Source organism: Cornus florida, unplaced genomic scaffold, assembly GCF_030987335.1.
Source record: "Cornus florida cultivar Cherokee Brave unplaced genomic scaffold, ASM3098733v1 CherokeeBrave_3.0.0_Hap2_Chr04, whole genome shotgun sequence".
Lineage (NCBI taxonomy): Eukaryota > Viridiplantae > Streptophyta > Magnoliopsida > Cornales > Cornaceae > Cornus > Cornus florida.
This window is the reverse complement of record NW_026775574.1, coordinates 56,143,213-56,215,301: the sequence shown is the minus strand read 5'-3', so window position 1 is coordinate 56,215,301 and position 72,089 is coordinate 56,143,213. Positions and strand designations below refer to the sequence as shown.

At 36.1% G+C, this 72,089-nt stretch overlaps 3 protein-coding genes across 4 annotated transcripts; 2 read left to right on the top strand and 1 right to left on the bottom strand.

Annotated features, from left to right (window-relative positions):
- Nucleotides 1-32,854: 32,854 nt before the first annotated feature.
- LOC132304992 (uncharacterized) lies at nt 32,855-33,358 on the bottom strand. Its single transcript, XM_059802683.1, has one exon. The coding sequence runs from the start codon at nt 33,356-33,358 to the stop codon at nt 32,855-32,857; it is 504 nt and encodes a 167-aa protein (XP_059658666.1).
- Nucleotides 33,359-36,301: 2,943 nt separating this feature from the next.
- On the top strand, nt 36,302-54,142 carry LOC132303283 (large ribosomal subunit protein eL42-like). Of its 2 annotated transcripts, XR_009481165.1 has the most exons (5): nt 36,302-36,708; nt 40,214-40,393; nt 40,579-40,653; nt 40,752-40,871; nt 54,082-54,142. XR_009481165.1 is itself a non-coding variant. In XM_059800494.1 (4 exons), the coding sequence occupies exons 1-4, from the start codon at nt 36,706-36,708 to the stop codon at nt 40,809-40,811; spliced, it is 318 nt and encodes a 105-aa protein (XP_059656477.1). In that variant the 5' UTR covers nt 36,302-36,705; the 3' UTR covers nt 40,812-41,028. The 2 variants fall into 2 exon arrangements, 1 of the variants encoding a protein (XP_059656477.1); XM_059800494.1 differs by lacking the exon at nt 54,082-54,142 and having other exon boundaries at nt 40,752-41,028.
- Nucleotides 52,251-70,984, top strand: LOC132304991 (large ribosomal subunit protein eL42-like). The gene is made up of 5 exons (XM_059802682.1): nt 52,251-52,310; nt 54,082-54,261; nt 67,655-67,834; nt 68,000-68,074; nt 68,173-70,984. The coding sequence occupies exons 1-5, from the start codon at nt 52,251-52,253 to the stop codon at nt 68,230-68,232; spliced, it is 555 nt and encodes a 184-aa protein (XP_059658665.1). The 3' UTR covers nt 68,233-70,984.
- The last annotated feature ends 1,105 nt before the right edge of the window (nt 70,985-72,089 follow it).

Here is a 72,089-nt window from a genome sequence, read left to right as displayed (position 1 = left end):
AGCGGGTTTGGAGAACTTTTTACTTAAATGGGGTGGGGATGGGGGTTAAAAAAAAAATAGGCCGGTTGCGGGGCGGGGGCGGGGAACTAAGATCCCCGCCCCATAACCGCCCCGTTTAATATGTTAAATTACTAATTTATCCTGCCATATTAATATATTTACTAAATTAACCCTCACTATATATATATATATATATATATATATTAGAAACCCTACCCTTCACTTTCATACATCATTCAATAGTAGCAGCCGTGATTACAGCCGTGTCTCTGAGCTCTCCCTCTTTGTGTGCAAATCGCTCTCCTTCAAATTCCAAAAACACACAAATCAAATCCACAACGATCACAACAATATATATACATAATACATACGTGTATCTATACATCAATCTTGATTCTTGATATATATAATTATAGGTATATAATTAGGTGTATATATGGTTGAATTGTACGGTTTTTGAGCGGCAGGGTTTGCGGCAAGAGGTGCAGATGAGATTGAGGACGACTTCGGTGGATTCAGAAAAGTTAGAGTGAGCGGTGAGCTCGGCGTGTTCTTGAGCTTCTTCTACCGATTTCAGGAGGGTCCCACATTCGCTGCACTTTAGAGAGACGCAGCAGACGCCCGCCATTGTTTTTGTTTCTCTCTAGATCCAATCAGAGACGGAGACCCGTGTTGGATCGATGAATGCTTTCTTCTTCTGGGGTTTTTTAATTGATATGCCGATATGGGTTTTAAACTTTTGATTCTTGTAGATAGATAAATAAAATGAAATATATGGGTTTTCACCTTCTGATTCTTGTAGATTTTGTAGTTTATGGGTTTTGACCTTCTGATTCTTGTAGATTTTGTAGTTTGCAATTGCAGAGAAAGAGAGAGAGAGAGAGGCAAGTTCAGAGTTGAGAACGAGAATAGAGATGGAGGCGACTGGGGAGGCTAACATGAGTTGCCCTAAAAATATAATCGGTTATGGGGCGGGGGATAGGGCGGGGGTGGTTATAGGGATTAGAGGAAAAAAATTTACCCGCTATGGGGCGGTTTTGGGGGAACCAAAATTAAACGGGGGCGGGGATGGGGAATGGGAAACCCGCCCCAAACTGCCCCATTGCCATCCCTACTCCTTCATTGCATGTACATGATCTTTCAAATGAGAAAGTGCTGAAAAGTGATTTCAAAAGTGATTTGAAAAAGGAAAATTTGAAAAATGATTTGCAAAATTCTTGTGTTGAGGAAACTTCGAAGAAAAATTCTGAAAAGATTTTTTGAACCAAAAGCTCTATTTCTGAATGCCTTAAAAGGATTCATTTCCATTGACAAGCAAAAGACCAAAGTGAATATGATTATTGAAGTGTTTAGGCAAGTGAAGATCAATCTTCCGCTTTTGGATGCAATTAAGCAAATTTTGGCTTATGCCAAGTTCTTAAAGGATCTTTACACCTAAAAAAGGAAGAACAAAAGCCAAGCACCTAGAAAAGTGGTCTTGACCGAGCAAGTGAGCTCAATTTTGTGACATAACACTCTTCCGAAGTTTAAAGACCCCATTTCACCTACTACTTCTTGCATTATTGGTGACCATATCATAAATTGGGCTCTCCTTGATTTAAGAGCAACTGTTAACCTTCTTCCATACTTAGTATATGTTAAATTGGGCTTAAGAGATTTGAAACCGACGTCGGTAGTTTTGCAACTTGCCAACTGGTGTGGGAGTGTCGTCGTCCTACCATAAGCTTAAAAAGTATGCATTAAGGCGAGGGCCAAGAGTTTTACATTTATAGAAGCCACTACTACCTTTGCTAAAAATATAGCTAGGGCGAGTAGGGATCGTCCCAAGGGATTATGAGGATCGAGCAATGTCGTGGAATCGTTATTAGGGCTAGTAGGTCGAGTGATCAAACAATTGGTAGGTTGGTCGATTAAAGAGCAACTAAATTAAACTAATTGATAGCAAAAGAATGAAATTAAGAGTAAGTAAGAGAGAGAGAGATCTTGGGGATTAGAGATCACCACCAAGCAATGCATTTCTATATCATTGACCAGTGATTAATGAGGGTAAATGGTGTGTTGCAATATTGGTGTATGTGCGTTTGGTTGATTCAACAAGCAAGGATGACTAGTTAAGCATGTATTGTCTAAACATCATGTGAAAGGCACAACATATCTAAGCAATAAAGCATATATTGTCTAAACAACATGTGAAAGGCACAATAAATCAAAACAAGTTATTAATCCTTTCATTAAGCTCACAATCGAAATACAACACAAGGATAGAGACATATGCTAATTGCATTCAAAAGCTTGGATCATCAAACAACAAGCATAGATTGTCCTCCCATTTAACACTACACTCCAACTACACTACATCTGTACTATTAGCATGAAAATAAACTAGGGGAGAGGCACAATCCATCAAGAGATAAGTATGAACCATCAAGAGAATCACAAAAGCATTCCTTTAAGCACTATGTTTTGACAATCTCCAAATCTATAGCATCAATACACATAAACATGCATCAATAACACAAAATCTAGAGACAAGCACATGAACATCTATTCTAGCATACATAGACATATGAATATAATGAAATGATCAATTGGAAGCATTAAACCACATAAATCATTGAATAAACAAGATCTATATATATCAAAGTGTCAAAACATCAATTACAACACTAATCCCTCAATAATATACAAGATTAAGATATAGAAAGCATGCTTGTGGCTAATTCTAACCCCAAGAGGATGTCTAGCCACTCATGGTGATGTTGCTCCAGCCCTCAAAGGCTAATTCCATGGTTAAAATCTGCTCCTTGTTGATGAAGAAGTCCAATGGTGTCTCTAGCCTCCTCATCCTCTAAACTTACTCTCCAAGAGATGATATGAAAACAATGTTGGCTCCCCCTTGTAAAAAGCAATCCTTATCCTTATATAGGTAGGTCAAAATGACACCCAAAATGAGCTGGGGTCGTGTACATAATATTCCCTAATGATTGGATAAAGGACAACTTTCAATGAGATGGAAATTTAACTTTTTCGCACTGGAGGAAGTTCAATCGATCGAACCTTAGACTTGGATTGATCGAACTGGCTAAGATCTATCGAACTTAGGCTGGACCGATCCAATTGGCTGAGCTTTTTGGAAAAAGACAAATCCGAGATATTTTGGAGAGATATTTATAGGAAAGGACAAAAGTGGTTAGTGGGTGGTACAGCTGTGGATATGATTAATCATTTGAATAAAGACAAAAGTGTTCGATCGATCGAAGGATGGTATTGGATCGATCGAACTTTAGGACTTTATGCTTTTGGGTCAAGGCTTGGATCTATCTTGAAGTGCTGAGATCGATCATTGTTCGATCGATCGAACCTTGAACTTGGATCGATTGAACTTTGCTGCTTCCCACCTTTGGCTTCATTTGCTTCCTTCTTTCTCCACTTTGCTCTTTTCTTTGTTTAATCCCAGAATTGCTTCAATTAAGCTCTTATTTGGCTGAGTTAGCTTATTTTCGGGATAAGTGCCTGAAAATATAAATAATACGAAATCAATCTAAAACGGTAAAGTAAGATAGATAAAGGTACTAGAATGCCTAAGCTTAAGGGATTTAAATACGCACTTTTCAGTGCTCATTACACCTCCAACTTAAATATTGCTAGTCCCTAGCAATGAACTAGAAAGTAAAGGAATGAAATGAACAACTATACAACTATGAATTTAGAAAATAATAAATGGATAACGCCACTTTCGTAAGGAACACGATTGCACTTAGCATATGCAACAAGCCTTTTAAACCCCTACGTTACCCATAGTGGACGAGTGAAGTCTCGTGAGGGTTTCTAGAAATGGTACCCACAAACATTAAGCTCATTCTTTCAAAAGAGACACCAATATTGCAAACAAGTATTGGGAGAAAACTACCTCAAGTATGCAATTTTTCAACCATTTCCAAGCAATCTCCCAAAATCTCAACATCAAGCAAACAAATATGGTCCTCCACACATCAAGAAAATGATCATGCAAATCAAAACAACTCTAAAATCCTTTTGAGTGGACCGGCATCAAATGTGTTACTATCTTAGCTAACTAAAGAATTAAGCACATCCTTACCCTCAAACTAGCACACAAATCTAGTACCGATCATCAAGACAAAAAGTAGACCTTTTATTAAAACTTTATTGTTCTAGGTGCGCTTATTCTTTTCACTCGATTTTTTTTTATTTTTTATTGAGGATCAAAGATGGAAGCATAGTGCAATGTGTTGATCTCTTAAGCTTTCTAGCGATTCATGAAGTCGAGCGTTAGGTTAATGACTCCCAAACCAGACGGCTTTAAGGCATTAGGCATTCAAATACCCCTACGGACTTACAAGCTCAAATCAACTAGGTTACAAATCAAGATAACAACCATCTAATCATTTCCCACTTCTCACCTTTTGGGAGAAGTCCTTATTTTTTTTTATTATTGCTTTTATAACATTTTTTTTTTTTTTAAACTCAATTATTAACCTAAAGTTTGGGCCCTCTACCTTTCGGCGCGAGAAGTTCAGTGCTTGATGAGGCTAGAATCCTGGCTACTTAGTGAAAAGGGGTTGTTATCCACCTTTATCAAGAATGAAAGCTTTCAATGCACTACTAGCTCAATTGGGATATAACCAATTCAATAATCAACAAAGCATATACCCTACAAATGAATGCTAGTGTGCGCCTGTGCTAGTGTAGAAGACTAGAGTGAATCTCAAAACAATCACAAAATCAAGATGATGTGGACCACAAGTGCAAGCATGATATCAATTTTTAGAAAAATTTACTCCTAAATGGCATTTATAAGGCATACAAGGAGTATTGGACTCTCAAGTCAAGCAATTTTTAAATTTTAAGCAATATAGTCCTCAAAAGATCAAAATCATAGCTAGATATGGACCAATCATAGAAATATCCCTCAAATACACAAGTCATGCTCAAATTTTGAATTTAAAACTAACACTGTAAAGCACCAGTCCCCCCAAACTTAAATGGCACAATGTCCTCAATGTGCAAAGAGAACAAAGAAAAGAGTATACCGGTGCAACTAAGCAAGAATGATCGGGACTGAAGTATCTGAAGTGGGTGGCATGGCCCCCCCAAACTTGGGATGAATTGTGGTCCTGAAAATTGGCACTTGGATAAACTTATCAGATAACAAAATGGGATAATCAGTGCACAGTGGACATGCAAGTGTAAATGGGATAAACAGATAAAGAAATGAGAGAGGTATAAGGGTGGTCCAGGAAATTGGGTAGCACTCTCTCACTGAAGTCACTGTGATGCACCTGATGGAGTCAAACGTATAGATATGATAATACAATCATATGACATCCATAGCAAAAATAGTTATATATAAAACATGTAAAGCGCAGGTACAACAAAAATATCAAAGCCGACAGACCGGCTGTAAAAATAATAATGTACAGTGACAATAGTAAAGTATCAAAAGAAGAGAGATATGATAAGATAGAAAAGACTGGGAGCTCAGGAAGATGAGGTAGGACGGGCAGGTTTGGCTCCGCGAATGTCTCTGGATAAATTTCTGAACATGGTCGCAACATCCGTGCGGAAGGAAGCAAAATCAGCTCTATGGGCTGTGAGGTCAGCTCGGATGGCAATAACAGCATCCTCAAGCATCTGCAGACATACTCCAAAGCCGGGGGTCATATCTGGAGTCTCAGGCATAGATGAATTAAAAGAAAGCTCCTGAGTCTGCTCCTGCTCATGAATGGGCGACCTGACAGGAGAGTCCTGCTCTGCATCGTCTGCAGGGCGCTCTAAGTCTATGTCTAAATGCTCGGCAGCTGGATCGACTGGTGCGTCGTCCGCTGCGGGATGTGCTGCTGCTGCCTCTGCAGGTGCCTTTGTGTAATACCCCTAATTATAAAAGGATAGTCCTGGCATTTATTTAATATAGTCCTGGCATTTATTTAATTGTTTAATCTTTTATTTAATTGTTTAATTGCGTGTTATTCTATTAATTGGTTATTTTTAATTGTGTGTTTCTTCCGTGGTTATTTAAATTTGATTTTTGTTTTAATTAATTGATTAAATTATTTTGTTTTCTGTTATTAAATTATTTTAAATTGAATTGTTAATGATATTATGTTTTTGTGCATTCACTGTTTTATTTTATTTTTGTAATGATAGTTTTAGGTTTTTTACTTACGTTTGTTTATAATGCCGACACTCTAGGCGTAGGTTTAGTATATGGGCCGACTAAGGCTTCTATTAGGGCTTTGGCTCTAATTAAACAAGGATTAGGGTTTAGGGTTGTACGTCTATAAATATGGTGATTTCGTTGGTTAAGGGTTTTGGAGAAAAACAAGTCTTGGTTCTATAAAGAGAGAAGTTGAGAGAACAGAGCATCGTAACGGTCTGTCAAGGAGAATAACAGAGAGGATCAAGGGAGGTTCTTGGTGGATTAGACCAGAACCAGAGGAGGCTAGAAGGTAGTCTGTGGTTGCCGGAAGTTAGGACGACGGCGACAAGTTTTGAGTATAAAACTACAAGCAAGTTCTTCTCTTTCTCCTTCTCTTTGGCTCGTGTTCTGTGCACCTAGATAGTCTCTAGGGATTAACTAATTAGTAAATGAAACTTATGTGTTTAATGTATGTTTGTTGATGATTCGTTTGCATTGAATTCAAATCTGTTTACAGTTCGTGTATTGTTGCTCCCAATTCTGTTCATTAAAGCATATTAAAATCTGTTGAGATTTTAGTTACGATTCTTGCTTCTATCTTCTGTAAACAAACCCTGAGGATGTTAATGGGATGATATAAGACTCCTAAGATCAGTTTGTGAAGAGAAACAGAGAGGTTGGAATAGAATTATAGTTTCAGTTTTGTTCCTAACGCGGGTTAGTTCGGTAGCAAATTTAATCTCTGTAATTGATTTTAATTGTTGTTATCAGGCCATTGGGATGCTACTGGGTATTAATATGACACCTAAGTTTGGTTTTAAAAACTAACAGAGTGTTAGGAATAAGCCGGAGAAGGAGCACAAGAGCTGAAACGACGCACCGGGGACGAAGGCTCTCAAAGGAGGTGAGAGCCGGCTCCATAGAAGTGGGAGCCGGCTCCCACAACAAAGTAGAGCGGGCTCTAGGGAGTCCTAGAGCCGGCTCTAGGCTGGAAAAAGAGCCTGCTCCAAATTTTGGAGCAGGCTCCCTTTTTATTTTTGAATTATTTTAAGTTTTTTTTTTTTAATTTTCTACGTATTATGTTCACTGTTGGAGCATGGAGACTATTGGAATGAATTTGGAACTTTACAGAGGGATTAAGGAATGAAGTTTGAGTGTTATTAAGACTCTAAATTAATTAAAGTTTACTTCTAAATTGTCGGGACAAACAGGGTAAAAATTAAGGCACTTCCTATGTTGTTAACAATTGGAAGTTGAATTAATTGTTGAATTAAATTTCAGCAATTTGATGGAATATAATGTGTTTATAAAACTTGTTTTAGAATGCATTCAAGTGCATGATAAGGTCATTTAATTATTAATTTTGATCTATGCATGCTTAGGAGGCTAGTTGCTGAATTATTAAATCGCTTCCTGCAACTATATGGTTAATGCTTGGATTTAAATTACCGAATTATTAAACAATCTTCTGAAATTGTTTTAGCAATTTATTGGATAATAATAGGATTATTTAACCTATTCACATGCATGATGGAGTCCCTGACATATTAAATTTGAACTATGCATGTGTTGGATGTTAATTGTTAGAATAGTTTATTCTTCGATGCAATTACATGGATTACTACTGAATTTCATTTGCTAGATTGTTAAGATTCCTTCTGCAATTATTAGATGGTGGTTTTTGGTCTGTAAATTATTGAACTGTTATATATGTTGTAATTTACATGGATATGGAGGATTGTATGTACCAGTATGGGACGGTGACATACTAAGGACGGTTTAGCTCAAAACGCATAAACCTAACCTAATGGATTAATGGAATGGATTGAAAGATATCGAATCCTAATTGTGACTAAGTCAGACCAGCTGTAACCAAGTTGGATGACTTCCTGGATTAACGGATGGTAGTTAAGTCATATCGACTGAATAAGTTGAGTGACTAACTAGTTGGTTTATTGTATGTCAGTTTAATAAATAGTTGAACTGCATACCCTGGATTTGGACGGACTTTATATATATGTTTATGGTACCACGAGTTGAGCTTGAGTCTCAGACTCGTTGGTTAGGGTGCGTATATACGGTGGATGCGTAGCTGGTTATAATAGGTTGTGGTGTACCCTGTTAGGTCTGGGTACTCATGCCCACCTTTGGGTGCGTATTCGCATGTTGCCTTCTGTTCAGGTTGAGACCCCTATTATAGACTAGTGAATGTCCCTTAGTGTGGATATATTTATACGTATGGACTAGATAGATATTGTGAGGTGTCTACGGTGTATCTACGTATCAGGTCACTGTATGGATGGCAGTTAGATTAGAACTTGCTCGTGGGTCTGACCCACTCCTTTATTATTCTTTTCAGGTACAGGATGGTTCCAGCCCTAGAGCTTGATCGTGCTTGTCGAGAACAGTCTCACTTTCATCGGATTACGTAGGACTTTCCCCGATGTTTCTAGTATTATCTATTTTCAGTTTCAGTCTCAATTGAATTTTTAGTTAGGGGTCCATCTGTGGATTCCCAAGTTATAACTTTGAAGTTTTGGAGGATTGGAGTTTAAATTTTCAGTTACACATGGAGGATTTTATTATTATTATTTCTTTCAGTTTTACTCTATCTTTATTGTTTTTTTTTTGTCATCTGTGTTCGTTTTAAAATACTTAAATTGTTTGATATTCCCTCGAGTTTGGGCCTGGGCCTAATCAACCCGTGTCTCGGATTCGAGGGGTATCACACTTTGCCTCTGCCTGGGCCTAGGCCTGTGCCTGTATCTGGGCCTCCTCTAACTCCAACTCCGCTGCAGCCAGTACCGCGTGGTTCTGCAGCCTGGTAATAATGGAGCGGTAGCTCTTGTTCCAGTCCTTCCTGAGGAAGTGACAGGAACCTCTCTCGGGGTGTTCCCGAGGATGGATGGGGTAGCGTTGATCGATGAGGATCTGGGTGATGAGGTGGCTGAAAGGAAAAGACTTAGCCCATCTGGGAGTCTCCTTGCTGATGTACTCGTCATACAACTTCTTTATCATGCTCCAGATGAGCGCAGGAATGGACACCCAGTGCCCGGTGTAGAAAGAGTAAAAGGCTGTCAGATAATCGCCCCTCCTCTGAATCTTGTGCCCCGCCATGTATATATTCCGATAGAGAACGGAATTAGTAAACCATAGGTCGTTAAGAAGGAATGTCCGGGTGGCGAAGGTCTCGCCACTAGCATGGTGACCTGTGAGAAAATTTGCCATGTCGGCATATGAAGGCCTGAATAGCCTCGGATATGATTCCTGAAGCTCTGGAGGACATCTGTGTGGACAGCGGCAAAAGCGGGCTAAAGTGTCCAAGGTAATGGTGATCGGATGGCCATCGACAGAAGTGACCATCTCGGCTGTGGTACACAGCGATGGTCGGAGGTTCTGGTAGAACAACCGAACCAACCGTGGGTAGACCGGCTCTGTAACGGGGGCAAGAATAGCGGCTAGGCCCCTCTGAATAATATCCTGGTAGGCGGATCGAGTCAGCACCGATCGAGAGAAGAAGGCCATGTCAAACTCTGAATAATATCCTGGTAGGCGGATCAGGTCGCGCATATCGAGGCGTGGGCCTATCACGCCCCAAATGAGCTGGCTGAGCAAGTTGAGCTGGTTGAGGTGGTATATGTGAATGCTCAGCTTCAGGCTGCGGTGGAGATGGTGATGGAGTGAAAGCAGGATGAGCCGTAGAAGTAGATGGTATGTGGTCATCCTCAGGCTCATGAGATGGTGACTGAGGTGGGGTAGCCTGTGCTGGCTCCCACTGTACATAAGAGGGCTCTGCTGGCTCCTCTGTCCGTGGCCTAGTATGTCGGGTAGGCCCGTGTTACCTGTTGGCAATGGTCTTCCTCTTTACCATGGCCTGCAAAAAGAAAAAGAAAAACTTGCAATGGGAGTTAATGCCAGAATAAGAAATTTAAAAGTACAAAATAGAATCATGTATGTCAAGTAAAATAGATAAAACAAATATGACATGAATCTATGCAAGTGGTAGAATATGAAACATGCTAAACAATGTAAGTATGAAATGCATCCAATGTGAAATACCATAGGCATTGGGCATAGATATGATAGCATGAACATAAGATATGATGAATGAAGTGTGTGTGTGTGAGATCTGTGAAGTTCAATCGATCATAAAAAGAAGTGAGATCGATCACAAAAGTTGGATCGATTGAAAGTAAGTGAGATCGATCTCACTACTTCGATCGATCGAAAACATGAGTTCGATCGATCTCTCAAGATCGATCGAAGATACTAGTTCGATCGATTGAACTATGCGACGTTGAAAACTCAAAAGTCACAGATCTGTGACTTTGGAAGCATGGGGCCCACACGAACGTATTCGTGGGCCCAACAACACATCAAATCAACAAGTGTCCATCACAAATCGAGGCCCAAACTCCCAAAGATAGATCAAGAACACATATATATACATAGAAGCATACACATATATATACATATAAAAACTCAGGGCTTCGAAGCTTTAAAAATGGAGATTCAACCATCTAAACAACCTAAATCGAGTATGTAAATCATTGAATCATCAAATCGGGGATCAGATCTCAAAGTGGATCTCAGTTCTTACCTTGAACGAGTGAGAGAAGTGGATGCAAAAAGGGAAAGATGGAATCTGAGATGAGAGAGAGATGTGAAGCTTGGAAACTCGCAGGAAAGCTTCGCTGGAGATGGTGAAGTGATTGGACAGTGACGGCAACGAAGAGGGGTTAGGGCTTGAGAATGAGGGTGAGTTAGATCGATCTTCCTCGGTTCTATTTTAAAAACATTTCCGACAGAGTTCGATCAATCGAACTAAACTGTGATCGATCGAACTTTGATGAACTCTCTTCAAAGTAGTTTTTTGATTTTTGAAATTTTTGAAAATTGCAAAATGAAAATTAAAAATTGGGATTAAAATTAAAAATTGGAAAATAAAATAAAATATTTTTAGGTTTTTTTTTTTTAGGTAAATTAAATAGAATAAACACTAATAATTAAAAATTAATTAAAATAAAATATTTTTGAATTTTTGAAAACTTTTTGAAAAATAAAATAAAATAAAATGAAAATGAAAATGAAATGAATATGCAAATGCAAATATTTTTGGATTTTTGAAAATTTGAAAAGTCAAAACAAAGTCCAAATAATGAAATGAAGACTGGGTTCAATCGAAACAAGAGTTTGATCGATCAAACAGAGAGCAAAAGTATGTAGGTTTTTTGGCTCAGAAAATTGGCTAAGTGTTAAAACATGAGATCGATCGAACTTGGAAGTTGGATCGATCGAAAAACTTCCTGATCGATCTTGGAATGTTTCGATCGATCAGACAGAGCTGAAATATGCAGGTTGATGCAGGCTCAAAATTTTTCTAAGTGTTAAATCATGAGATCGATCGAACTTTGAAGTTGGATCGATCGAAGGTCTTTTGATCGATCTAAGAGTTGGTTTGAACGATGGGACAGAGAGGTGATTTGGATGCAAGTTTCTGTAAGTCGAAAAATTTTCTAAGTGTTGGATGCAGAATGGAGTTCGATCGATCGAACTCAGGTTTGAGATCGATCGAACTATGCAGAATGCTCATTAATGACATGAAAGCTTATGCAATCCTCACCAAAGTTCCTTGAAGTGCATATGAACCGAAAACAAGTATCTAGACTTCGCAAGAAATGAAATGAAAGATAGAAATGAGGGAGAAATAGGGTTTTGACACCCTACGAATGCTTTTGCTAGTCTTTAACGTCTCTAACAAGACATTGGGCTCTTTTAGCCCGGATCAAAGATCTTATAATGCATTCCCTCCTTATTGGGGTGATAGATGCTTTGAACTCCTCCCAACAAATGGTTCTTTGAAGAACTTGTTGGATTAAGCTCAAAAGAAATCTTTGGCCCCTTGTCTTTGCAATCACAACCTTTGGGCTTCCATGCCCTTTCAAAGCAAGAGTTTGAAACAAGACTTTTAAAGTGCAAGGTTGAAGATAATCCTTAGGAAATTTTGGTTTTACACAAAAGCTCATTTCCTTGACATTGAAGATTATGACATTCATCTACAACATTAACTTCTCCTTCATATTTGTCAAATGAATTGGGTGTGGGATTAAAGATATTCAACTTCACCTTCATGTGGCCAAATGAGATCTTCATTATCCCCGTCCTACAATTGATGTTGGCATTAGCAGTTGCCAAGAAAGGACGGCCAAGGATAACGGGAATTTGGCTCTTAGGATTGGGAACCGGTTCCGTGTCTATGACAACGAAATCAACGGGGAAAGAGAATTTATCAATCTTTATCAAAACATCCTCAATTATACCCCTGGGCTCTTAATGGATCGGTCGGCAAGTTGCAAAACTACCGACGTCGATTTCAATTCACCTAGGCCCAATTTGACATAAACCGAGTATGGAAGAAGGTTAACACTTGCTCCAAAGTCAAAAAGCGCCTGATTAATGATATGATCACAAATAATGCATGATGTAGTGGGTGAACTGGGGTCCTTAAACTTTGGAAGAGTGTTATGTTGCAAAATTGAGCTTACTTGCTCGGTCAAAACCACTTTTCTTGGTGCATGGCTCTTGTTGTTTCGTTTTTGGGTGCACAAGTCTTTCAAGAATTTAGCATAAGCCGGAATTTGCTTGATTGCATCCAATAGTGGAAGATTAACTTTCACTTTTCTAAACATTTCCATTATTTAATTGGTTTTTGCCTTTTGCTTGTCTTTTGAAATGGATCATTTTAAGGCATCCGAAAATGGAACCTTTGGTTCAAACACTTTTTCAAAATTTTCTTTTGAACTCTCTTCAACACAAGAAGTTTTCAAATCATTTTTCAACAAAACCTTTTCAACATCATTTTTCAAAATTTCTTTTTCAAACATATCTTTCAAAACTTTCTCATTTACAAGGTCATGTATATGCAATGAAGGAGCAATGGGATGTGAAACGGGAAGGGTGACAACTTGAGGTTGCACTGGTTCACTCTTTTCATTGGATATTCCAACTTAATTGTCCACAATCCTACCACTCCGCAAGGTAGTCACCGCATTAACATGTTTAATGGTGTGGCCTTCCGATGAGGAATGGGTTTCCACAACGTATTGTTGCTTAGGTGAGGCATTTATAGGCATCTTTCCTTTCTCTCTTGCATTGAGAGTGCTTGCTATTTGCCCTACTTGGGTTTCTAGCTTCGCAATAAATTGAGAGTGAGAATGAAGCAATTGAGTGTTAGCCTTTAAAGTGCCCAAAGCATTCAAAAATTTCTCTTCAAATGCGGGACTTCTAGTATTACCTTGGGAATACGATTGGTTGGGAAAATGAGAATTAGCAAATTGATTCCCTTGTGATTGATAGGGTCTATAACCTTGGGATCCTTGGTTTTGAAGTGGAGGTGGAATGTACTTCCCTTGAAAACTGCCTTGGGAAGGATTTGAGCCCTCTCCTTCGTTTTTCCAAGAGAAATTCGGATGATTCCTCCAACTTGGATTATAATGAGTACCATAAGGGTTGTTCCCTTGGTTCACAAAAGCTGCATTGACTTGTTCATTAGGTTCACTTTGCACTTGTCCGTGAGAACAATGAGAAGTAGAATGAAGAACACTAGAACAAGTCATACATATTTCATTTGATGCACGATGAGAATGGTTAGGGAAGGAAGATACTTGGTTCGCTGAGTTTTGGTTAATCAAAAATTGATCAAACCTTTGAGATAAAGACTTCATTTCGGCGGCTATTTCATTTGAATGGTCAACTTGATGTAAGCCAACACTCTTCCTATCTTGTGAATTTCTACCATTCTTAGATGATAGTGTTCTATGCAAAGAATTTTCACTCATGCTCTCATAGAGACGCCATACGTCATCCTTATGCCTATCAATGTATAAGCCACCCATGGAAGCATCAACCATACCCTTATAGTTGTCCGATAAGCTCTCAAAGAAGTATTGAACTAATTGCCATTTGGGCATGTCATGATGTGGACACTTCCTAAGCAATTCATTGGAGCGTTCCCATGTCTCATGAAACATTTCTCCATCCCCATATGAAAATTCTCGAATTGAGGTCCCCATGGCATTGGTCTTAGAAACCGGACAGTACTTCTTCAAGAACTCTTGTTGCATTTCTACCCAAGAAGTGATTGAAAAAGGCCTAAGATTGTTAAACCAATACTTTGCCTTGTCTTTTAAGGTGAATGGAAAAAGTTTGAGTCTTAAAACCTGTTCCGGCATGTCCGTATATTTTACGGTGAAACATACTTCAAGAAACTCATCCAAATGCTTGTAAGGTTCTTCACTTAGAAGTCCATGATAGTTAGGAAGCATTTGAATGGTTTGTGGCTTAATTTCATAATGATGTGCTCTAAATGGAGGCAATTGGATGCATGTAGGTGCATTATACTCATTAGGCACATAATGGTCTCTTAAAGCAAGAGGTGGATTAGCTACTTGAGGTGCAACATGAACACCTTGGTTTTGAATTCCTTGATTGTTGATGGGAGGTTGTGGAGCATACATTGGCCTTGGCATTCCATATGGAACTTGGCCTTGTTGTTGTGGTGGTTGGTGAATGAATGGCCTAGGCATGCCTAATGGTACTTGTATGTTCTCATTGTGCACATTGGGATGAAGGATACCTTGTTGGTCTATGTGACCAAGGTCCTCAAAATGATTATCATTATGGTCATCCATTGAAAGATTGGCTCTATTTGAACTTCTTCTTCTCTATTTGAACTTCCTCTTCCCCTGGGATTTCTAACGATAGATTCAAGATGCAAATCAAGAGGGACAAGAGTTGGTCTCAATGAATGACGTCCATGCATGCACAATGCAAAACACAACAAACACAAAGAATGACAAACACTATGCCTTCACAACAATGCAATTAGACTTCTTCCACAAACACTTAATTCATACTCCCATACTTTAACAACAATTATGCAAGACAATTAAAAATAAGCCTCCACGCGGGCCGACAATTTAACTAAGGGATTGAGTAAAGAAAGTCTCACAAAGGTACTTTAGCACTTCAACTCCAAATTTAAAGCTTAGCTTAGCAAATTTTTGGAAATTTTTTTTTTTTTTTTTTAGCTATTTGCTTTCTTTGCTTGCTTGAATGCTTGATTGCTCCTCTGCTTGCTTCCTCTCCAACAATGCACCTAGTTAAGCAAGAACAACACAATAAGTAAAAAAAAAAAAAAAAATAGAAGTAAAGTAAAGACACGATCAAAAGAGTACTAATCATAATCAATTCCACAAATCCGACATTGCCAAATCTAATCTACAAATCCCTGGCAACCGCGCCAAAAACTTGGTGTGGGAGTGTCGTCGTCCTATCACAAGCTTAAAAGGTATGCATTAAGGCGAGGGCCAAGAGTTTTACATTTATAGAAGCCACTACTACCTTCGCTAAAAATATAGTTAGGGCAAGTAGGGATCGTCCCAAGGGATTATGAGGATCGAGCAATGTCGTGGAATTGTTATTAGGGCTAGTAGGTCGAGTGATTAAACAATTGGTTGGTTGGTTGATTAAAGAGCAACTAAATTAAACTAATTGATATCAAAAGAATGAAATTAAGAGTAAGTAAGAGAGAGAGAGATCTTGGGGTTTAGAGATCACCACCAAGTAATGCATTTCTATATCATTGACAAGTGATTAATGAGGGCAAATTGAGTGTTGCAATATTGTGTGTGTGTGTTTGGTTGATTCAACAAGCAAGGATGACTAGTTAAGTATGTATTGTCTAAACATCATGTGAAAGGCATAACATATCTAAGCAATGAAGCATATATTGTTTAAACAACATGTGAAAGGTCTAATAAATCAAAACAAGTCATTAATCATTTCATTAGGCTCACAATTCAAATACAATACAAGGATAGAGACATATGCTAATTGCATTCAAAAGCTTGGATCATCAAACAACAAGCATAGATTGTCCTCCCATTTAACACTACACTACATCTACACTACTAGCATGAAAATAAACTAGGGAAGAGGTATAATCCATCAAGAGATAAGCATGAACCATCAAGAGAATCACAAAAGCATTCCTTTAAGCACTATGTTTTGACAATCTCCAAATCTATAGCATCAATACACATAGACATGCATCAATAACACAAAATCTAGAGACAAACACATGAACATCTATTCTAGCATACATAGACATATGGATAGAATGAAATGATCAATTGGAAGCATTAAACCACATAAATCATTGAATAAACAAGATCTATATATATCAAAGTGTCAAAACATCAATTACAACACTAATCCCTTAATAATACACAAGATTAAGATATAAAAAGCATGCTTGGGGCTAACTCTAGCCCCAAGAGGATGTCTAGCCACTCATGGCGATGTTGCTTCAACCCTCAAGGGCTAATTCCATGGTTGAAATCTGCTCCTTGTTGATGAAGAAATCCAATGGTGTCTCTAGCCTCCTCCTCCTCTAAACTTACTCTCCAAGAGATGATATGAAAACAATGTTGGCTCCCCCTTGTAAAAAGCAATCCTTATCCTTATATAGGTAGGTTAAAATGACACCCAAAATGATCTGGGGTCGTGCACATAATATTCCCTAATGATTGGATAAAGGACAACTTTCAATGAGATGGAAATTTAACTTTTTCGCACTGGAGGAAGTTCGATCGATCGAACCTTAGACTTGGATCGATCGAACTGGCTGAGATCTATCGAACTTAGGCTGGATCGATTCAACTGGCTGAGCTTTTTGGAAAAAGACAAATCCGAGATATTTTGGAGAGATATTTATGAGAAAGGACAAAAGTGGTTAGTGGGTGGTACAGCTGTGGATAGGATCAATCATTTGAATAAGGACAAAAGTGTTCGATCGATCGAAAGATGGTGTTGGATCGATCAAACTTTGGGACTTTATGCTTTTGGGTCAAGGCTTAGATCTATCTTGAAGTGCTGAGATCGATCATTGTTCGATCAATCGAACCTTGAACTTGGATCGATCGAACTTTACTGCTTCCCACCTTTGGCTTCATTTGCTTCCTTCTTTCTCCACTTTGCTCCTTTCTTTGTTTAATCCCATAATTGCTTCAATTAAGCTCTTATTTGGCTGAGTTAGCTTATTTTCAAGATAAGTGCCTAAAAATAGAAATAATACGAAATCAATCTAAAACGGTAAAGTAAGATAGATAAAGGTACTAAAATGCCTAAGCTTAAGGGGTTTAAATACGCACTTTTCAGCGCTCATCACTGACCGATCCATCAAAAAGCCTAGGGGTATCATTGAGGATGTCTTGATTAAGATTGATAAATTCTTCTTTCCCGTTGATTTCGTTGTCATTGATACAGAACCGGTCCCAAATCCCAAGAGCCAAATTCCCTTTATCCTTGGCCGTCCCTTCTTGGCAACATCAAATGCCAACATTAATTGTAGGACGGGGATAATGAATATCTCATTTGGCCACGTAAAAGTGAAGTTAAATATCTTCAATCCAACCCCAAATTCATTTGACAAGCATGAAGAGGTGAATGTTGTAGAAAAATGTCATGACAATGAACATGAAGGAATAGAGTCTTTGCTTGAGACCAAAACTTTAAAAAGTTCATCTTCGACCTTGAATTCAAAGAATGTAGTTCCAAAATCTTATTTTAAAAGGGCATGGAAGCCCAAAGATTGCTTTGACTGAGGACCAACAATCTCTTTTGATCCAAATCCAACAAATTCTTTAGGGAACCATTTGTTAGGTGAAGTTCAAAGTACTTATCATCCCGTCCAGGAGGGGATGCACTACAAGATGTGTGATTCGGGCTAAAAGAGCCCAACATCTTGCTAGAGACGTTAAAGACTAGTGCATTTCGTAGGGTTTCACAACCCTATTCCTCCCTCATTTCTCTTTTGAATTTCATTTCTTGCGTCGTCTAGATATGTTTTAGGATCCATACACATTAATAGAAACTATAATTGAGAATGCATGCACTTTCATGTTAAAAATAGGTATTTTGTTCATGTTCGATCGATCTCAAAAGAGGTTCGATCGATCGAACATCCATTCCTGCATCCAATCATCTCTCTGTTTCATCGATCGAAAATTTCCTGCATAAATCAGCTTTCTGTGTATCGATCAAAAATTTTCTTGCATCGATCTGAAAGTCCCTAGATCGGTCCAAATTTTTCTTAGATCGATCTTCACTCCACACTTAGAAAATTTTTGAGATCCATGAAAAAGGCCTCTCTGTGCATCGTTCGAATTGTCTGCAGGTTTTTAATCTATTCGATCGATCGAAGTATCTTCCAGATCGATCTTGGATTGATCGATCTGTGCCTCACTGTTGACTTTGACTTTGTTTTGAATTTTAAATTTTAAAATTAATAATAATTATTATAAAAAAAAAAGGGGTTCTACAATTTTTCAAAAATACAAAAATATTTTTATTTCATTTTGTTTTTCAAAAACTCCAAAAATATTTTATTATACTTTTATTTTTATTCTAAAATTTTTCAAAATTTCAAAAATACTTATTTTCTTTTATTTTTATTTTTATTTTTATTTTTATTTTATTTTATTTTATTTTGTTTTTGTTTTTGTTTTTATTTTTATTTTATTTTCTAAAAATCCAAAAATATATATTTTTATAATTTAATTTTAATTTTCAAATATAAATAAATATATATATATACATATAAATATATATAAATAATAATAAATACTTTGCCATTTTGAAGCATAGATCGATATGTGTTCCTTCAAGATCGATTTATGTTCGATCGATCTGAGATTTTTCCAAATCGATCGAACTTGTCGAGACCAGTTTTTAAAATAAAACCTTAGGGTCATTTTGACCGATTTCTATATCGATCTCAGACCCATCTCTCCTCTCGCCGCTGCAACCCATCTTCCCAAACTCCGGCGTGTCTCCGGCAAGCTTCCCGAGCCTCGAATCTCTCTCTCTCGATCTCAGATCTCATCTCTCTCTCGGACCCTTCTCTCGTTCGTTTTAGGTGAGTTTAGGGTTTGATTTTTCATTTTTGAGTTTCAATCCTTATGTACTTGAACTTACCATGTTAGATCTGAGGTTCCATGTTTAAATTCTTTCCATTCTTTAAGCTTTGAGCATGTGCATATATATGTCTATATATGTATATATTTTGTATATATTTCATTTCCAATTTGATTTTGGGGGTCACGGGCCAAGGAAAGTGACCAATCTTATTGTGTTGAGGTGTTGTAGGTCCCACAAACTTGTTTGGGTACCCCCCGTGCCATGTACGTCACAGATCTGTGACTGTTTGCATTATTTACAGAGTTCGATCGATCTTTGTTTTTCTTAGATCGATTTGAGAGAGATCGATCTCACTCAATCCAACTTAATTCTAGATTGATCCAAATAAGATCGATCTTACATTTTTATGATCAATCGAATTTCACAGATTTGCATATACACTTCACACACCATCTTTTGTGATTCCATGCTATCTCACACATACCCAATGCCTGTGTTTTTCACATTGGATGCATTCCATACTTATACTGTCTAAGCATGCTTTACTTAATGTCACTTATTCCTTATGACTTGTATAGATTCATGTCCTTTATTCTGTTTTGTCTCTCTTATTTGACATACATGTTTTTATATACTGTGTTTTATTTCTTTATTTCGGTATTGACTTCCTTTGCAAGTTTTTCCTTTTGTTTTGTAGGCCATGGCTAGGGTAAAGACTGTTACCCGTGGACATTACCATCGTAGAGTCAGGCGGAGATTAGAGGAGCAGGTAGGACCATCTCATGTTCAGGACCCCATTCCAGAGCCAGCTCCAGAGCAGGTTGATGAGGCTGAATAGCCTGAGCAGTTAGAGGCAGATATGGCTCAGTCTCCATCAGCTGACTCTAGACTACAGTCTTTGGCTTTTGCATCATCTTCTTCAACTGAGGCTAAGCATGTACCTTTTCCTTCACCACCACCGGCACAGCCAGGCCAGGTCCCCGATAGACCTAACAGGAGATACTCATGCCTTTAGGTGGCGCATGAGTCAGTGTTTGACATTAAATTCTTCTCCCGGTATCTTCTGACCCAACCAGCTTATGATAATCTTGACTGAAGGGACTTTTCAACTATATTTGCCCCAATCACTTATCCAGTTTACCCGCGGCTTGTTTGGTTGTTCTACCAGAACCTCCGGCTGGCCCCGAGTAACCTGTCAGAGCTGCACACTACTATCGATGGCCACCCCATCCAGATCACAGTTGATACATTGGCCAGATCTTCTCGATGCCCGCATGTCTGCCCTCCAGATGTTTATTATCCTATCTTAGAATGGAGGCCTTCTTACGCAGATATGGCTGAAGCACTGACTGGCCACTATATAGATGGCGAGACTTTCGCCACCCAGACTTATCTGCCCAATGACCTTTGGTTCTACGATTCGGTACTATTCCGAAATGTATTTATAGCGAGCCATAATATCCAGAGGCGTTCAGACTTCTTGGCTGCCTTATATGCATTCTATACAGGCCACTGGGTATCTATGTCAGTACTCTACTGGAGTGTCATGATGAGACTATATTCGACCTACATTAGCAAGGCCAAGCCCAGGCGAGCTACTTTTCTCCCATTCGACCATCTTATCACTCAGATCCTCCGAGATCAGCGCTATCCTATCCATCTGGATGAACATCCAGAGACAGGAGCTTGCCACTATGGCAAGAAGGATTAGAACAAGAGCTACAATGCTCTTATCAAGAGTTTAGTAAAGGACGTTGTTCTAGCAGCTGAGGAGCTTGAGGAGGAAGAGATGACAGCAACAGCAGTAGCAGCCGAGCCAGAGCCAGCAGCGAACGACCCAGTAGTCGATCCGGCTGCAGTATATATAGATATAGATTTATAGCGAGAGCCTCCAACAGAGGAGTTACAGCATCACTATCCAGTTGGGTCATCAGTTCATATCCAGAAGCAGACTTAGGATATACCACAGTTTCATGATCCAGTTATGCCTGAGTCTTCAACACAGACACCTAGCTTTGGAGAGCGTATCCAGGCTTTGGAGGATGTTGTAGTCTCCATCCGAGCAGACACTGTCTCCATCCGAGCTGACATTTCTTCTCTGCGTACAGATGTCATGACTGCGCTGCGAGACATTTCCAAAGACATACGTGGATCGCGCCCTGCCCATCCTACCTCCTCTACCTGATCTTTATATCTCTCCTTCATTATTCCATTATATTTGTGATACATTACTGCTATATTTTGATACTGTTCCATTATTTTTTAGGCCAGTCTGTTGGCCCTATCACTGGATGTATTATATATTGTCTATTCTTTATTTATACATGTTTTACTTTTGGATGTCATATCTATGTATTGATATATCTATCTGTGATTGACTCTATCAGGTGCATCCCAATGACTTCAGTGAGAGAGAATGCTGCCAAATTTTTCAAGACCGCCCTTTTTCCCTCTCTCCTTTATTCATTTATTATCCCATTTACACTTGCATGTCCACTGTGCACTGTCATTATCCCCTTTCTTATCTGATTAACTTTTATCCCAGTGCCATCTTTTCAGAACCACAGTTAATCCTAAGTTTGGGGGGGTTATACCACCCACTTTGGATACTTCTGTCCCGGCTATTCCTTGCCATAGCTGCACTGGTATACTCTTTCCTTTGTTCTCTTTGCACATTGAGGACACTGTGTCATTTAAGTTTAGGGGTAATGGGTGTTGCTTACAGTATTTGCTTTCAATTCAAAATTTTGAGTATGACTTGTGTATTTAAGGGATTTTCTATGATTGGTCCATAACTAGCTATGATTTTAATCTTTTGATGACTATATTGTTTAAAATTTAAATATTGTTTAACTTGAGAGTCCAATACTCCTTGTATGCCTTATGGATGCCATTTAGGAGTAAATTTTTCGAAAGATTGATATCTTGCTTGCACTTGTGGTCCACATCATCCTGATTTTGTGATTGTTTTGAGATTCACTCTAAGATTCTACACTAACACAGCCGTACACTAGCATTCATTAGTGGGGTACATACTTTGTTGATTATTGAATTGGTTATATCCCAATTGGGCTAGTAGTGCATTGAAAACTTTCATCTTGATAAAAGTGGATAACAAACACTTTTCATTAAGTAGCCGGGATTCTAACCTCATCAAGCACTGAATTTCTCGCGCCAAAAGGTGGAGGGTCCAAACTTTAGGTTAATAACTTGACAAAATAAAATAAAATAAAATAAAGTAAAAAATAAAATGAAAAAAAAAAGTTTCAAAAGCAATAAAAACGTGAGGACTTCTCCCAAAAGGTGAGAAGTGGGAAATGATTAGATGGAGGTTGTTTTGATTTGTAATCTAGTTGATTTGAGCCTGTAAGTCCTTAGGGGGTGTTTGAAAACCTAGTGCCCTAAAGCCGTCTGGTTTGGGAGTCATTAACCTAACGCTCGACCTCATGGATCGCTAGAAAGTTTAATAGATCAACACATTGCACTATGCTTCCATCTTTGATCCTTAGGATAAAAAAATAAATAATAATAATAAAAAAATCGAGTGAAAAGAATAAGCGCACCTAGATGAATAAAGCTTTAATAAAAGGTCCCCTCTTTGTCTTGATGATCAGTACTAGATTTGTGTGCTAGTTTGAGGGTAAGGATGTGATCATTTCTTTAGTTGGCTTAGATAACAACATACTTGATACCGGTCCACTCAGAAAGGATTCTAGAGTTGTTTTGATTTGCGTGATCATTTTCTTGATGTGTGGAGGACCATATTTGCTTGCTTAATGTTAAAATTTTTGGAGATTGCTTGGAAAGGGTTGAAAAATTGCATACTTGAGGTAATTTTCTCCCAATGCTTGTTTGTAATATTGGTGCCTCTTTTGTGAGAATGAGCTTAATGTTTGTGGGTATCATTTCTGGAAACCCTCACGAGACATCACTCGTCCACTAGGGGTAACCTAGGGGTTTAAAAGGCTTATTGCATACGCTAAATGCAATCGTATTCCCTACGAAAGTAGCGTTATCCATTTATTACTTTCTAGTTCATAGTTGTTCAGTTATTCATTTCATTCCTTTACTTCGTAGTTCATTGCTAGGGACTAGCAATATTTAATTTTGGGGGGGTGATGAGCGCTGAAAAGTGCGCATTTAAACCCTTTAAGCTTGAGCATTCTAGAACTTTTATCCATCTTATTTTACCGCCTTAGACTAATTTTGTATTATTTCCATTTTCAGGCACTTATCCCCAAAATAAGTTAAATCAGCCAAATAAGAGCATAATTGAAGCAATCTTGAGATGAATCAAAGAAAGGAGCAAAGTGGAAGCAAAATGAAGCAAAGTGTGGAAAATCAACAATTTTGATCGATCTCAAGAATACTTCGATCGATCTGGAGTTCATCGATCTCAACACGTCAAGATGGATCCAAGCTCTGTTGTTCTTATCCAAATATTCCATGAAGTTCGATCGATCCAACTTTTCTTCGATCGATCAAAAGTATTCGATCTTATCCTATCTTATCCACACCTACCACCCACCTACCACTTTTGTCTTCTTCCTAAAAATATCCCAAAATATCTCAGAGATTTGTCTTTATTCAAAAAGGCGCCGCCAAGGATGATAGATCTCAACCAAGTTCTATGAATCTCAGCCAAGTTCAATCGATCTCACCACAGTTCGATCGATCAAACTTCCTCAAGTGCGAATTAAACTGATTTCCAGCTCATTAAAAATTGTCTCATAGTCCAATCATTGGAGGAGCCTTGGTGTACGAGCACAGACCATTGGGTGTGACGTTTGAGCCACCTATATAAGGATTTGAGCTACCTTTTACAAAAGAAGGAGAGATACAATTTTTAGATCTTAGAGATAATGCTTAGAGAGGAAGAAAATAAGAGATAATGCTTAGAGAGGAAGAAAATAAGAGAGAAGGTTAGAGACACATTCTTGGGAGTTTTTCCATTCACATAAAAAAGAATAGCATTTCTACTATGGAGATAACCCTTGAGGGTTGGAGGAGCACATCCATGAGTGACTAGACATCTTCTTAGGGCTAGAGTTAGCCCTAAGCATGCCTTCTACATCTTGATTTATGTATTTTTAAGGGGATTTCTGTTGTAATACATGTTTTGACATCTTTTTATACATGAATCTTGTTTATTCAATGATTTGTGTGGTTTAATTCTTCCAATTGATCATTTCATTCTATCCATATATCTATGTATGTTAGAATAGATGCTCATGTGTTTATCTCTAGCTTTTGTGTTATTGATGCATGTCTATGTGTATTGATACTATAGATCTAGAGATTGTCAAGGCATAGTGCTTAATAGAATGCTCTTGTGGTTTATTTGATGGTTCATGCTCATTTCTTGATGGATTGTGCCTCTCTTAGTTTAATTTCATGCCATTAGTTTAGTTGTAGTGTAGTTGCCTTAGTTGCTAGATGGGAGGACAATCCATGCTTGTTGTTTGATGTTCCATACTTTTGAATGCAAGTAGCATATGTCTCTAACCTTGCGATGTGTTTGGATTGTGAGCTTAAAGGAATGATTAATGACTTAGTTTGATATATTATACTTTTCACTAAGATGACTAGACAATATATGCTTAATTGGTCATCCATGTTTGTTGAAATAACCACACACACTCACCAATATTGTAACACATGTTTTCCCCTCATTAATTGTTCATTAAGTGTGTAGAAAGGTTATGCTTAGTGGTGATCTCTAAATCCCAAGATCTCTCTCTCTTGTTTTCTCTATCCTTTAATTACTTGTTTTATATTGAGCTTGATTAGTTTAACTTTTAGCTTAATCAACCAAACCGACTATGTTTTGATCACTCGACCTACTAACCCTGATTTGGTTTCCACACCTCAATACAACACCAATCCCTTGGGACGATCCCTATTTTCCCTATCTATATTTTTAGTTAGAGTTAGTAGTGGCTTTTATAAATTTAAAACTTCGCCACATTGCACACTCACACTCTCATTGCAAACATCTTTTTCAAGCTTTGGGTGCACTACGACAGAGCACACCAAGTTTTTGGTGCCATATCCAATGATTTTGGTGCCGTATCCAAAGATTGATATCTTTCTTGCACTTGTGGTCCACATCATCCTGATTTTGTGATTGTTTTGAGATTTACTCTAGGATTCTACACTAGCACAGACGCACACTAGCATTCATTTGTGGGGTACATGCTTTGTTAATTATTGAATTGGTTATATCCCAATTAGGTTAGTAGTGCATTGAAAACTTTCATCTTAATAAAAGTGGATAACAAACCATTTTCACTAAGTAGCCGGGATTCTAGCCTCATCAAGCACTGAATTTCTCGTACCGAAAGGTGGAGGGCCCAAACTCTAGGTTAATAACTTGACAAAAAAAAATAAAAATGAAAATAAAAATAAAATAAAATAAAATAAAAAGTTTCAAAAGCAATAAAAACGTGAGGACTTCTCACAAAAAGTGAGAAGTGTGAAATGATTGAATGGAGGTTGTTTTGATTTGTAGCCTAGTTGATTTGAGCTTGTAAGTCATTAGGGATGTTTGAACACCTAGTGCCCTAAAACCTTTTGGTTTAGGAGTCATTGACCTAACGCTCGACCTCATGGATCGCTAGAAAGCTTAATAGATCAACACATTGTACTATGCTTCCATCTTTGATCCTTAGGATTAAAAAAAAAAAAAAAAATTTGAGTGAAAAGAATAAGCGCACCTAGATGAATAAAACTTTAATAAAATGTCCACTCTTTGTCTTGATGATCGGTACTTGATTTGTGTGCTAGTTTGAGGGTAAGGATGTGATCATTTCTTTAGTTGGCTTAGATAGCAACATACTTGATACCGGTCCACTCAAAAAGGATTCTAGAGTTGTTTTGATTTGCATGATCATTTTCTTGATGTGTGGAGGACCATATTTGCTTGCTTGATGTTGAAATTTTGAGAGATTGCTTGGAAAGGGTTGAAAAATTGTATACTTGAGGTAGTTTTCTCCCAATGCTTGTTTGCAATATGTGTGCCTCTTTAGTGAGAAAGAGCTTAATGTTTGTGGGTATCATTTCTGGAAACCCTCACGAGACTTCACTCGTCCACTAGGGGTTTAAAAGGCTTGTTGCATATGCTAAATGCAATCGTGTTCCCTACAAAAGTGGCATTATCCATTTATTGATTTCTAGTTCATAGTTGTATAGTTGTTCATTTCATTCCTTTACTTTCTAGTTCATTGCTAAGGACTAGCAATATTTAAGTTTGGGGGTGTGATGAGCGTCAAAAAAGTGCGCATTTAAATCCCTTAAGCTTGAGCATTCTAAAACCTTTATCTATCTTATTTTACTGCCTTAAACTAAATTTGTATTATTTCCATTTTCAGGCACTTATCCCCAAAATAAGTTAAATCAGCCAAATAAGAGCATAATTGGAGCAATCTTGAGATGAATCAAAGAAAGGAGCAAAGTGGAAGCAAAATGAAGCAAAGTGTGGAAAATCAACAAGTTTGATCGATCTCAAGAATACTTCGATCGATCTGGAGTTCATCGATCTCAACACGTCAAGATGGATCCAAGCTCTGTTGTTCTTATCCAAATATTCCATGAAGTTCGATCGATCCAACCTTTCTTCAATCGATCGAAAGTATTCGACCTTATCATATCTTATCCACACCTACCACCCACCTACCACTTTTGTCTTCTTCCCAAAAATATCTAAAAATATCTTAGAGATTTGTCTTTATTCAAAAAGGCGCCGGCAAAGATGATCGATCTCTGCAGTGTTCATTAGATCTTAGCCAAGTTTGATCGATTTCACCACAATTCAATCGATCGAACCTCCTCAAGTGTGAATTAAAGTGATTTCCAGCTCATCAAAAGTTGTCTCATAGTCCAATCATTGGAGAAGCCTTGGTGTACGAGCCCAAACCATTGGGTGTGACATTTGAGCTACCTGTATAAGGATTTAAGCTACTTTTTGTACATATGCAATTTTTAAATCTTAGAGATTAATTCTTAGAGAGGAAGAAAAGAAAAGAGGAGGCTAGAGACACATTCTTGAGAGTTCTTCCATCCACATCAAGAAGAGGAGCATTTCTACCATGGAGATAGCCCTTGAGGGTTGGAGGAGCACATCCATGAGTGGCTAGACATCCTCTTGGGGCTAGAGTTAGCCCTAAACATGCCTTCTACATCTTAATTTATGTATTTTTGAGGGGATTTGTGTTGTAATACATGTTTTGACATCCTTTTATACATGGATCTTGTTTATTCAATAATTTGTGTGGCTTAATTCTTCCAATTGATCATTTCATTCTATCCATATGTCTATGTATATTAGAATAGATGCTCATGTGTTTATCTCTAGCTTTTATGTTATTGATGCATCTCTATGTGTATTGATACTATAGATCTAGAGATTGTCAAGGCATAGTGCTTAATAGAATGCTCTTGTGGTTTATTTGATGGTTCATACTTATTTCTTGATGGATTGTGCCTCTTCCTTAGTTTAATTAGTTTAATTTCATGCCATTAGCCTAGTTGTAGTGTAGTTGCCCTAGTTGTTAGATGGGAGGACAATCCATGCTTGTTGTTTGATGTTCCATACTTTTGAATGCAAGTAGCACATGTCTCTAACCTTGTGATGTGTTTGGATTGTGAGCTTAAATGAATGATTAATGACTTAGTTTGATATATTGTGTTTTTCACCATGTTGCTTAGACAATATATGCTTAATTGGTCATCCATACTTGTTGAAACAACCATACACACTCACCAATATTGCAACACACGTTTTCCCCTCATTAATTGTTCATTAAGTGTGTAGAAAGGTTATGAATAGTGGTGATCTCTAAATCCCAATATCTCTCTCTCATGTTTTCTCTATCCTTTAATCACTTGTTTTACATTAAGCTTGATTAGTTTAATTTTTAGCTTAATCAACCAAACCAATTACCTTTTGATCATTCGACCTACTCACCCTAATATTGTTTCCACACCTCAATACGACACCAATCCCTTGAGACAATCCTTACTTGCCCTTGCTATATTATTAGTAGTTAAAAGTAGTAGTGGCATTTATAAATGTAAAACTTGGCCACACTCATCTTAGTGCAAAAACATACTCTTCAAGCATTGGTGCAGCGACGACACGCCACCATCCCTCCTCGTAGGAAACATTCTCATCAATGTCCACATCAACCCAACTCAAAATGTGAGATGGATCCGGCTCGTACTTCCGTAGCATCGATACATAAAAGACATTGTGGACTTTGTCCATCTGCGGTGGCAAAGCAAGTCTGTAGGCAACCTCTCCTACCCGGTCCTAGATCTCAAAAGGTCCAATGAATCGTGGTGACAACTTGCCACTCTTTCCGAACCTCATTAACCCTTTCCGTGGAGAAACCCAAAGAAAAACGTGGTCTCCCACCTTAAAGGATAGCAGCCGTCTCCGCCTATCTGCATAACTCTTTTGTCAGCTCTGAGCTGTGAGAGCTTAATCTTCTCAGTAGTCTCGAGTACCATGTTGGGTCCTAAAGCGGCTGTCTCGCCCACCTCAGTCCAACAAACAGTAAACCTACGAGGTCTACCATACAACGCCTAAAATGGAGCCATCTGAATACTCACCTGATAACTGTTGTTGTAAGCAAACTCAATAAGTGGAAGGTGATCCTCCCAACTACCTCCCAAATCAAGTACACATACTCGAAGCATATCCTCCAAGATCTGGATAGTACACTCCGACTAGCCGTCCGTCTGTGGATGGAATGCTGTACTAAGATGCAACGATGAACCAAATGCTGCATGAAGTCCTTCCCAGAACTTCAAAGTAAATTTGGCATCTCGATCTGAAACAATAGCCACTTGAACTCTGTGCAACTTCACAATCTCTTTCACATACAAAACAACAAGTGCCTCTGCGTCATCTGTTGCCTTAGTAGACAAAAAATGAGCCGTCTTGATTAATCTATCAATAATGACCCATACGGCTTCATTTCCCCTCCATGATCTAGGAAGACCTGTTACAAAATCCATTACAATCTGCTCCTATTTGCACTGTGCTATAGTTAATGGTTGCAACAAACCGGCTGGTCTCTGATGCTCGGCCTTCACCTGCTGACAGGTAAGACATCTAACCACAAACTGTGCAACATCTTTCTTCGTTCCATTCCACCAATACTGACGTCTCATATTGTGATACATTTTAGTACCACCTAGATGAACTGCAAAGCGGGAAGTGTGAAATTCCTGTAAGACGTCTTCACGACACCCTGTGGAAACAACCAATAAGCCTCTGTACCGTAGACCTCTATTTGCATGTAAGGTCCAATCTTCCACTGTCTCACCATTGGAGATCAAGGTGTAAATGGCATCCAAATTAGGATCCTGTCTCTGCGACTCAATCACTCGTCTGACAAGAGTAGGATGAGCCACAAGACTAAACCAGAATGCCGACTCACAGTAAGTATCATCATCAAAACACTGCAATCCCATTTCTGCCAAATCCTCAAGCATCTTCCATTTCTGAATAGCCAAACTGGCCAAAGCCCCACGAGATTTCCGGTTTAAGGCATCTGCTACGACATTTACCTTGCCTGAATGATACTGCAAGTCAAAATTGTAATCTTCCAAGAACTCAACCCATCACCTCTATCTGTTGTTCAAGTCCTTTTGGGAGAAAAGGTACTTGAGACTCTTGTGAACAGAGAACACCTTGAATCTCTCACCATATAAGTAATATCTCCAACACTTCAAAGCAAACACGACTGCCGCTAACTCTAAATCATGAGTAGGGTAGTTAAGCTCGTGAGTCTTCAACTGTTGAGACCCATGAGACACTACTCTACTATCCTGCATCCACACACAACCCAAACCATCACGTGAAGTGTCACAATAGATCACATAACCCAAGCCACGCTTGGGTATCACCAACACTAGAGCTGTAGTAAACTTTATCTTCAATTCCTGAAAGGATGACTCACAGGCTTCATTCCATGTAAACTTGATCCCTTTCCAGGTCAAGCGAGTCATAGGCGCTGTCAAGCGAGAAAAATCCTTCACAAATCTTCAGTAGTAACCCGCTAAACCAAGAAAACTGCGGATCTTAAACACATTATTGGGAACTGCCTCTATCTTTGATGGATCAACCGATACTCCACCTTCTGAAAACAACATACCCCAAAAACTTCACCTCTTATAACCAAAACTCACACTTCTCATATTTGGCATACAATCAGTGCTCCCGCAAAATCTGCAATACAATACTCAAATGGATCTCGTGCTCCTCCCAAGTCCGTGAATACACAAGAATATCATCCACGAAAACTACCACAAACTAGTCCAAGTAATCGTGAAAGACGTGATTCATCAAGTCCATAAATGCCGCTGGCACATTAGTTAAGCCAAAAGGCATAACAAGGAACTAGTAATGTCCATACCATGTACGGAACGCTGTCTTTAGGATATCTTTATCCCTAACCCGCAACTGATAGTAGCCTGACCTCAAGTCAATATTTGAAAAACAACTGGCTCCCCTCAACTGGTCAAACAAATCATCTATTATTGGCAAAGGATACTTGTTCTTGACGGTGGCATGATTCAACTTCCGGTAATCAATGCACAACCTCAAAGAACCATCTTTCTTCTTAGCAAACAAGACCAGTGCACCCTACGGTGACACACTAGGTCGGATGAAACCTTTCATCCTCAAATCATCAAGCTATCTCTTCAATTCTTCCAACTCCATTGGTGCTATACGATATGGTGCCATAGAAATCGGTGCAGTACCGGACATCAAATCAATAGTAAACTCCACTTCTCGGTGTGGAGGTAACTCTGTCAAGTCCTCTAGAAAAACATCCAAAAAAATCACGAACAACTGTCGAATAAACCTCTTATACAACATCATCTCCTTCGGCTAAAAGACTAGCCAAGAAGTAATCACTACGACTCTGTCCACGAATTCCATACAATGATAAAGGTTGGGAATCACTTCGATCTCCCATAAAAAAGAAGCAATTTCCCTTGGGAGTGCAAACTGTAACTCTTCTTCTGAAACAATTGTGATGACCTTATGGGCGGGTGCGAGAGACACTGTCAGGCTACCACACTGGCGAGTTACGGGTGCACAAGTCCCACATCGCCTGGCTAGAGGAAATGTGAAGTGCTTATATGTAAGTGCATCATTTCCAATTGGTATGAGGCCTTTTGGGGTGAAGTCCAAGGGCAAAACCGTGCGGGCTAAGGCCCAAAGCGGACAATATCATACCATGTGGTGGAGTGGGTCGTTACAAATGGTATCAGAGCCTAACCTAGCCGAAAGTGTGCCGACGAGGACATCGGGCCTCCAAGGGGGGTGGATTGTGATGACCTTGTGGGCGGGTGCGAGAGACACTGTCAGGCTACCACACTGGCGAGTTACGGGTGCACAAGTTCCACATCGCCTGGGTAAAGGAAAGGTGAAGTGCTTATATGTAAGTGCATCATCTCTAATTGGTATGAGGTCTTTTGGGGTGAAGCCTAAGAGCAAAACCGTGCGGGCTCAGGCCCAAAGCGGACAATATCATACCATGTGGTGGAGTGGGTCGTTACAAATGGTATCAGAGCCTGACCCAGCCGGAAGTGTGCCGACGGGGACGTCGGGCCTCCAAGGGGGTGGATTGTGATGACCTTGTAGGCGAGTGCGAGAGACACTGTCAGACTATCACACTGGCGAGTTATGGGTGCACAAGTCCCACATCGCCTGGGTAGAGGAAAGGTGAAGTGCTTATATGTAAGTGCATCATCCCCAATTGGTATGCGGCCTTTTGGGGTGAAGCCTAAGAGCAAAACCGTGCGGACTCAGGCCCAAAGCGGACAATATCATACCATGTGGTGGAGTGGGTCGTTACAACAATCAATTGTGGCATGAAATGAAGCTAACCAATCCATCCCGAGAATGACATCAAAGCCAGTCATCTCATAGAGGATGAGGTCAAACACAAAAGTCCGCCTGGCTATCACGATGGAGCAATCCCTCACAATTCTGCTCAAAGACACTGAAACCCAAATTGGCGTATCAACACATGACACCCGATCCATGAAACTAACCTTTAACCCCGATGCAAGTGCAAATGATGATGAAATGAAGGAATGATATGCACTAGAGTCAAACAAAACATAGGCCCAAGAACCAAACACTGGAAATATACCTCGAAAAACTGATGGACTAGAAAATGCATCAGCTTGTGCAAGTGCAAAGACATGTCCCTGTGGTGCATGTGCCTGAGAACTGCCAACCTGAACACCTGACTGCTGCACTGACACAGTAGGAGTATCCCTCCTAGTTGGTCGTGAACCCTGAGAAAAGATGGCAGGCTGTGGTGGTGGTGGTGGTCTAAAACCTAACTGAACTGTAGCCGACTATGACGGCCTCTGCTATGACCTTCTGCCACTACCGGTGCCTACTCCACATTTAGGACAATCCAGAATCAAATGGCCTTACTGGCCAAACCCAAAACAAGCTCTTGATTGTGTAGAAATTGTGGTCGAGTTCATAGGACATCTGGACTTGTAATATCCAAGCTACTGACATTGATAACAAATAACTCCACTCTTATCAAACCCAGCTGGTATAGGAGTAGTAGGAGCGGATCGTGCAGACTGCAACCCTTGAAACTGAGATAAACTACCCATGTTCCTCTTCCATAACTGCCTTTCTAAAGATGGTCCTGCATTTATCTTTTTCTTCCACTATTCCTTTCCTGCATTTCTATCTTTAGCTTCCGCCTCTAGCATCAATACTCTTTCCACTGCCTCCAAATAAACTTTAAAGTACTGTGCCATTATCAACGGCCTCATTTTGTAATCAAGACCGGAAACAAACTTTCGAGTCTTATCAACCTCATTTCTCACTGACTTAGGAGTAAAGCGAAAAAAAGAAATGAACTTGTTCTCGTATTCCGTCACTGACATATTACCTTGGATAAGGCCATTAAACTGTTCCCATAGCTCCCACCTCTTGGTAACTGAAAAATACTTCTCATAAAACAGTTCCTTGAACATGTCCCAACTCATCTCCTCAACCTTGTGCTGATTAGTAACTGACTTCCACCAAAGCTTAGCACCCTTTGAAAACTTGTAAGTGGCTAGGATGATTTTTAAGTGATCATCTGTCACATCCATAGAAGTCAAATGGGTTTCTATTTGATCCATGTAGTCGTCCGCTGCCATTGGATCTGCACCACCCTCAAACATCACTGGCATCAACTTGGAAAATCCTGTAATAATCTTAAGACGTTTCTATGCTGACGTCTCTTCTGCTTGAATTACCGATTATGGAAGAGTAGCAATTGTAGCCCTCAAGTCACTCTGCAACAGATGATTCAGTACCAGCTCAGCTGAGCCTTCACCCGCTTCAACGGGTGCTTCAACATTATCCCTTCGTGTGGAGACACCTCTGGGGGGAACCAAATCCCTAAGAAGTGTGTCCTCCTCGACCTGCTCCATTGGATTGGAGCTAGAACTTTCACCAATATTTCCTTTTGTCGGCCTAGGGCCAACTTCCCTTGGTTCCTTTCGCGGTGGCATTGTGCTATAAGACAAGAAAATGGTTCAATAATAATAACACTAAGGTCCAACCGTGAACAATTCAACATAAAAGGATACTGCACAAACACTTAGCTTGCAAGACTATGCAATGAACACATTAATATAAGCATATAAGCACATAATCACGTAAGCAAGTAAATAGTTAAGTATGTTTTTTCACATAGCAAAACACTTTTGTAAATAATGAAATAACAATGCAAATGACTTCCTATACAACCCTAGGTAGGCCTCTGCCCGTCGTCCTAATGGTTTTCGAACCAATGCTCTGATACGAAATTTGTAATGACCCTAAAAAGATACCATTATAAAATAAAAATAAAAATTCGGCATAACCTCTACTAAAAAGGGTCCTACAACAACCTGCTTAAATGCATAAAAAATACAATGGCCTCTCTTGAACCTTTAAAACTTATCTAACCTGTCCCAACACACTGCAAATAATATATTTCCAAAACAACAACATTAACAACCTCTTCAAAATAGCCCATCATCATCATCCCATTCATCTAGAACAAAGGAGTACCTGTCTTATACATAGTCCCAAGCTTACATACTATAATTTTACTCCCATGAAGCAAAATTACAATAACAAGAGTTCATAAGTCTCTATACTGAATATAACAAACTATGGTTTTACAAAAAAATGATGGGACTTAGATACAAAAATAACAAAATGATCTTCTAATCCATACTAGGCCTGTGGTGGAAAGTCATCCGCTACTTCTTTTTCATGACCTAAAAAATGTTAAATATAAGGGGTGAGCATTTTGCTCAGTAGGTGGTGCCTAAGACATACCTTTTGTGACCCCGTGAATCCAAACAATGAATAGAAATATAAAAAACGGAATCATGCTATGTCGGGAGAAAATACAACAATTACAAGGCCAGAATGGACAACGTGATTCTATGGAATGCTATGCCATACTATGTCGCTCTCCATTTTTAAAATCTCTTCCATTTCTTCACTTTTCAAACCGTTAACGTAACCCGTCCCTCAGTGACCCCTTGGCGACGTGAGAGAAGGATTGGCTACTGTCCCTGACCCTTGGTAACCCCGCGGCGTCATTTGGGGCCGAGATAACTCAACCACGCTAGAGCGATTTTTTTAGTTCCTTCTAGGTTACATTAACGCCATGGACCCTTGGTACTCCTTTGGCGTCCGAGTTTTTCACAAAACTCTTTAATCAAAACTTTATCCCAAGAATTCCACTTTTTTCATTTCAAAACAATTTTTTCCTTTTTCATACCCAATGCTATGCATGAATGTCTCATATATCTCAATATTGTACAAATAGAGAAATTCATGCTCATCAAGTTATTATTCAATAATATACATGCTTTAGAACATAAAAATTTCTAAAATTATATTTCATATTTTCTAATCACCAAACTAGCACTAAAGACACAAAAGGCTTAAATTAATCAACAATTAACATGCTTCGTAAGAAATGTTTTTTTATTTTATTTTATTTTATATAATTCATGTTTTATTATCACATAAACATAACAATTTAATACCATGGGCATGAAAATTCAGCAATTAAGCATACTTTCATTATCATATATCACATAAAACATAGCCATGCCTTTTTCACATAGCAAGTAAGTAAAATCTACATGGAATTTCACAATTTAAGCATGCTAAAACACAATTTTTTTTAGAAATTAACTCACAAAAGCCCATGAATATGCGAATTAGAGATTCCTAACTCTTAGGATGCAAAATGGATCAAAAAATTCGAAATCCTTAGAGTTGGCCAAACAAGGAATTGTTTATATCCATGCATAAATCTCGTCGTGCTCTCCGATTTGCCGCATATGGCACCCAAAAATACCAATTGGTGAAGGAGAAATCAAGGATTAAAGTTTGTAGGAAAAAGAAAAGAAAAAAGAAAATAATAAAGAAAAAGAGAAGCTCAGTCGGGGAGAGAGAAAGAAATGGGGCCAAAGTCCTCTTGGCCACCAATAAATAAAGTGGTGGGTCCCACCACTTTTTTATTTTATATATATATATATATATATATATATATATATATATATATATATATATATATAATAAATCATAACATTACAACAATAGTGACATAATTTTATTTTCTAATTCATTTCAGAGCAACTCTTAATATAGAAACTATAAATAAATTAAAATTTTATAGTACTAGAATATATGTATAAAAATAAAAATTTATATTTATATGTAACCGTGTCTACGTCATATTCATGTCTTACTTTTTAAAAATTTGACGTGTCAACGTATCCGTGCTACACAGATAATAAGTAATTGGTATAGTTTTCTGTCCAATTTTCCTTCCTTCATATAAAAATAATTCTTTGATACACAAAAAAAAAAAAAAAAAAAAAAAAAAAAAAAAAAAAATGTCAAGAACTCGAAAAATAGAACTATTTTCAAAGAATTATAAATGTCAAATCTATGAAAATAGAGATTTTTTAGAAAACAATTGTCAAAAAATTGAGTATGCAAATTTTTGTACAATTTTCTTACTTTCAGTTATCAAAAAACAAAAAATTATTCTGTAAAGTGAACCAACGAACCAAGTATTGCCAAGGAGTTTTTGGTAATCATGATTTGAGAGCTATATTAAGTGTAAAAAAAGTAATTGATGACATTATTTTTCTAAAACATAATAAATTATGAAAAATATTAACTTCTTTGAAGTAGTTTTTCTTTTTATTGGGATTAGAAAGGATAAACGAATACATATAAACATAAATAAAAAATTATATATGGAAACTTAAAAAAAAAAATTGCATTGATAAAAGAAAAGAAAAGAAAAGAGAAGATTAAATTAAATGTGATTTTTTTTTTTTTTTTAAAGGCTTTGAACACTTAACACCCCACTAAGACGACGCAAACCCTAACCCTACTGCCTTGGTGATAGAAAATCCATATACCCGTAACTGAAAAGTACGGGGAGCACTCAGAAAACCCTTACGGTCGTCGTCTCTCTGTAGGTAGCATCAGGTCATCAACAATGGTAAAACCCCGTCTCTCTCTCGATTAATCTTAATGTTTCTCTCCTACTAATGTCTGGAAGTTGAGAACGAAGAGGAAATGAAAAAAAATTCTCTCTCATAATATTATTTTGATCTAACCTACTTAACATGGCCATCAACCCTTTCGTGACCAAAATTCAAATCTGAAGTACCTTAATTGAGAAAATAAATCATTCATGCTATATATATATACACACACACACACACACTCACCCACGCACACAGACATTTTGAGTTGATGTATTTAGTATAGATATTCTGGTAGTAATGGATGAATCGTTCATAGGAGTTAACTGGTGTGAAATTTAGCATACCTTATTACCAATATACGAGATGTTACTTTTGGTTCATGTAGATTTCAGTTTTTTGACACCTGAGATTGAATTCTGATAGAATTTTGTAATTCTATAGCTTGTTCTACTGGAAAAATGGAAGAAAGATTGATTGCCTATAAACAAAACCGAGCTATTGGTTTGCTATATGCCCAAAATCGATTGCTTGTAAATGCAAACTTTGTACACTTTTGAAGCTCTTCTTGGATATTTTCCCATTATTATGCTAATGCTAATTGTATTCTATAGTCCATGTTATTTTGAACATAGTCTGTTCTAACTAGTAATGACTACAATAAGCATAAAAGTGATTGATATGTCCATGAGTGTTGAACTGTTGGTATTGGGAAATTGGATGACGATAATATTTTCACCTTCTATTTGATTAACTTGTTGATCCTTTTTGACCCTGAATTTCTTTGTTCATAGAATTTCCATTAGTTTGGATTGAACTTATTGAATTGAATCAGTTCTATTGCCTTTCCCTTTTTGAATTCAACTGTTGTTTGATGCTTTGAACCAATTAGCAAAAGTTGCGTTGTTTGTTACCTCTTAGTAAGTAATAATACTTGAAGTTGGAGGTGTATATTTTGAGCTCATTTTTGGAGTTGGATGTGATCTACAACTCATGGTCAGACCCTGATGCCCTGCATATTTGTTTTCCTAGCTGACTTGAACTGATCTAAGTTGCTGATTCTTGCAAATATCTGCAATTGGACACATCGAGTGCCGTCTAGAAATCATGGGTTGGACCTGATATATTTAGTGTGCACAGAATCGTTAATAATTTGCAAATATTGTAGATTTTTTTTCTTTTTTTATAAGTAAGATATTGTAGATTTTTGGAACTTGTAACTGCTTTTTCATTGTTGACGTCAACTGGCAATTTGGTGTGCCTCTAGATCATCTCTTGTTAATTATTAATGGAAGTAGAGGCATTGTTCTTTCAGTAGTGTGTCTTGTCCAGCCATTGATTTCTGTATGGTTATGGATTTTCTTTTTCTTTATACAGGTAATTGTTTTTCAATTTTTTTAATTTCTACTTCTTTTGAATGGGTGGGGGTTGTGTCCATCACCCCTTATATATATATATATATATATATATATTCCTTTTATTTATGTTTTATTTTGAAGAGGTAGTTTCTGAAGTCATAAAAGCCAAGGAAGTAATGGTCAAATTTGTGTTGGTCCCATACTTAAAGTACATCGTATTGACATATTAATTTCAATTTGGTTAATAAAAAGATGCTTTTTCCTTTGTCTCTTTGATGTTGGACAAGGGAGCAGCCTTAAATATTTAAGAACTTAAAGAATTCAGAGGCTGAAAGTTCAAAGAACTAGGGCTGAAATTTGGGATGTTTGATAGTAGAAATGTAGGAAATCAAGAAGAATAGAAAACAAGTGCCTATTGGCATCACACCAACAGGGTCAGAAAAATAGATTATGGTTCAAGAGAGATAAATGATTTGAAAATAAGAAAAAGCCTATTGGCATCACACCCAGAAAACAAAAAAAACCTATTGGAATCACCCCAACAAGCCTAGGTATCACACCCAGAGAAGTCCTCACACCCTCGGAATTCGTGAATCACTCACAAATAAATCTCAATGGATATTTTTATTCATTCATTCACTGCCTCACCAAGTTTACATCATACCCTTCTTATAGCAACTTATAACCCTGAGATTACCCCATGATTGAGGTAATAAAAAGTTGACTCTATAGCATAAAAAAAGTAATCACTCCATAATTGAGGTAATCAATATTTGACTCTATTATTACCCCACAATTAGGGTAATCAATACTTCCCTAATAGCATAATTAAAGTAACTAAAAGTTGACCAAATCTCCCAATTATTCAAAACTCCATGTGGACCCATATTATCTAGCGTACGCCAGCTCGAATATTAGAATCCTCCTTTTGGCGAATTTTATACACCTTTAAAAATTTTTGCCATTGATTTCCATCACTCTTTATTCCCCCTTCTAAGGTTGGGCTAGGAGTCATCAGTTCCCAAAGATTCTTTGTGTGTGTGGAAAAGGAGGGGGGATGCTCCATTTTCCAATATTAGAAGTGCTGGATTGATATAGATTGAAAATCAGTTGCACATAATTCTATCATATTTGAAAAGATATGGAAGCTGGAATTTGTGGCACTTCAACATTATTCTCCTTTGACTACTTATTGAATTTCTCAGGCATCTCTCTACAATCAGCTTTTACAGCCGCCAGCAGGGATTTATATTTAACAGTGATATTGTCTGTTCAATACGGTGGAAGTATATAAAGTTGTGTATATCATCATCTTAGCACGTCTGCCAGACCCTCATTGGGCTTTCCTTTATTATACAACCCTGTATACTAGATTTTCTCAATAAGGCACTAGTCATTAGTCATTACATATGTAGCAAACAGCTGCTTATGATGGCAGCATGGCAAAAATAAGTTGTTGTATGGAAGAGAAAAGGTTGGTCAAAAGGTATAAGATTTGTAGTGGTGGAAATTCTAAGAGCTTTATATGGTATAGCTTCAATCCACCCCCACTCCAAACGTTCAGTTGTGGTTCAGATGGGTCATTGCTAAAATGAATCGAATTCTATCAGATATTTATATTTCTCCTTTGAAATACTCGTATATATATATATCCTATAACTTTCATTTCACAGTAGAAACTATTCTAGGAGAACTTTGAATCAGTTCCGTTCAGATGTTGATTGCTCTAGTCTTGGTTTGACATGGTTTACTCGTTACTGGTTCTGGAAGAGTGGAAGAGTTACTCTCTCCATTAGCTAAACCATTTCTTCTACGTACACAATCAACTGAGGGCTCCTTGACATGTATTGCAACGTCTCCAATAAGCATGCTCCATGAGCTAACTTGTGTGTTTCATGGAATTCTTATGAATTGTGAGTGTGTTATGATTTTTTGTATTACGTTTCCATTGATTTTATTGGTTCCCTTTGTTTTTTCTAAGTTCTTAGTTAACTATGAGGTGTCTATAATATTGAAACTTCTAGGTGAGATCCCTATCATTTTTATTTCCTAGTTTTTAGATGCAAAAGCAAGAATGAAAATGCTCTGTTACCAGATTGCACATTTTTAGCATTCATTTTTCCTATTTCCATTTTGTTGTAATATGATCTGTATCTTGCAGGTGAACGTTCCAAAGACAAAGAAGACATATTGCAAGTCTAAGGAATGCCGGAAGCACACCTTGCATAAGGTTACGCAGTACAAGAAGGGAAAGGATAGTTTGGCTGTGCAGGGCAAGCGCCGGTATGATCGAAAACAGTCAGGTTGTGGTGGACAAACCAAACCTGTTGTCCACAAGAAGGTAAAACCTATTTCTATTATGTCTCTTTACTTTACAAGGTATATATCTTATTTGAAATGACCCTCATCCATGTTTTAACTAACCTATGCACTTCTTTCCCCATGAAGGTCCTATCTTATAAATTTAGCCTTTGTATGGTTGGTAGAGACTGTAGGAAAACTTACAACAATGCTTTCTCTGTGTAGGCGAAAACTACAAAGAAGATTGTGCTGAGGCTGCAATGCCCGGGGTGCAAGCATGTATCACAGCACCCAATCAAGGTTAGCTTCTTAACTTCCATATGCTCTTTTGTTTTTGATTCCTTAAGTGTTACTTTCTTGTTCTTTATGGACATGTGATTGTTGCCCTTTTATTGCAGAGGTGCAAGCATTTTGAGATTGGTGGAGATAAGAAGGGGAAGGGTACTTCTCTTTTCTAAGTGGCAGTTTTATGGAGTATCATCCTGGTCTTATTGCTGTGCTATGTTTCTTGACCTAAGGTTTAACTTTCAATTTGAATGCTTCTGTTTTTATGCTTGTTTTTACTTTTTGAAATGGATAGATATACCTTGCATACTTGAAGGGCAATGTAGCTTGGATTAAGCTATCGAGATTATGAATATAAAAATGGATTTTAAATTTCAGTATTTAGCAGGCAGGTTCTATAAAAATCTCGATAAATCTAATTGGTTTGTGTTGCATTGTCTATTCGGCTTTCTTATTTGTTGTCATAGGCTTTTGTGTACTGAGCCTTGCTACCCTATCTGTGCCATGATAATACCTTCATTTGTATATTTGTGCTTATATATATATACATATTTATATTGATTACTGTAGTATGATTGTTTTTGCTTTTCTTTATTTTTTTAGGTAAATTGTTTTTTATTTTTATAGAACTACTCTTATAATTTGAGTAATAGGGAAAAAGAATAAATGATGAAGAAGTTTTACGTAATTATGGGTGGTACCCTCTACGCACAAATGCATTGATAAGGGGTCACCAAAATGATGATTAATTTTTGAATTCAAATCTGGTGAAAAAGAATATATGAAGAGTGGATGTGTGAGTTATTTGTCATGAAAAAAAGGCATTTTTTTCCTTGAAAAAAATTAGTTTTTAACGTTTTATTTTTATTATACATACATATACATACATATATATATATATATATATATATGTATATATGTATATATAGACATACGGAAATGATCTCTTGCTCAACGGTGAGCAAGAAATTCGTCCACATGTATGGATATGTTTTTGCATCTGAGTGCTTCCTTTTAGGAAAATTGTTTCAAGTATTTCTATTATCTCTTTCTAGGAAGGTTTCTCTCTCCCTCCATGCCCATTAAAATACTATCTGTGCACATTTTCTAATATGGAGTACTTAAAGTTGTACATTTAAAATTATATGGGTGAATTATCCTGACCTCCTCACGTTTTCATCCTCAGACAAAAACCTTTTGAAAAACCAGTGTCCCCGGTTAAAATTACAGAAAAAACCGTGTAAATGTTTGTAATGACTTGTACTCCCATCACTTAAGTGAGTTGCTGATAGTTGGAAATTCTCTAAAGTCCTTGCACATCCTTAGGTGACCTAACACATCAAAACTCAATGTTAGATGGATATTCCAAAACAAATTAATTGACTTCTTTCCATAGTTGTTGGTTGTGTTTTTCTCCGGTTGAAAAATCTGAGTGCGACAGATAAACATACATCCGTCATTTTTAGTGAGTGGAGTCTTATTTTTGACTTGTTTGGAGAGTGTTAGAGAGGGTGTTTCGTGTGATCCCACACTCCTGATTTTTGGAGGGTGGCACCCTTTTGTGTTTGGTGGTGTGTTTGGAAAAAGCGGAACAAAAGATCCTTTGATGGGGAAGCGGAACAGGTTTCTATTGGACACTTTCTAATATATTTTTACTTATTAAAAAAAAGAAAAAAAAGAAGAAGAAGAAGCATGCGTCCACACAAAACACTAGAAACCTGATTGCACTCCTATGTGCCATTTTATTGGCACAAGCTTGTTTGAGATTATAAATGGATCTTTTAAGCTTAAATACTTGATTTTCTTCTCCTTTAGAAATGAATCCTTCAGGTTGTTTCATTTAAATATCTTCATACGTATTTAGGAACTGCTTCTACATCCATTTAATATAATCTCATAGTCATTGTATGCAATAATTGTTAACAATGTCCCAATGGATTTCAGCATTGATACGAGCGAAAAGTTTTTTCATAGTCAATATCCTCGTCTTCTTCATTTAGCCTTTTGTTACTCCCCTTCTTCATTTAGCCTTTTGGTCTACAGATAAGTAAATGACAAATTGCAAATATAAGCTGCCGCACAAGTATGAATACACCGAAAACTATTAGACCTAACAATTATGTTGGTTTTCATCGTGAAAATTTGAGATATACCTTCTAAAGGTCTGTCCTTTATAGATGGTTATTCCAATAAAGTGTGTGCCAAACAAACTTCGGATAGACTTCCATTACTTATTCTACTGCACATGTGAAACTTTCGTTAATATTCATATTCTGTTTCTTCTCTCCATGTATTACCAGTCTAAAACCATATATTACTAGCCTAAAACCAAATCTACAATGACAATGTTCAATACAGTGATTTATAGACTCTACGCACCTGAGATTGATGAATTTTGTAATGTGAAATCTTCATTGGGTCATTCCAATGGTTTAAAACCACCTTTAATCGAATGCTGCATCAGTGTGTTGTATGATAGTGTGTTGTATGATACTGTGTTGTACGGAGTAATAAAGTTATAAGTACATTAAAACCTCTGAACTATCAACCAAAAGCACAAAACCCCCTGAACTAAGTTAAGGCCCCCTGAACTATGTAAAAAGTGCAATTTAAGGGCGAAATTAAAAGTTTCGGTCATCGGAGGTCGCCGGAGATGTTAGGATTACCAAATTGCCCTTTAATTAAATAACTTAGTTTGGTTGTTTGAGTAGCTGTTGTTGCTAATGTGTCAAGTGCAATCTCAACAACCAATAGCATTGTGGCATCACATCACCTTATAACAATTGCACCTAATTTTTAGGCCAAACACCACCTTATTTTAGCGCTAATCAACACCGACACCTCCTAGCCAAACAACTTAGTTAACCATCTCCATCGTCCACGGCAGCCGCCACCTGTGTTTTTTTTTTTTTTTCACTTGTTGAAACACTATCCCTAGCTCATTCCATCGCAACATAGCAACTAAAAGGATCGAAATCTACTCTAATCTTGAGACTCTGAGACTCTTGATTCCAGATAATTCACGTATAGTGCGAACATGGTTTGGGTGACCTGGGTTCTCTGGCAGCATTGCGTATGTGTATGTATGTGTATATATATGTATATATATGTATATTTGGAGGTGAGAACATTGCCCCCTGCACTCCATTAAATCCGGTAAGCAAACACCAAACACCACCCCAAAACTCCGGCCACCAATCACCACCGGTCGCTGCTTGTTCCCTCCAATTTTCAGCCATTAAATCCGGCCACCAAGACACCCAAAAACAATACATAGATTTGAGAATCCATTAATTAAGAATTTCTTTGTCTTCATTGAGTTTAATTTTGGCTTTTATGTATGTATCAAAATTAAAGCATTGAGAGGTAGACCAAAAGAATCTTTAATTGTGAGTACTTTAGTTGTTTGGGGAGGAGATTTTGGATGTGGAGTCGAGAGGGATATATATTGTTCTTTTACCACCACCACCATCTTTGCCGCCATCCCACCCCACCATTACCATCTCTGCTGTCATAGTCTCTCACAAGCACTCCTCTCCCTCCCATCAAAATGGATTTAATGATATCTATGTATATGATGTGTGTATATACAAATTTGAGGAGTGAATCCTGTTTGAAAGTCGATCCAAATCTTGTTGATGTGTGTATATATACAATTTGAAATTGCTCCGATTCCTTATCAAGATCAAAATGAAACCCAATTGATTCACACCCAAGTTAGGTCTGATGATTGTTGATAGGGTTGCAGAGAATGAGAACTGAGAGATATGCGATTTGGAAGGAATGAAAGCTAATGGGAGTTAGGGTTAACAAATTGGGGGGTTTAATTGATTTAATATTGAAATGGTAGTAAAGGTAATATTGTCATTTCAAAATTATGTTTCACAGGAAAAATCAAACTGAATGGTGACATGGTGTGTTTTTTTGGCAAAAAGTGAAATAGTATAGGGGTTTATTGTAAAAATGGAAGTTCAAGTGGTTTTTTGGAAAATAGAGTAAAAATTAAGGGGGTTTATTGCACTTTACCCTAAAGTTATAGAATAACTGAGAAATCATAGCTAAGTATTACTGGACAACTTAGCCTCATGACATAATATTTTGGGTAAACCTAATAGTGTAATTAATAAAATACATATATAATTTACACATGTAAGCAACATAGTAATAAAATTCAAAATAATACTCCGTAATAAATAATAAAAAAACTAATAGAGTAAATAAATATAGACTTTCGTGAGCATTTATCTCTAACAAATTTTTACATAATTACTGGTATAAAAATAGTTAAGCAGATCATGTCACACATAAACAGACTTCAACCATATCTCCATACCAAAATAAATAAATAAAACACACTTCAACCATAGTTAAACGATTTTCAGCAAAACACACCAACGGTATTCACACTCGAGCAGAAAAAGAATATGGGAGAAAATAAAGTCAGTGCATTATAGCACAAACAGTAAATCATATATGAAACTTCCAATTTTGGTGTCCCCAAATAAGTTGCATATCAGCATTTGGTGCCCCTTCAATTAGTCAACAGTTTCGAAATCCTAGAACCCCTAGTTACCTCCTGACAAAGACCGTAGCCAAACTCTCCACTAGAATCTCTAGACCCTCGGTCCGCTCCATCAACTTATATCTGCTTCTCTAGATCCCTCGTCCCAAACGCTTTGATCTCCGTGTTAAAACAACACTAGTTAATCTAACACATATATGTTTACTCACCAATCTAGTGTGAATGATGAATACATATGATGCATGCATTCCCTGTATGTTATCTTTTTTAAATAATAGTTGATCAATTGCAACTAATTTGATACTAACTAACTTTTTAAATTCAAACTAAAAATATATTAGAAACTCAAAATTTGGACACGAAATTTGCCAACCTAAATCCTATTGTCCTAATAAGGTGGAAAATTATATGGTAGAAACTAGAAAAAATGTGGTTATCCATGTGGTCATTTTTTTCATAATATATAAAGTTTTTTTTTTAACAAATATAGTATGCAATAATTGTTAACAATGTCCGAATGGATTTCAGCATTGATACCAGCGAAAAGTTTTTTCATAGTCAATATCCTCGTCTTCATCATTTAGCCTTTTGTCACTCCCCTTCTTCATTTAGCCTTTTTGGTCTCTAGATAAGTAAATGACAAATTGCAAATATAAACTGTCGCACAAGTATCAATACACCGAAATCTATTAGACCTAACAATTATGTTGGTTTTCCTCGTGAAAATCGTGTAAGAGTAAATAAATATAGAGTTTTGAGAGCATTTATCTGTAACAATTTTTTACATCATTACTGGTATAAAAATAGTTAAGCAGATCATGTAACACAAACATATTTCAACCATAACTCCATACCAAAATAAATAAATAAAATACACTTCAACCATAGCTAAACAATCTTCAGCAAAACACACCAAAGTTATTCACACTTGAGCAGAAAAAGAATATGGGATAAAATAAAGCCAACGCATTATAGCACAAACAATAAATCATATATGAAACTTCCAATTTTGTTGTCCGCAAATAAATATTAGCAAGAGAGAACCCAAAGGATTGGATCCGCCACCGTTTTTACTTCAGTCACTTTTGTGAGCTTACTTCCACTTCCAAATACCAGCCTGTCCAAAAATGAACACTAAAAAAAAAAAAAAAAAAATCAATCAGATTCACCAAATATGTTAATCTAACACATCTTTGTTTACTCACCAATCTAGTGTGAATGTGAATGCATATGATGCATGCATTCCCTGATTGTTATTTTTTTTAAATAGTAGTTGATCAATCCAGCAACTAATTTGACAGACTTTTTAAATTCAAACTAAAAATATATTACAAACTCAAAATTTAGACACGAAATTTGCCAACCTAAATCCTACTGTCCTAATAAGGTGGAAAATTATATGGTAGAAACTAGAAAAATGTGATTATCCATGTGGTCATTTTTTTCATAATATATAAAGTTTTTTTTTTTTTTTTTTTGGCATAACATATAAAGTTTGACACAAAGAAATGGTCAAAACATGATTCAGGTAGTAAAAATCACGTTGAAGGAATCCACCTCTTTCTATTCCTTTAATTCAGAATTTTAAACCTGATTTCCATCCACAACCATGTGAAAAACACTAGAAAAAAAAAGGAAACCTCTTAAATTGTAGCTAAATCTAAGTGACCAAATGTCTTCTTCTTCGTTTTTTTTTTTTTTCGTTAAATAGGTGACAAATTTCTAGCACAATCTAAGGATTTTTTTATTTTTTATTTTTTTCCCTTTCTTTGGTAAAGATTTGACAGCACACATTATCTTGTACTTTGATTCATATTCGAAAAGGTTAAAAAAGTTAAGTTGAATGAAGATTTGACAGCACACATTATCAATTTGAAAATTTAAAAATAGCAGATTCCCCCTTCCCAAACCTGTGAGATGCAGAAAGATAAAAATTAAAAGATAGAATTACCTTAATTTACTCATTTAGCAAAATATCTTCTTCATCATGGTTTCCAGACTCTCTCTATTTGCCAAGACTTGTTCCTTCATCATCCTTATACGTAGTAATCCCTGAATTAAACACAAGTGGATAAAACTTCATAATATTTATAAAATAAAAATAGTTTGTCACTACTATGTAGGAAAAAGAATATATATATATATATAATCTCCTATCAAAGTTTAATGACATTTCATATTTACCCTTTCTTTCTTGAACACGCTGTTGCACATAATTATTGAGGTCACTCAATTCTTCAAGTTCAAAGTTATCATTACATAATTTTATTACCGGTGTGCTTATCTGTCCAGATGTAAATGTTTGCATTTTGTCACATCTTATCAGCCTAACATTCCGTAGGGATGGCAATTTAAAAGCATTTTTTGCCCAACAAAAACTTGTGAGGTTTGGTAGATAGGAAAGCTCCATAGACTGTAACTTGGGAAACACAATTTCATCCATGGCACCATCCTCTTCACCTTGATCTTCATTTTTAATTATTTCTTCAATCGCATCACACCAAACGACCCTCAGTTTTTCAATATTTGTGAGATATCTTGCGATTGAGAGTGAGAATAAATATTTCAGGCTGTGGCAAGATACAACTGTTAAAGATGTTAGGTTGTGGTAGGGGTCCAACTTTGTTATTTGAGAAAACACTGCTGCTCCTCTTTTGATGTCTTCAAGTCCTTCAAGGTTGAAGACAACTTGTAATAAAGAACAATATTTCACAGTGAGTTTTTCAACAACTTCAAACCTCTGTAGCAGCAGGGTAGGAATGTTCACAAACATGTGGAAGTGAATCAGCCACAGCTTTCTAACTTTGCTAAATGAGGCTGCTGGGACATGGCCATACCAAATATCTTCAAAGATGATGCTTACATCGGAGAGTCCCAATTTCTCCAAGACAGGAAAAACAACCTACACAGATTATTTAGTACTCTTTGAAGCATGTAAAATTTGATGAAATAAAAGCAACAGACAAATCCATTAAAGAAAACATTTTGTTATTAAATTTTCAGTTAAAAGGAGTTTAAAAACTTGCTCTACTATCTCTAGGTTCACTGAATTCAAAATCAAACGAAAGGCGTCTTGATTATGTTGAATCATCGAGTCAATAGGGTTATCTGATGAAGAGGATGATGAAGAAGAAGAATTAGAGCTTGACAAAGGAAAAAATCGTGATGAGGAAGCCATTGGAATTTTGAGATTGAAGGAGATGTGAATTGATATTTTGCTAGAATAAGTTGAGATAAATGTAATGATGATGAGATGAACAAATAGTTCTTTATATAAGATGAAAAATATAGCTGTTATAAATAATTAAATATAGCCGTTAGAAATATAATTGTTAGGAAAAAGTTAAAAAATAAAATTTATTAAAATATTAATATTTTTTGAGAGCGAAAATGCACCATTGGAGTACATGCAATAGCTAAAATTTGGAGACTCTAAAACGCTGACGTGGCTATGGGAAATGCTGATGTGGCTATGAGAAATGCTGACGTGACTATTGAAAAATGCTGATGTGGCAAATTCGGAGAGCCTAAATTCGGAGAGCCCATTGGAGATGCTCTTAGGCAATTACCTCTATCACCTTATGGTTGAACCGCCTGATGTTGTATATAATGTAAACATTATTACATTTCAATGTTTTGCATGCTTTTGAATTCAACAATTACTTGCATATTAGTTTAGATAATTAGACGTGGCGATGTTGCCTGAATGGTAAAAGGGTCGGGCCTGCCCACCCTCCTAGGTTCGATTTTCCCTCTCCCAACTAACTACTAATCATTGCCAGACTAAAAAAAAAAAAGTTAAGATAATTAAGGTGTGCAAGAAACCATATAGATTAACTTCTCAGTTCTTAGCCTTAACTAGAGATAGTATCAATTTCTTTTATACTCTTTCACTTAACCAAGTCAAATGAGAATGACACATTCTTTTCCTTATGACTGTCTTCTTTTTTTCCTTTTCTTTTCAACCTTTTTCTCCAACCACTCTCCTATTCCTCGTACCAAAAGAAGCATTACCCGGATATTAATATATCTAATGAGGGTATAATGATGAAATTAATATAACACGTATCAATTTTTTTCCCAGCAATGAAGAGTGTCAATTGATGAAACTAATATAACACATATCATTTTTTATTTTTTATTTTATAATAATAATAATAATAATAATAATAATAAATTAGGAAGCACGGACACTTCTACAAAGGAGCCCTACCCGTTTCGGATACCGACATTCCTCGGGTACTTGTCTGGCACTTCATATACGTGTCCATAAATAAAAATTAATTTTATTGTTTTGGATACTTCGCTGACACTTTTCAGACACTTCACCGAGACTTTCCTGATATTTTTAACACAGGTCTACCCATTAATCTTGAAAGTAATATGAATACTTTCGTGACAAAGAAGTGAAATTATGGTATATATGATATAAAAATCATCACAATAATGACATAATTTTATTTTCTAATTCATTTCAGAGCAACTCTTAGTATAGAAATTATAAATAAATTAAAGTTTTATAATACTATTACTAAATAGATGTATAAAAATAAAAAATTATATTTATATGTAGCCGTGTCTACGTCATACCCATGTCTTACTTTTTAAAAATTTGACGTGTTAACGTATCCGTATCGTATTGTGTCTGTGCTACAAAGATAATAAATAATTGGTATAGTTCTTTAGTTTTTTCTGTCCAATTTTCCTTCCTTCATATAAAAATAATTCATTGATACGCAAAAAAAAAAAAAAAAAAAAAAAAAAAAAAAAAAATCTCAAGAACTCGAAAAATAGAACTATTTTTCAAAGAATTATAAACGTCAAATCTATGAAAATAGAGTTTTTGGTAATCATGATTTGAGAGCTGTATTAAGTGTAAAAAAAGTAATTGATGACATTATTTTTCTAAAACATAATAAATTATGAAAATTATTAACTTCTTTGAAGTAGTTTTTCTTTTTATTGGGATTAGAAAGGATTTAAAAAGGGATATTCCCCCGTCTAGCAAAAACCGAATAAATATAAACATAAATAAAAAACTATATACGGAAACTTAAAAAAAAAAAAAAAATTGCATTGATAAAAGAAAAGAAAGGAGAAGATTAAATTAAATTTTTTGTGTTTTTTTTTTTTTTAAAAGAAAACACGCTTTGAACACTAACACCCCACTAAGACGACGCAAACCCTAAGACTACTGCCGTGGTGATATAAAATCCATATTTCCGTAACTGAAAAGTACGGGGAGCACTCAGAAATCCCTAACGGTCGTCGTCTCGCTGTAGGTAGCATCAAGTCATCAACAATGGTAAAACCCCATCTCTCTCTCGATTAATCTTAATGTTTCTCTCCTACTAATGTCTGGAAGTTGAGAACGAAGAGGAAATGAAAACAAATTCTCTCTCATAATGTTATTTTGATCTAACCTACTTAACATGGCCATCAACCCTTTCTTGAACCAAAATTCAAATCTGTAGTACCTTAATTGAGAAAATAAATGATTCATGCTATATATATATACACCCACCCACACACAGACATTTTGAGTTGATGTATTTAGTATAGATTTTCTGGTTTTAATGGATGAATCCTTCATAGGAGTTCACTGGTGTGAAATTTAGCTATATATATACACACCCACCCACACACACAGCCATTTTGAGTTGATGTATTTAGTATAGATTTTCTGGTTTTAATGGATGAATCCTTCATAGACGAGATGTTACTTTTGGTTCATGTAGATTTCAGTTTTTTGACACCTGAGATTGAATTCTGATAGAATTTTGTAATTCTATAGCTTGTTCTACTGGAAAAATGGAGGAAAGATTGATTACTTATAAACAAAACCGAGCTATTGGTTTGCTATATGCCCAAAATCGATTGCTTGTAAACACAAACTTTGTACACTTTTGAAGCTCTTCTTGGATATTTTCCCATTATTATGCTAATGCTAATTGTATTATATATAGTCCATGCTATTTTGAACATATTCTGTTCTAACTAGTAGTGCCTACAATAAGCATAACAGTGATTGATATGTCCATGAGTGTTGAACTGTTGGTATTGGGAAATTGGATGACGAAAATATTTTAACCTTCTATTTGACTAACTTATTGATCCTTTTTGACCCTGAATTTCTTTGTTCATAGAATTTCCATTAGTTTGGATTGAACTTATTGAATTGAATCAATTCTATTGCCTTTTCCTTTTTTGAATGTGACTGTTGTTTGATGCTTTGAACCAATTAGCAAAAGTTGCGTTGTTTGTTACCTCTTAGAAAGTAATAATACTTGAAGTTGAAGGTGTATATTTTGAGCTCATTTTTGGAGTTGGTGGTGATCTACAACTCATGGTCAGACCCTGATGCCCTGCATATTTGTTTTCCTAGCTGACTTGAACTGATCTAAGTTGCTGATTCTTGCAAATATCTGCAATTGGACACATCGAGTGCCTTCTAGAAATCATGGGTTGGACCTGATATTCAGTGTGCACGGAATCATTAATAATTCGCAAATATTGTAGATTTTTTTTTTTATAAGTAAAATATTGTAGATTATTGATGAACGTGTAACTGTTTTTTCATTGTTGACGTCAACTGGCAATGTGGTGTGCCTCTAGGTCATCTCTTGTTAATTATTAAGGAAGTAGAGGCATTGTTCTTTCAGTAGTGTGTCTTGTCCAGCCATTGATTTTTGTATGGTTGTGGATTTACTTTTTCTTTATACAGGTAATTGTTTTTCAATTTTTTTAATTTCTACTTCTTTTGAATGGGTGGGGGTTGTGTCCATCACCCCTTATATATATATATATATATATTCCTTTTTTTTATGTTTTATTTTGAAGAGGTAGTTTCTGAAGTCATAAAAGCCAAGGAAGTAGTGGTCAAATTTGTGTTGGTCCCATACTCAAAGTACATCATATTGACATATTGCTTTGTGGGTTGGATTTCAATTTGGTTAATAAAAAGATGCTTTTTCCTTTGTCTCTTTGATGTTGGACAAGGGAGCAGCCTTACATAGTTAAGAACTTAAAGAATTCAGAGGCTGAAAGTTCAAAGAACTAGGGCTAAAATTTGGGATGTTTGATAGTAGAAATGTTGGAAATCAAGGAGAATAGAATACAAGCTGTCTATTGGCGGCATCACTCCAACAGGGTCAGAAAAATAGATTATGGTTCAAGAGAGAGAAAGGATTTGAAAATAAGAAAAAGCCTATTGGCATACACCCAGAACACCAAAAAAAACCCTATTGGAATCACTCCAGCAGGCCTAGGTATCACACCTAGAGAAGTCCTCACACCCTCGGAATTTGTGAATCACTCACAGATAAATCTCAAAGGATATTTTTATTCATTCATTCATTGCCTCACCAAGTTTACATCATACCCTACTTATAGCAACTTATGACCCTGAGATTACCCCATGATTGAGGTAATAAAAAGTTGACTCTATAGCATAATAAAAGTAATCACTCCATAATTAAGGTAATCAATATTTGACTCTATGATTACCCCATAATTAAGGTAATCAATACTTCCCTAATAGCATAATTAAAGTAACTAAAAGTTGACCAAATCTCCCAATTATTCAAAACTCCATGTGGACCCATATTATCTAGCGTATGCCAGCTCGAATCTTAGAATCCTCCTTTTGGCGCCTTTTATACACCTTTAAAAATTTCTGCCATTGATTTCCATCACTCTTTATTCCCCCTTCTAAGGTTGGGCTAGGAGTCATCAGTTCCCAAAGATTCTTTGTGTGTGTGGAAAAGGAGGGGGGATGCTCCATTTTCCAATATTAGAAGTGCTGGATTGATATAGATTGAAAATCAGTTGCACATAATTCTATCATATTTGAAAAGATATGGAAGCTGGAATTTGTGGCACTTCAACATTATTCTCCTTTGACTACTTATTGAATTTCTCAGGCATCTCTCTACAATCAGCTTTTACAGCCGCCAGCAGGGATTTATATTTAACAGTGATATTGTCTGTTCAATACGGTGGAAGTATATAAAGTTGTGTGTATCGTCATCTTAGCACGTCTTCCAGACCCTCATTGGGCTTTCCTTTATTATACAACCCTGTATACTAGATTTTCTCAATAAGGCACTAGTCATTAGTCATTACGTATGTAGCAAACAGCTGCTAATGATGGCAGCATGGCAAAAATAAGTTGTTGTATGGAAGAGAAAAGGTTGGTCAAAAGGTATAGGATTTGTAGTGGTGGAAATTCTAAGAGCTTTATATGGTATAGCTTCAATCCACCCCCCTCTCCAAACGTTCAGTTGTGGTTCAGATGGGTCATTGCTAAAATGAATCGAATTCTATCAGATATTTATATTTCTCCTTTGACATACTCGTATATATATATATATCCTATAACTTTCATTTCACAGTAGAAACTATTCTAGGAGAACTTTGAATCAGTTCCGTTCAGATGTTGATTGCTCTAGTCTTGGTTTGACATCGTTTACTTGTTACTGGTTCTGGAGAGTTACTCTCTCCATTAGCTAAACCATTTCTTACCCTGCGTATGGATTCGTATATTCTATGTACACAATCAACTGAGGGCTCCTTGACATATTTTGCAACGTCTCCAATAAGCGTGCTCCACGAGCTAACTTGTGTGTTTCATGGAATTCTTATGAATTGTGAGTGTGTTATGATTTTTTGTATTACGTTTCCTTTGATTTTATTGGTTCCCATTGTTTTTTCCAAGTTCTTAGTTAACTATGAGGTGTCTATAATATTGAAACTTCTAGGTGAGATCCTATCATTTTTATTTCCTAGTTTTTAGATGCAAATGCAGCAAAACTTAATCTCAAGTAAAAGCAAGAATGAAAATGCTCTCTTACCAGATTGCACATTTTTAGCATTCATTTTTCCTATTTCCATTTTGATGTAATATGATCTGTATCTTGCAGGTGAATGTTCCAAAGACAAAGAAGACATATTGCAAGTCTAAGGAATGCCGGAAGCACACCTTGCATAATGTTACGCAGTACAAGAAGGGAAAGGATAGTTTGGCTGTGCAGGGCAAGCGCCGGTATGATCGGAAACAGTCAGGTTGTGGTGGACAAACCAAACCTGTTTTCCACACGGAGGTAAAACCTATTTCTATTATGTCGGGAGATAAGAAGGGGAAGGGGACTTATCTTTTCTAAGTGGCAGTTTTATGGAGTATCATCCTGGTCTTATTGCTGTGCTATGTTTCTTGACCTAAGGTTTAACTTTCAATTTGAATGCTTCTGTTTTTATGCTTGTTTTTACCTTTTGAAATGAATAGATATACCTTGCATACTTGAAGGGCAATGTAGCTTGGATTAAGCTATCGCGATTATGAACATAAAAATGGATTTTAAATATCAGTATTTAGCAGGCAGGTTCTATAAAACTCCCGATAAATCTAATTGGTTTGTGTTGCATTGTCTATTCGGTTTTCTTATTTGTTGTCATAGGCTTTTGTGTACTGAACCTTGCTACCCTATCAGTGCCATGATAATACCTTCATTTGTATATTTGTGCTTATATATATACATATTTATATTGATTACTGTAGTATGTTTGTTTTTGCTTTAATTTATTTTTTTGGGTAAATTGTTTTTGATTTTATAGAACTACTCTTATAATTTGAGTAATAGGGAACATGAATAAATGATGAAGAAGTTTTACATAATTATGGTGGTACCCTCTATATGCACAAATGCATTGATAAGGGGGCAAGAGTTTCCTTCACCAAGATGATGCTTAACATTTGAATTCAAATCTGGTGGAAAAGAATTTATGAAGAGCGGATGTGTGAGTTATTTGTCATAAAAAAAAATGCATTTTTTACTTTAACAAAATAATTTTTAACTTTTTATTTTTATTATATTTGTATATATAGACATACGGAAATGATCTCTTGCTTAACGGTGAGCAAGAAATTTGTTCACATATATGGATATGTTTTTGCATCTGAGTGCTTCCTTTTAGGAAAATTGTTTCAAGTAGGATGGTTTCTCTCTCCCTCCCTGCCTATTAAAATACAATCTGTGCACATTTTCTAATATAGAGTACTACAGTTAAAATTATGTGGGTGAATTATGCTGACCTCCTCACGTTTTCACCCTCTGACAAAAACCTTTTGAAAAACCAGTCTCCCTGGTTAAAATTACAGAAATAACCGTGCAAATGTTTGTAATGACTTCTACTGCCATCACTAAAGTGAGTTGCGGATAGTTGGAAATTTGGTAAAGTCCTTGCACATCCTTAGGTGACCTAATACATCAAAACTCAAGGTTAGATGGATATTCCAAAACAAATTAATTGACCTCTTTCCATAGTCGTCGCTTGCATTGTTCTCCGGTTGAAAAATCTGAGTGCGACATATAACATATATCCATCATTTTCAGTGAGTGGAGTTTTATTTTTGACTTGTTTGGTGTCTTCGAGAGGTCTGATTGACGCTTGGAGAGGGTGTTTCGTGTGATCCCACACTCTTGGTGCCCCTTGAATTGAAGGCCATTATGTTTTCTTGGCATTAGCAAGAGAGAACCCAAAGGATTGGATCCGCCGCCTTTTTACTTCAGTCACTTGGATGGTAACTGTAGTAAAATTACGTCCACTTCCAAATACTAGCCTGTCCAAAAATGATCACTGAAAAAAAAAAAAATCAATCAGATTCACCAAATATGTTAGTTAATCTAACACATATATGTTTACTCACCAATCTAGTGTGGATGTGAATACGTATGATGCATGCATTCCCTGTACGTTATTTTTTTTTAAATAGTAGTTGATCAATCCAGCAACTAATTTGACACTGACTTTTTAAATTCAAACTAAAAATATATTAAAAACTCAAAATTTAGACACGAAATTTGCCAACCTAAATCCTACAGTCCTAATAAGGTGGAAAATTATGTAGTAGAAACTAGAAAAATTGTGGTTATCCATGTGGTCATTTTTTTCGTAATATATAAATATATATATATTTTTTCTTAACATATAAAGTTTGACACAAAGAAATGGTCAAAACATGATTCAGGTAGTAAAAATCACGTTGAAGGAATCCACCGCTTTCTATTCCTTTAATTCAGAATTTTAAACCTCAATTCCATCCACAACCATGTGAAAAACACTAGAAAACAAAAAAGAAGGAAACCTCTTAAATTGTAGCAAAATCTAAGTGACCAAATGTCTTCTTCTTCTTTTTTTTTTTTTTTTCCTCATTAAATAGGTGATCAAATTTCTAGCACAATCCATGGATTTTTTATTTTTTATTTTTTTTTCCCTCTTTGGTAAAGATTTGACAGCACACATTATCTTGTACTTCGTTTATAGATATATGCTCATATAGCTTTGTACATGCTTTCATTAGTTTATAAGATTTCTTACTAAACCCAAAAAGAAAATATATTCTAAACATTATCCAAATAATTCACATCCTTCATAGTTTGGACAACTAAATTTGGGAAATGCAAAGTTTAATTACCAATCAATTTGAAATTTAAAAAATACCATCACATGAGATTCCTCCTTCCCAAACCTGTGAGATGCAGAAAAATAAAAATTAGAAGATAGAATTACCTTAATTTACTCATTTGCCAAAATATGTTCTTCATCCTGGTTTCCAGACTCTCTCTCTTTCCCAACACTTGTTTCTCCATCATCCTTATACGTCGTAAACCCTGGATTAAACACAAGTGGACCATTTTAATGAAAAGCAGAGCTTTGGTCCTTTCTTGCTGTAGTTCAGGACAAAACTTCATGATATTTATATAAAAAATAGTTTGTCACTAGAAAAAGAATATATATATAATCTCTTATCAAAGTTTCATGTCATTCCATATTTTACCCTTCCTTTCTTGAACAAGCTGCTACACATAATTATTGAGGTCACTCACTTCTCTATCTTTATAGTTACTATCTTGTAATTTTATCATCGGTGTGCTTATCTGTCCAGATGTGAATGTCTGCATTTCGTCACATCTTCCCAACAAAGATTTTGGAAACACACAAGTCATGTCCTAAATTCTCAACTATGATGCCATGTGAAATGTCAAGAGGTCATGGTATACATCTACATAGACTACAAACTAGGATTTAAACCACAAGGAATTCATTGATGTAAATATACCACAAGTATAAGATTAATGATTTAATTATTTACTAAGCAATACATGGATAATTAAATCATTCTAAGACAATTGTACTAGTTCATTAAACACATTAATGGAGTCAAGTTATAAGAAGTCTAGATACATGATAAAAAGTTAAAAGTCCCATGAAATACAAGTTATAACAATATGAATTAAGTTTCATACAAAGAAAATAATTAAACATAAGTTTCAAAACTTATCCAATTATTCTCAAATTGATACACGTGAAGGAACTTGTGAAGGAAATCATGAATACTAAGTTAGAACTTTATCAAACTCATGGAACCATTGAATAGGTTTTAATTAATTTTTTTAATTAAAATCTCTAGATTTCAAAACTCATCCAAATGCTCTCAAATTAAAGTATGTTATATAACATGCCAAAACTTGATTTAATAGCCTAATACAAGTGATTCCATGCAAGTTACAACCATGATAATTAAACCTTCATACAAGAAAAATAATAAATGAAAGGTTTCAAAACCTAATCAAATATTTCCGATTTAATATATGTGAAAGTATATGATATGCACATCAATAATATTAAGTCGGAAATCCAATGGAGTGAATAGTGCACTTGGAATAAATTAATTAATCTAATTAATTAATTATCTCTAGATTTTAAAACATCTTCAAATGCTCTCAAATTCGCATATGTTGAAGAGTATATTAGGGCCTAATATAATATGACATTACATTTTGATTTCAAGCTAGATAAGGTCACATGAATTAAATTTTCATTCAAGAAAAATATTAAATAAAAACTTCAATACTTGTCCAAATGCTCTCAATTTAATATATGTCAATGAACATATCAAGGGGTAATTTAAGGTCATGCCACATGTTTAAACCAAGCTATAACCAATTGGGAAAATCAAATCTCACACAAGAAAAATAAATAATAAAATCTCTAGATTTAATACAAAGACATGTAATTGAGTTGTATAAGCATCAATAGCATGCAATACATCAAGAATATAAACTATAACATCCCCTACTTCAATTTGAGATGAAAATCTCAATTCCCCACCAAAAGAAAAGTGTTTCGAATCCGACGATACCACGGGGTTATGTCAGGGACAATGAGAGGAACAACTTTAACCTTTGAGGTACCATGAAAATCCAAACCCGAACTTGTAACCCGAACTCAAAAATGGTCAGAAATGGATTCTAATAAGGGGGAAAGGTAGAGCATGACGAGGCCTACGATAAACGTTAAGGCGGAAGACTTTGTACAAAGGAAATCAAGTGGAGAAGAAGAAAGAGTGGTGGCAGCCCCTTGGGCTCCCATGGCTGCCAGCCAAGAGGAGGAAGAAGGGCTGAAATGTTCTCTTTAAAAGTTAGGGCAACTATTTATAGAAATTCCAAAAAGTGCCCCGAAAGGGCCCCGCCGGGTCTGGAAAAGTGAAATTGGAGCAAACGCGCTCAAACGACAAAACTTTGTGAACGAAAAAGAACTGAAACGAGAAAATATGAATAACAAAAGAAACGACGTCAAAAATCGAGTCCCGAGCAGAGAGAGATGCCTAAACAAGTTCGGCGGTAACCGGGGTCAGAAATCTCCAAAACTGGGAAAAACGACCAGGAGGAAATTCTAAGAGTACACGACTCGACAAAATGTGAAAATGAATTCCGTACGAGGATCCAGGTTCAAAACAAGGTATTTTTGCAATAACTTTCGTTAATTGCACAATGGCCCCTCCAAAAAGGGTTAACTGCACTAATGACCCAGAATGAAAATATCTTCAAAAAATATTTTCTTAAAAACCCCTGAAATAAAATATCTTCAAAAGATATTTATGAAAAACACCCCAAGAAAAGAAAAAGATTCTGAAAAACTGTGCATCCATGCCCTATGGATATCGGGAGCAACCAGAGTATTTTTCTACAAAAGTAAAGATACGTATTTTGTGAAAACCACTTAGGATGAAGGCACGTGAAGTCAAAAATCAACTTCGAGCATGAAAAGTGGAGTTGTGCCAAACAGTGACCAATGGGGAAAAAGACAAAATAGGGAAAAGGACAAAAAGTGAATAGTGTCAAAAAAATGAAATGTGTAAATGACTTGGTCCTTAAAGGAAGTTGTCAATCCAAACGAAAGAGTCTCAAAAACCATTTCCAAGCACTCGAGACGACATCCAGTAACGAGAAACAAAACTCGGAAAAGTAAATTAAACGGAAAAAATTTATCCGTAAAATTTGAGAAAAATGAAAGGGAGGAAAATGATTAGGTCATTACACCTTCCCACCCTCCTAGGTTCGATTTTTCTTAACCTAACTAACTACTAATCATTGCCAGACTAAAAAGAAAAAAAAGTTTAGATAATTAAGGTGTGCAAGAAACCATATAGATTAACTTCTCATTTCTTAGCCTTAACTAGAGATGGTATCAATTTCTTTTGTACTCTCTCACTTAACCAAGCCAAATGGGAATGACATTATTTTTTTTATGACTGTCTTCTTTTTTTCTTTTTCTTTTTAACCCTTTTCTCCAACCACTCTCCTATTCCTCGTACCAAAAGAAGCATTACTTGGATATTAATATACCTAATGAGGGTATAATGATGAAATTAATATAACACGTATCAATTTTTTCCCCCAGCACTGAAGAGTGTCAATTGATGGAACTAATATAACACATGTCATTTTTTATTTAATAATAATAATAATAATAATAATAATAAGTTAGGAAGCACAGATAGTTCTATGAAGGAGCTGTACTCGCGCCGGATATCGATACTCCTCGGACACGTGTCTACACTTCATATACTTGTTCATAAATAAAAATTAATTTTATTATTTTAGACACTTCGCCAACACTTCTAGGACATTTCGTCGAGACTTTTCGAACATTTTTAACACAGGTCTACCCAGTAATCTTGAAAATAATACGAATACTTTCGTGACAAGGTAGTGATATAATGGTGTATATGATATAAAAATCATTACAATAATGACATAATTTCATTTTCTAATTCATCTTAGAGCAACTCTTTGTATAGAAATTATAAATAAATTAAAGTTTTATAATATTATTACTGAATAGATGTATAAAAATAAAAATTTATAATTATATGTAGCCGTATCCACGCCGTACCCGTGTCTTACTTTTTAAAAATTTGACGTGTCAACGTATCCGTATCGTATCGTGTCCATTCTCCGTATCCGTACTACACACCAACACTTCTAGGACATTTCGTCGAGACTTTTCGAACATTTTTAACACAGGTTTACCCAGTAATCTTGAAAATAATACGAATACTTTCGTGACAAGGTAGTGATATAATGGTGTATATGATATAAAAATCATTACAATAATGACATAATTTCATTTTCTAATTCATTTCAGAGCAACTCTTTGTATAGAAATTATAAATAAATTAAAGTTTTATAATATTATTACTGAATAGATGTATAAAAATAAAAATTTATATTTATATGTAGCCGTATCCACGCCGTACCCGTGTCTTGCTTTTTAAAAATTTGACGTATCAAAGTATCCGTATCGTATCGTGTCCCTTCTCCGTATCCGTACTACATAGATAATAAGTAATTGATATAGTTCTTCCTTTAGTTTTTTCTCCAATTTTCCTTCCTTCATATAAAATAATTCTTTGATACGCAAAAAAAAAAAATTCTCAAGAACTCGAAAAATTGAACTATTTTCAAAAAATTATAAATGTCAAATTTATGAAAATAGAGATTTTTAAAAAAAAAACAATTGTCAGAAAATTGACTATGCAAATTTTTGTATAATTTTTTTACTTTCAGTTATAAGAAAACAAAAATTATTCTGTAAAAGTGAACCAACTAACAACTATTGCCAAGGAGTTTTTGGTAATCATGATATTAAGTGTACAAAGTAATTGATGACATTATTTTTCTAAAACATAATAAATTATGAAAATTATTAACTTCTTTGAAGTAGTTTTTCTTTTTATTGGGATTAGAAAGGATTTAAAAAGGGATATTCCCATCTAGCAAAAACGAATAAATTGAAACATAATATATATATATATATATATGGAAACCTTAAAAAACATTTGCATTGATAAAAGAAAAGAAAAGAGAAGATTAAATTAAATGTTTTTTTTTTTTTTCAAAAAAACACGCTTTGAACACTAACACCTCCTAAGACGACGCAAACCCTAACCCTACTGCCTTGGTGATATAAAATCCATATTTCTGTAACTGAAAAGTACTCAGAAAGCCAACGGTCGTCATCTCTCTGTAGGTAGCATCAAGTCATCAACAATGGTAAAACCCCCTCTCTCTCTCTCTCGATTAATCTTCATGTTTCTCTCTTACTAATGTCTGGAAGTTGAGAACGAAGAGGAAATGAAAAAAAATACTCTCTCATAATATTATTTTGATCTAACCTACTTAGGCCATAAACCCTTTCGTGAACCAAAATTCAAATACGTAGTACCTTAATTGAGAAAATAATTCATTCATTCTATATATATATATATATATATATCCACACACACACCCACCCACACACAGACATTTTGAGTTGATGTATTTAGTATAAATTTTCTGGTATTAATGGATGAATTCTTTATAGGAGTTAACTGGTGTGAAATTTAGCATACCTTATTACCAATATACGAGATGTTACTTTTGGTTCATGTTGATTTCAGTTTATTGACACCTGAGATTGAATTCGGATAGAATTGTGTAATGCTATAGCTTGTTCTACTGGAAAAATGGAGGAAAGATTGATTGCTTATAAACAAAACCGAGCTATTGGTTTGCTATATGCCCAAAATCGATTGCTTGTAAATGCCAACTTTGTACACTTTTGAAGCTCTTCTTGGATATTTTCCCATAATTTTGCTAATGCTTATTGTATTCTATAGTCCATGTTATTTTGAACATGTTCTGTTGTGACTGCAATAAGCATAACAGTGATTGATATGTCCATGAGTGTTGAAATGTTGGTATTGGGAAATTGAATGACAATAATATTTACACCTTCTATTTGACTAACTTATTGATCCTTTTTGACCCTGAATTTCTTTGTTCATAGAATTTCCATTAGTTTGGATTGAACTTGTTGAATTGAATGAGTTCTATTACCTTTTCCTTTTTGAATGTGACTGTTGTTTGATGCTTTGAACCAATTAGCAAAAGTTGCGTTTTTTGTTTCCTCTTAGAAAGTAATAATACTTGAAGTTAGAGGTGTATATTTTGAGCTCATTTTTGGAGTTGGGTGTGATCTACAACTCATGGTCAGACCCTGATGCCCTGCATATTTGTTTTCCTAGCTGACTTGAACTGATCTAAGTTGCTGATTCTTGCAAATATCTGCAATTGGACACATCAAGTGCCTTTTAGAAATCATGGGTTGGACCTGATATATTCAAAGTGCAGGGAATCGTTAATAATACGCAAATATTGTAGATTTTTTTTATAAGTAAAATATTGTAGATTTTTTATGAACTTGTAACTGCTTTTTCATTGTTGACCTCAACTGGCAATTTGGTGTGCCTCTAGAACATATCTTGTTAATTATTAATGGAAGTAGAGGCATTGTCCTTTCAGTAGTGTGTCTTGTCCAGCCATTGATTTCTGTATGGTTATGGATTTACTCTTTCTTATACAGGTAATTGTTTTTCAATTTTTTAATTTCTACTTCTTTTGGATGGGTGTGGGTTGTGTCCATCACACCTATATATATATATATATATATATATATATATATGTATTCCTTTTATTTATGTTTTATTTTGAAGAGGTAGTTTCTGAAGTCATAAAATCCAAGGAATTAATGGTCAAATTTGTGTTGGTCCCGGACTCAATGTAAATCATATTGACATATTGCTTTGTGGGTTGGATTTCAATTTGGTTAATAAAAAGATGCTTTTTCCTTTGTCTCTTTGATGTTGGACAAGGGAGCCGCCTTAAATAGTTAAGAACTTAAAGAATTCAGAGGCTGAAAGTTCAAAAAATTAGGGCTGAAATTTGGGAGGTTTGATAGTAGAAATGTAGGAAATCTAGGAGAATAGAATACGAGCTGCCTATTGGCCAACCAACAGGGTGAGAAAAATAGATTATGGTTCAAGAGAGGGAAAGGATTTGAAAATAAGAAAAATCCTATTGCCATCACACACAGAAAACAAAAAAACCTATTGGAATCACTCCAACAAGACCTAGGTATCACACCTAGAGAAGTCCTTACACTCTCGGAATTTATGAATCACTCACAAAGAAATCTCAAAGGATATTTTTATTCATTCATTCATTGCCTCACGAAGTTTACATCATACCCTTCTTATAGCAACTTATGACCGTGAGATTACCCCATGATTGAGGAAATCAAAAGTTGACTCTATAGCATAATAAAAGTAATCACTCCATAATTGAGGTAATCAATATTTGACTCTATGATTACCCCATAATTAAGGTAATGAATACTTACCTAATAGCATAATTAAAGTAACTAAAAGTTGACCAAATCTCCTAATTATTCAAAACTCCATGTGGACCCATATTATCTAGCGTATGCCATGTTCGTTCCATATAGACAGAAAGATGTTGGCAGAGGTTGTGATGATATTTTGTGGACTCCCTCTTTTCATGGTAGATTCGAAGTTCGATCCATGTTCTTGTGCTTGTCTAATTTTATTGGATATGATTTCCCTTGGAAGTGTGGCGCTCTAAAGCTCCTCTTAGAGTTGCCTTCTTTGTTTGGACGACTACTTGGGGAAAAATTCTAACTTTGGATAATCTGCGTAAGAGAGGTAATACCATTGTTAATTGGTGCTGTCTTTGTAAAAATGATGGTGAGTCCGTGGACCATCTTCTTATGCATTGTCCTGTTGCTTCTGATTGTTGGAATCTCATATTCAGTATTTTTGGGGTTCAGTGGGTAATGCCTAAGCACTCTTTCCAATTAATTAATGCTTGGAGAAGATGCCCTGTTTCTGGTCATGCTCGTGATTTTTGGAGGGTCGCCCCACATTGTGTTTGGTGGTGTATTTGGAGAGAGAAAAATAACAGAAACTTTGAAGGGAAGGAATCGTCTTTTGCAAACCTTAAGTCTTTTATCCTACGCTCTCTTTCCTGTTATGTCAGAGGCAGCGCTTGCTCCTCGATCGATGACTTTTTTGTTCTATTGGACTCTGTTGGTCCATAGGTTTGGCTTTTGCTCTTTCGTTTTTGTGTATTAGGAACGCGTTCCCCTTTTGAATGTCTTTCTAATATATTTTTACTTATAAAAAAAAATACACCTTTAAAGATTTCTGCCATTGATCTCCATCACTCTTCATTTCCCGTTCTAAGGTTGGGCTAGGAGTCATCAGTTCCCAAAGATTCTTTGTGTGTGTGGAAAAGGAGAGAATTGTGTAAAGGCTTGAATGATATGAATTACTCATTCACAACTCTAGTATGTATAGATAAAATGAGCACATGCTTATATTACAAGAAAGGAAACTAAGTTGTGCTATTATAGTAAGTCATACCATAAATCGTGGTATCATATATGCTAACACTCCCCCTCAAGTTGGTGCGTGGATATCTGAAACGCCCAACTTGGACATTGCATTCTCAAACATAATCTTGCAGACGCCCTTTGTAAGAATCTACAAGTTGCAGAGTGAAAATCTAACTAGCAATGATTTTCTCTCAAATGAAGTGCCGATCAACAAATAAAAAATGTCTCCTCAGACCATAAATAACCAATTATGTCTTCGCAGACCATAAACAACCAACAATGTCTCCTCAGGCTATTTCCCTTTACATGTTTAAAATATGTAGATGGAAGAATCAATAATGTCTCCTCAGACCATTCCCCTTCATGCATATGTTTAAACAATGTAGATGAAAGAAGAATCAATAACGTCTCCTCAGACCATAAAAAAGAAACAACTATGTCTCCTCAAACCATAAAAAAGAATAAATATGTCTCCTCAGACCATAAAAAAGAAACAATTGTCTCCTTAGACTGTTTCTGAATGGGTGATGCCAAACTCGCAACGCCCTCATTGAGGTCGAATCACCCTGCCTACCCGACACCTCTCAGATGGCTATTAGACCATTCCCGAATGGGTGGTGCCCAACTCACAATGCCCTCATTGCTGTCGGACCACCCTGGCTCTGATACCAAGAAGAAATACAAAAAGAAGGAGAGAATTGTGTAAAGGCTTGAATGAGATCTATAATATGTAAAGGCTTGAATGATATCAATCACTCATTCACAACTCTAGTATTTATAGATAAAATAAGAGCGCATACTCATATTACAAGAAAAGAAACTAAATCAAATTTAAATCAAATCTCTGCGAATATGGTAAGGCATTCCATAAATCTTGGCTATCATATATGCTAACACTCCCCCTCAAGTTGGTGGGTGGATATTTGAAATGCCTAACTTGGACAACACATCTTCAAACATTGTCTTGCTAGCACTCTTCTTCAGAATCTACAAGTTGCAGAGTGCAAATTTGACTAGATTAAAAATGTCGATCAACAAACCAAAAATGTCTCCTCAGACCGTAAACAACCAACCTCATCTCCTCAGACCGTAAACAAACAACAATAGGTCTCCTCAGATTGTAAACAACCAACAATATGTCTCCTCAGACCGTAAACAACCAACAATGTCTCCTCAGACCATTCCTCTTCGCATGTTTAAGACATGTAGGTGAAAGAATTAACAATGTCTCCTCAGACCATTCCCCTTCATACGTATGTTTAAACCATATAGATGAAAGAATCAATAATGTCTCCTCAGACCGTACAAAAAAAATAACTATGTCTCGTCAGATCATTTTTGAATGAGTGGTGCTAAACTCGCAACACGATGGACGATGTCACATTAGACCATTCCCAAATGGGTGGTGCCGAACTCGCAATGCGCTCATTGTAGTCGGACCACCCTGGCTCTGATACCAAGTAAAAATATAAAAAGTAGAGAATTGTGTAAAGGCTTGAATGATATGAATTACTTGTTCATAGCTCTAGTATTTATAGATAAAATGAGCATATGCTCATATTATAAGAAAGAAAACTAAATTAAATCTAAATTAAATCGTAACTTATTCTAAAGCATATTCTATGGCATAGTCAAATCTCTGCTATTATGGTAAGTCATTCCATAAATAGTGGCTACCATATATGCTAACATATGTATAGTCAAATCTCTACTATTATGGTTAGTCATACCATAAATTGTGGTATCATATATGCTAACATGAAGCTCCATTTTCCAATATTAGAAGTGCTGGATTGATATAGATTGAAAATCAGTTGCACATAATTCTATCATATTTGAAAAGATATGGAAGCTGGAATTTGTGGCACTTCAACATTATTCTCCTTTGACTACTTATTGAATTTCTCAGGCATCTCTCTACAATCAGCTTTTACAGCTGCCAGCAGGGATTTATATTTAACAGTGATATTGTCTGTTCAATACGGTGGAAGTATATAAAGTTGTGTGTATCATCATCTTAGCACGTCTTCCAGACCCTCATTGGGCTTTCCTTTATTATACAGCCCTGTATACTAGATTTTCTCAATAAGGCACTAGTCATTAGTCATTACATATGTAGCAAACAGCTGCTTATGATGGCTGCATAGCAAAAATAAGTTGTTGTATGGAAGACAAAAAGTTGGTCAAAAGGTATATGATTTGTAGTGGCAGAAATTCTAAGAGCTTTATATGGTATAGCTTCAATCCACCCCCCACTCCAAATGTTCAGTTGTGGTTCGGATGGGTCATTACTAAAATGAATCGAATTCTATCAGATATTTATGTTTCTCCTTTGAATTACTCTTGTATATATATATATATATGTATATATATATATATATATCCTATAACTTTCATTTCACAGCAGAAACCATTCTAGGTGAACTTTGAATCAGTTCTGTTCAGATATTGATTGCTCTAGTCTTGGTTTGACATGGTTTACTTGTTACTGGTTCTGGAAGAGTAGAAGAGTTGCTCTGTCCATTAGCTAAACCATTTCTTACCCTGCCTTTGGACTCGTATATTTTATGTACACATTCAACTGAGGGCTCCTTGACATATATTGCAACGTCTCCAATAAGCATGCTCCATGAGCTAACTTGTGTGTTTCATGGAATTCTTATGAATTGTGAGTGTGTTATGATTTTTTTGTATTATGTTTCCATTGATTTTATTGGTTCCCATTGTTTTTTCCAAGTTCTTAGTTAACTATGAGGTGTCTATAATATTGAAACTTCTAGGTGAGATCCCTATCATTTTTATTTCCTAGTTTTTAGATGCAAAAGCATGAATGAAAATTCTCTCTTACCAGATTGCACATTTTTAGCATTAATTTTTCCTATTTCCATTTTGATGTAATATGATCTGTTCTTGCAGGTGAACGTTCCAAAGACAAAGAAGACATATTGCAAGTCTAAGGAATGCCGGAAGCACACCTTGCATAAGATTACGCAGTACAAGAAGGGAAAGGATAGTTTGGCTGTGCAAGGCAAGTGCCGGTATGATTGGAAACAGTCAGGTTATGGTGGACAAACCAAACCTATTTTCCACAAGAAGGTAAAACCTATTTCTATTATGTCTCTTTACTTCACAAGGTATGTATCTTATTTGAAATGACCCTCATCCACGTTTTAACTAACCTATGCACTTCTTTCCCCATGAAGGTCCTATCTTATAAATTTAGCCAGGGAAAAATTTTACAACATTGCTTTCTCTGTGTAGGCGAAAACTACAAAGAAGATTGTGCCGAGGCTGCAATGCCAGGGGTTCAAGCATGTATCACAGCACCCAATCAAGGTTAGCTTCTCAACTTCCATTTGCTCTTTTGTTTTCGATTCCTTAAGTGTTCCTTTCTTGTTCTTTATGGACATGTGATTGTTGCCCTTTTATTGCAGAGGTGCAAGCATTTTGAGATTGGTGGAGATAAGGAGGGGAAGGGGACTTCTCTTTTCTAAGTGGCAGTTTTATGGAGTATCATCCTGGTCTTATTGCTGTGCTATGTTTCTTGACCTAAGGTCTAACTTTCAATTTGAATGCTTCTGTTTTTATACTTGTTTTTACCTTTTGAAATGAATAGATATACCTTGTCTACTTAAAGGGCAATGTAGCTTGGATTAAGCTATCGAGATTATGAATATAAAAATGGATTTTCAATATCAGTATTTAGCAGGCAGGTTCTATAAAAATCCCGATAAATCTAATTGGTTTGTGTTGCATTGTCTATTCAGCTTTCTTATTTGTTGTCATAGGCTTTTGTGTACTGAACCTTGCTACCCTATCAGTGCCATGATAATACGTTCATTTGTATATTTGTGCTTATATATATACATATTTATATTGATTACTGTAGTATGTTTGTTTTTGCTTTAATTTATTTTTTTGGGTAAATTGTTTTTGATTTTATAGAATTACTGTTATAATTTGAGTAATAGGGAACATGAATAAATGATGAAGAAGTTTTACATAATTATGGGTGGTACCCTCTACGCACAAATGCATTGATAAGGGGGCAAGAGTTTCCTTCACCAAGATCATGCTTAACATGTGAATTCAAATCTGGTGAAAAACAATTTATGAAGAGCGGATGTGTGAGTTATTTGTCATGAAAAAAAAAAAAGGCATTTTTTCCTTGAACAAATATATATATATATGTATATATATATAGACATACGAAAATGATCTCTTGCTCAATGGTGAGCAAGAAATTCGTCCACATATATGGATATGTTTTTGCATCTGAGTGCTTCCTTTTAGGAAAATTGTTTCAAGTATTTCTATTATCCCTTTCTAGGAAGGTTTCTCTCTGCCTCCTTGCCCAATAAAATACCATCTGTGCACATTTTCTAATTTGGAGTACTTAAAGTTGTACATTTAAAATTATATGGGTGAATTATCCTGACCTCCTCACCTTTCCACCCTCAGACAAAAACCTTTTGAGAAACCAGTGTCCCCGGTTAAAATTACAGAAATAATCGTGCAAATGTTTGTAATGACTTGTACTCCCATCACTAAAGTGAGTTGCTGATAGTTGGAAATTCTTTAAAGTCCTTGCACATCCTTAGGTGACCTAACACATCAAAACTCAATGTTAGATGGATATTCCAAAACAAATTAGTTGACCCCTTTCCATAGTTGTTGGTTGCATTTTTCTCCGGTTGAAAAATCTGAGTGCGACAGATAAACATACATCCATCATTTTTAGTGAGTGGAGTCTTATTTTTGACTTGTTTGGAGAGTGATAGAGAGGGTGTTTCGTGTGATCCCAAGCTCCTGATTTTTGGAGGGTGGCATCCTTTTGTGTTTGGTGGTGCGTTTGGCAAAAGCACAAGCTTGTTGGAGATCATTTTATAGGCACAAGCTTGTTTGAGATCATAAATGCATCTTTTAAGCTTAAATACTTTATTTTCTTTCCCTTTAGAAATGAATCCTTCAGGTTGTTTCATTTAAATATCTTCATACCTATTTAGGAACTGCTTCTACATCCATTTAATATAATCTCATAGTCATAGTATGCAATAATTGTTAACAATGTCCCAATGGATTTCGGCATTGATACGAGTGAAAAGTTTTTTCATAGTCCATATCCTCGTTTTCTTCATTTAGCCTTTTGTTACTCCCCTTCTTCATTTAACCTTTTGGTCTCCAGATAAGTAAGTGACAAATTGCAAATATAAGCTGTCGCACAAGTATCAATACACCGAAAACTATTAGACCTAACAAGCTTTGGATAGACTTATTCTACTGCACATGTGAAACTTTCGTTAATATTCATAATCTGTTTCTTCTCTCCATGTATTACCAGTTTAAAACCATATATTACCAGTGACAATGTTCAATACAGTGATTTATAGACTCTACGCAACTGAGATTGATGAATTTTGTAATGTGAAATCTTCATTGGGTCATTCGAATGGTTTAATCTTCATTGGGTCATTCCAATGGTTTAATACTACCTTTAATCGAATGTTAAATCAGTGTGTTGTACGATAGTGTTTTGTATGGAGTAATAAAGTTATAAGTGCATTAAACCCCCTGAACTATTAACCAAAAGCACAAAACCCCCTGACCTAAGTTAAGCCCCCTGTACTCTGTAAAAAGTGCAATTTAAAGACGAAATTAAATGTCTCCATCACCAGATGCCGCCAGAGATGTTAGGATTACCAAATTGCCCTTTAATTAAATAACGTAGTTTGGTTGTTTGAGTAGCTGTTGCTAATGTGTCAAGTGCAATCTCAACAACCAATAGCATTGTGCCATCACATCACCTTATAACAATTGCACCTAGTTTTTAGGCCAAACACCACCTTATTTTAGCACTAATCAACACTGACACCTCCTAGACAAACAACAAAGTTAACCAACTCCATCGCCCACGGCAGCTGCCACCTTTTTTTTTTTTTTTTGTCACTTGTTGAAACACTAGGCCTTGCTCATTCCATCGCAACATAACAACTGAAAGAATCGAAATCTACTCTAATCTTGCAACTTTGAGACTCTTGATTCCAGATAATTCACGTATAGTGCGAACATGGTTTGGGTGACCTGGGCTTTCTGGCAGCATTGCGTATGTGTATATCTATGTATATATTTGGAGGTGAGAACATTGCCCCCTGCACTCCATTAAATCTGATGAGCAAACACCCAAAAACAATACATATATTTGAGAATCCATTAATTAAGAATTTCTTTGTCTTCATTGAGTTTAATTTTGGCAACATTGCTTTCTTTGTGTCGGCAAAAACTACAAAGAAGATTGTGCTAAGGCTGCAATGCCAGGGGTGCAAGCATGTATCACAGCACCCAATCAAGGTTAGCTTCTCAACTTCCATTTGCTCTTTTGTTTTCGATTCCTTGAGTGTTGCTTTCTTGTTCTTTATGGACATGTGATTTTTGCCCTTCTATTGCAGAGGTGCAAGCATTTTGAGATTGGTGGAGATAAGAAGGGGAAGGGGACTTATCTTTTCTAAGTGGCAGTTTTATGGAGTATCATCCTGGTCTTATTGTTGTGCTATGTTTCTTGACCTAAGGTTTAACTTTCAATTTGAATGCTTCTGTTTTTATGCTTGTTTTTACCTTTTGAAATGAATAGATATACCTTGCATACTTGAAGGGCAATGTAGCTTGGATTAAGCTATCGCGATTATGAACATAAAAATGGATTTTAAATATCAGTATTTAGCAGGCAGGTTCTATAAAACTCCCGATAAATCTAATTGGTTTGTGTTGCATTGTCTATTCGGCTTTCTTATTTGTTGTCATAGGCTTTTGTGTACTGAACCTTGCTACCCTATCAGTGCCATGATAATACCTTCATTTGTATATTTGTGCTTATATATATACATATTTATATTGATTACTGTAGTATGTTTGTTTTTGCTTTAATTTATTTTTTTGGGTAAATTGTTTTTGATTTTATAGAACTACTCTTATAATTTGAGTAATAGGGAACATGAATAAATGATGAAGAAGTCTTACATAATTATGGGTGGTACCCTCTATGCACAAATGCATTGATAAGGGGGCAAGAGTTTCCTTCACCAAGATGATGCTTAACATGTGAATTCAAATCTGGTGAAAAAGAATATATGAAGAGCGGATGTGAGTTATTTGTCATGAAAAAAAAGGCATTTTTTCCTTGAACAAAATAATTTTTAACTTTTTATTTTAATTATATATATATATATATATATATATATATATATCCGGACATACGGAAATGATCTCTTGCTCAACGGTGAGCAAGAAATTTGTCCACATAGATGGATATGTATTTGCATCTGAGTGCTTCCTTTTAGGAAAATTGTTTCAAATA

Coding starts and splice junctions, on each gene's coding strand:
- LOC132304991 (XM_059802682.1), top strand. CDS start 52,251: ATGTTGGAAATCAAGGAGAATAGAATACAAGCTGTCTATTGGCGGCAT. Junction 54,262..67,654: donor AACCTGTTTTCCACACGGAG/GTAAAACCTATT, acceptor CTGTTCTTGCAG/GTGAACGTTCCAAAGACAAA. Junction 67,835..67,999: donor AACCTATTTTCCACAAGAAG/GTAAAACCTATT, acceptor TTCTCTGTGTAG/GCGAAAACTACAAAGAAGAT.
- LOC132303283 (XM_059800494.1), top strand. Junction 40,394..40,578: donor AACCTGTTGTCCACAAGAAG/GTAAAACCTATT, acceptor TTCTCTGTGTAG/GCGAAAACTACAAAGAAGAT. Junction 40,654..40,751: donor TATCACAGCACCCAATCAAG/GTTAGCTTCTTA, acceptor CTTTTATTGCAG/AGGTGCAAGCATTTTGAGAT.
- LOC132304992 (XM_059802683.1), bottom strand. CDS start 33,358: ATGTTTGAGGGTGGTGCAGATCCAATGGCAGCGGACGACTACATGGAT.